We start from the raw sequence: 70,056 nt of genomic DNA on the forward strand, positions 1-70,056 counted from the left end.
TTGATCATGGTGAAGTCAGTTAGATTATTGTTTTACATTGTAAAATTAAGGTGAATCGTTCTATTAATTTTTACATTGCGGGTAAGTTATAGATTTTAGTTTTTTAACTTAACTTTAATCTTTTGTGTTTTTTACTTTTTTTATAAAATTTAAAATTTTGATTATATTCAAATAACAATATATAAATAATTTGATAAAAATTTATTATTGGATTTTTTTAATAATCAATGATAATTACAACGTAGTATTTATTCCGAATTTTCTCAATCAATTGTCAACACACATTCCTGCAGCAGTTACTTAAACTCGAGACTTTTAGGGAGAATAATATTCTATTTCACTATTGAGGCCAATTGATGGATTATATTTATTAGACATTTAAGATTAAAATTTAAAATTTTAAAAAATAAAAAAAATTAAAATTAAACAAATTAAAGTATAAAGGCAATTTAAACTTGTAGTACATGTATTTGTCATTTTAATATTATTTTTGTGCAATCTTATGGTTGATATACTTTGTTATGTGAATTAAATAACGTTGTAATCGTTTCTGTTTTCATGCATTGAAAAGATTTGTTAAAAAGTGGAATGGGTGTATATATGCCCCCCACACAGGGTTGTTGGTTTCCTCGAATCGTTTTCGAGGTTCCAAGATGTGTCTCTCCCTTTTGCTCTTTGCGGCAACATCGGAAATATGTCATTTGTGCCCATGGGGTATAGTGGAAGCACCTTCATTTTAGAGTTTGGACGGTCTCCTCTTCGGCCCATTGGCTGAAACAACGGTCTCCTTTAGAGTTTTAAGCATAAAATCGCACAAATTAAATTAAAAAATAATATTCGGTTAATGATAGGCATGAGACATGTTAGTTTGTAAAAATGAATTATGAACGAGTGACAGCAGGGGTCTAATTCTTAGGGTGAGGCTTCATCAACATACAATATGGTGGTGGTTCCCAGAATTTGAGGGCCGTGGTTCCTTGAACAAATACATACTTGTCTGATTAATTAAAATAGATTAAGATTCTGATCAATGCTTAAACATTATAATTAATGCAGTTGGAATAATGTTGGAAACCCACATGCCTAGAATTTTTGGAAGCGCTTCAAGCGCATTTATAATATGACTTCCACACACATTATAGAGTCTATAGATCTTGAAACACGTATTATTCGTTGTCATTTACATTGTTTGTTGCGTCAAGTAAATGAAGAAAATATATATATCTATTGACGGTGTACGATCAAATATTCACCACACATTTATTCTTACAACTCTCAAGTCAAAATACTGATCTTCCTACTTAGTCATAAAATTAATAAATGTTTGGTGAACGGATCCTATATATCAACAAAATCCTCAATCAAATAAAAGACTAGTGGTGGCATTAAAATATTATTGCATTTTAACATTTCATTTACATTTGGTTGCGTATAATAAAATTTATTACATGTACACAAATTATCAAAACATATAATAAAATTTATCTCATATACAGAATATATTAAATTTTATAAGATACATTAATTGATCAAACGATAAAAAATATTCATACTATTTCATTTTGTGTAGTTTATATTTTATATTTATCTTAAAATCTAATTCTTCCCTACTTAATTAAAAAATACAATAAATTTTATCACTTTCACCTTATGGAAAAATAAACATGTATTCCATATATAGACAAAGTGTTTTTTTTTACACACAATTGCAGATAATGAAGTGGATATAGCGTGGCCTTTTTTTTCTTGTTTTGTTTAACATGCGGCAATATCAATTTTAATATTGGTTGTCGATAATTGGTGATTATTGTTTTTCTTGTTCTTCTTCGTACTATATTATTTTTTATAACAATTGAAGAAGCTGTAAAGTGAGTAAAACTTCTCTTCTATATCAAGAAGGATTACATACTGGTTTATATACAGAGTAAAGTTAACTAACTAATCAAGAACTACTGCTAATAAATCAGCTAACTAACTGATAACAATAAAACTAACTAACAAAACAAACTATAAGCTATAAAGATTACAAGCTGAATTTGATATACTCTAATACCCCCCCTTCAAGCTGGATGTGCATGTATATTAAAAAGACCCAGCTTGGTAATGAAATCTCGATGTACAGGAGGCCGAAGTGTTTTGGTGAAGATGTCAGCCAACTGGTCTGAGGAACGGACGTGAAATAACTTCAAAAAACCAGCTTTCACCTTGTTTCGTACAAAATGACAATAAAATTCTATATGCTTTGTTCTCTCATGAAACACTTGATTAGTTGCAAGGTTGATTGCAGCCTGATTATCGCAATACAATCTTGCAAAACCAACATTCACATGAAAAGAAGAGAGCAAAGAAACAAGCCAAACTAATTCACACGTAGCCATGGCCATAGCTCGATATTCAGCCTCGCAAGAAGATCGGCTAACAACAGCTTGTTTCTTTGATTTCCAGGACACCAGACTGTTACCAAAAAAGGCACAAAACCCAGTTGTGGAACGTCTTGTATCAGGACAGGAACTATAGTCCGAGTCAACAAATATGCTCAAGTGATTAGTGGATTGGACTGGGAAAAACAAACCAAGACCAGGAGAACTTTTAACATATGCCAGAAGATGCTTTAGTGCAATCATATGAGGGAGGCGAGGTGAAGAAACAAACTGGCTCAGCAAATGAACAGTATGGACAACATCTGGCCTAGTATTAGTCAAGTACAACAAACGGCCTATTAATCGATGATACTCCTGGGGATCAGGAAGTAATTCTCCTTCATTTGCACTTAACTTCGAGGAAAAAAGCATTGGCGATTCGGCTGGCTTGGTACCCAAGCATCCGGTATCTGCTAGTAATTGTAGTGCATATTTCCTCTGGGATAGAATGATTCCAGTGTTATTCCTAGCAACTTCAAAACCTAGGAAATAACGCAGGGGCCCCAACTCCTTTAGTTTGAAATGCTTTTGTAAAAGACTATGTATTTCATGTAAATCTTGTAGATTTTCCCCAGCCAAAACTATGTCATCTACATAAACAAGAAGAGCAATGAATCCACTGCCACAGCCCCTTGTGAACAAAGAATGTTAAAATGGAGATTGCTGAAAACCAAGTTAAAGAACAGCGTTTGAGAATGTAGTGAACCACTGTCTGGATGCTTGCTTCAAACCGTAAATAGATTTTTGAAGCTTGCAAACCATGTTAGACCCTTTATATTCAGATTTGTATCCGAGAGGTAGTTTTATATAAACTTCCTCATCTAACATGCCGTTTAGAAAGGCATTGTTTACATCTAATTGTAACAAGTGCCAGTTGTGTGCTGCTGCAAGAGAAAGAAGGACTCGAAATGAGGTCATTTTGGCAACAGGTGAAAAAGTGTCCATGTAATCAATGCCTTCAATTTGTGTGAAGCCCTTAGCAACCAGTCTGGCTTTACACCGGTCAATCGAGCCATCAGCATTATACTTCACTCGATAGACCCATTTGCAATCAACAACACTCTTTCCAGTGGGTAACGGAACAATGGTCAATGTTCCAAGCTCTTCCATGGCTCGAAGTTCATCATACATAGCATTTCTCCAAGTAGAAGACTTGACAGCTTGATGATAATAAGAAGGCTCATCAATAGTCGAGATATTTGCAACAAATGCTCCATACTCGGTGGAAAGTTTTGAAGAAGAAACAAAACTTTCGATGGGATATAAACACTTTGAGAAAGCATTATTGCAATGATAATGCTGAAGGTATGAAGGCTTCTGAATAGTACGAGAGGAGCGTCGAACTAGTATTGGAATTTCATCAGTCGAGGCAGTAGGTTCTGAAGCAACATCCGCATGTGATTCAGTATGCTCAGGAAATGCATTGTTATTTGAATCAGTAGAGCCCAGGAGAGTATCATCAGTGAAGTTATTAGAGCCAAGAGAAGGTCCATCATTCAAATCAGCATGTTCAAGAGTAGTGGACGTGTCATTCACAACCTTTGGCAAGCAAAAATCCTGAAAAATGTCAATAGAATTGTCAGATAATCTAACATTTTGAAAGGGAAATAACCCTTCATGGAATACCACGTTTCTGGAAATAACAATCTTCTGACTTTGCAACATATAAACGCGATATCCCTTTACACCTGGAGGATATCCAAGAAATATCCAAGGTAAAGCTCTAGCTGAAAATTTGTCCCGTTGAGACTGCAAAGTGGAAACAAAACAGAGGCAACCAAATGCTCGAAACTTGCTGTAATCTGGCAGATGACCATATAGGACTTCATAAGGGGATTTGTTGTTCAAAGCAAGTGATGGAAGCCTATTGATTAGAAATGTTGCAGTGAGTAAGCAATCACCCCAAAATTTGATTGGCACCTTTGACTGGAAGTACAAAGCACGGGCAACAACCAATAGGTGTTGATGTTTTCTTTCAACAATAGAATTCTGTTGTGGTGTTTCCACGCATGAAAACTGATGCATTATACCCAAGTTAGTGAACAACTCGGTGAATTTTAACTCATGAGCATTATCAGACCTGAATGATTTTATGTCAATTTCGAATTGTTTCTTAACCATTGATATGAAAGCATGTATAATGGTGTTGACATCTGATTTATGTTGTAGCAGATAAACCCAGGTAGATCGTGAGAAATCGTCAACCAAGGTTAGAAAAGAAGCTTGTCCAGAATATGTTTTGTGTTTGTAAGGTCCCCATATATCACAATGAACTAACTCAAACAATCGTGTAGTATAAGAAGAAGAAACTGGAAATGGCAACCTTTGTTGTTTGGCCAATGGGCAAACTTGACAGGGTTCTTTCATCTTTACATTCTTTAAAAACAAAACATCTTTGAGGAGATGCATGACATAGAGACTAGGATGGCCCAATCTGTTGTGACAGTCACTAGGTAAACTACTAGACACATTATTACAAGCAATATTGGATCTGAATGAAGGCATCTGCAATAAGTAAAGTCCTTGAACCAGCTCACCCTTCCCAATCACTCGATGAAGGTCCTGAATTAGGCAGTTCCTTTTACAAAACAACATATTAAGATCAGAGAATTTTAGCAATGCACTGACTGAAAGCAAATTGAACTGAAATTCTGGAACAAACAACACATCATGTAAAACGAAAACGGATGAAAACCGAATTGTGCCTGTAAAACTGACTGGGATGACGGATCCGTTAGGTAAGGTGACTGAGCAGCTCGTAACAGGAAATAATGATTCAAAATGGTTTCTTGAATGACATATATGTCTTTAAGCTCCCGAATCCAAAATCCAGTAGTCAGACATTCCAACATCAAAAGTATTTATGCATGATATGATCTTACCTTGCATAGCAGTATTGACCGAAGTAGTAGGAATTTCCAGGGATGATGCGGATTGTAACTGTGAAGTAAGCATGACAATCAATTGCTGACATTGCTCAGGAGTAAAAGCTTCAGTGATTGCATGAGAGCTTTGCTGAGAAACAACAGAGTTGGTATGAATAGCCTGAGAACTCTTACCACGAGAAGAGGTTTAAGAGGACCAATTCTTAGAATTGTAGCCAGGTGGAAAACCGATCAGTTTGTAACACATGTTTTTTGTATGGCCAAGAAGATTACAATGGCTACACAAAGGTCTATTTTTGCGAGTATTAGTGACGGGGTGAGACTTAACAGCAAATGTTGGCTCGGAAATGGGATGAGAAGACTGTATGTTTCGATGATTCTCTTCTTGAACGATCAAAGAAAAAACTTTTGAAATGGGAGGAAGAGGATCCATTAATAGAATATGTCCCCTTATGTGAGCATAAGACTCATTTAACCCCATTAAGAATTGAATTACTTGTTCTTGCTGCTGTTCAACAAGCATACGCTGCACTCCTCCACAATTACATTGGAAGCAACTGTATAACTGTCGAATTGAACACAATTCATCCCAAACAGTTTTCAACTGAGTATAGTAATTGCTTACAGACAATTTATCTTGCCCGAGCTCGCATAAACGTTTCTTTAAGTGAAACAAACGTGGTCCATTTGCCTGCTGGAAACGATCAACCAAATCTTTCCAAATCTCAGCAGCAGTCGTGTGATACAACAAACTTGCAGCAATGTCTTTGGAGACGGAATTGAGAAGCCAAGAATTAACCAAATTATTGGCTCTTGTCCAGACGTTGAATTGGTTTACCATGGAAGGATCCGGAGCTTGAATTGAACCATCAACAAATCCAAGCTTGTTCTTGGCAGATAAGGCAAGCATCATTGACCTTTTCCAGCTGTGGAAATTATCATTTGAAAGCAACTGACTCAGCAATATCATGCCAGGATTGTCAGATTGATGCAAGTAATAGGGATTTGCCCCATTGTCGAAACTATCATTCAATGAATCAAGCATGATGAAGTGTGGAAGGAAAGAAAGCAAACTTCTGATACCATATAACAATTGAAGAAGCTGTAAAGTGAGTAAAACTTCTCTTCTATATCAAGAAGGATTACATACTGGTTTATATACAGAGTAAAATTAACTAACTAATCAAGAACTACTGCTAACAAATCAGCTAACTAACTGATAACAATAAAACTAACTAACAAAACAAACTATAAGCTATAAAGATTACAAGCTGAATTTGATATACTCTAATTTTTTTTTTGAGTTTTTTTAAATTTTAAATAAAAATCTCTATCCTTGTGGTACGTTTTTCTCTTCTATTTTTTGAGATTTTTGAATTTTAGATAATAATCTCTATTCTTGTGGCACATTTTTCTCCGCACATTTATGAGAATTTTCAATTTTAAATAATAATATATGTCATTGTGACACGTTTTTCTTTGCTCTTGTGACACATTCCTTATAATTTTTGGTACGTTTTCCTCATACTTCTATAGCCGTATTGATCCTCCCACAAAGATCATCACGACATTTGTTTTCTTATTAGTTTGTTAGTGGTCACGTATTGTTAGATATTATCTTTTATAAAAGGTTATTTGCCAATATAATCATAATTGTGTAGCGGAGCAGCCTGTCAAATTGTTTGTTCGCTTACTACTCCTTTATCCCTTTGTAAAGCATTTTGTTCGACATAGACAATGAGATTTATGAAGATTACTAGGTTTTTTTTATGTTGGACGTCATTCTCAATGGAAAGTTTCACTTTTTTTTCGCATCTTTGGGTTTAATATTTTTATTTTATGTGTGAGTAGTTTTTGTGAGTATTATTCCATTTTTCTCTCTATGTTTAGATGCGTTATAATTTTTATTCCTTTCATTAATGTTATTAATAGTCATTTGCCATTATTCATAAAAAATAAAATGAAGTGGATATAGTATAAAGTTTTGTAAAACATTGTTTCATGTAGGATAAAATATCATATATTAATAAACATAAAATTTATTACTTTTAACAGCTAAAAGTTCAATTTATTTTTATTTATTAATATTATCTTGTAATCACCTTATATTATTAAAAAATTATTTTTAGTTATTTAATGAAATTGTTAGAATAAAATCATACGTATAAATTTATCATAATTGTTAATTATTATTTTCAAATATTTCCTCCTAACTACCACAAAGGCATAAGTACCAATTCTTTAAACTACAATATGAACATAAAATATTTTTTATGATATTTTTATTAATATAGAGCGACTATAAGATGACATATGTTAGAAAGACTCTTAATAATTTGATAATAAACGCTTAAACACTCATGAAGATGATATAATTTTTTTAGTATAAGTAAGCTACATTATTAACACAAGTCTAAATTTAAAAAAAAAGATTTGTTTTTATATATTTGTAATTGGAATTTTAAATTAAAAAATAAGTTGCGGTTAAATTTTAAAATTTTGGATGAATAAAGATAGGGATATTGCTATCAATTTGTACACGTTAAAATTTGGATGAAAAGAAATGCAAAGGAAGGGCGGGTGTGAAACGGCGCATTGCTTGCGTATGATGAAGCTCAAAAATAGTTAAACGACACCTAAATATTAAATAATACTTTTGCAATTCAATTATTAATAGTCCTTCGGCAGCTTGGTTTATTGTTATGGAGAGATCTTGAAGCTACAAAATTATTAGATAGCAAAGAAATAAACTTTAGGCAAATTGTATACTTTAAATTACCATATTGGTCAAGGAATCTCATAAACAACATTTCCTGTGATACTTTAAACAGAATGCCAGTTGGGTTTGTTTATTTAAATCCTTTCATTGAAAAAAATAAAATGAGTTAAACTCCGACATTAGAACAATAGAATATTGTTACGGTGTTAACAATATTCCATGGAAGAAGAACCCAATGTAAAGAGGGGAAATAAACCATAAAGAATTAATGTCTTATCGAAATTGATGTGCCTACCTACCTCCTTATTCATTATTATTTGTTAAGAAAAATCAAGATAAATATCATATATAATTTTAATTTTTCTATAATAATAAATCTTAAAAATTGAAAATTAGTTATTTCACAATTTTTTTTATTAAGCTAAGGTGATTATAAAATAGTATCTGTGATAAATACTCTCAATCAGTTGACAACAAACGTTCAGTCACCCTTGCTAGTGCTCGAACGCATGACCTTTAGGAACATCAACGATTCCCTTAATTACTGAGATAAGTTGATTCATGTAGTTATCTGACAATTTTAATTTAATTAGTACAATATGTATATTATATCGGTGGTTTAGAGTCAAATTTACAAATATTTTGAATATCTAACAATAACAAAATAAAAGATATTTAATATTCTTCTATTTTTCTCTCTTTTTCTATAGCGGTCGTTAGTCTATTTTATTCTTCATCTTTGTAATCAACGGTAACCTTAGTCTTGGTACTTATTCCCGACTATCGGTATTCATTATTTTTCCTTTGTTTTATTATAGTGTATATTTATTTTTTGTTTGTTTTTTATTCTTAATATTTCTACATTTTTTGCACGTATTTTTGTCTTTATGACACATTTTTCTTTGCCACTATGGCACGTCTTCGGTTGTTTGACAGTTATTTTAGTTTATTTTTTCAGAATTGAATTTGACATCGCCACGACTGATTAAAATGACACTTATTTGTTATTATGATGATCTTCCCTACTTTGGACTCCCAGATTGAATTTGGATATGAGATTTGTGTTCGTAGATAGTATTTTCACATCGTTCGATTCTGATTTGAGATATGTCGGTGGTCTTTAAATAACTTTATTCCCTTTTGTGGTTCGTTTGTTGATGCAGTCAGATTTATTCGTATTTATCTCTTGTTCGAGTTTATTTGGTTAGGTTTTTTAACATTTTTCTTATATGATCTTGTGTAATCTTAAGTTACTAGTTTTCTTGTGTTTAGGAAAATATTCTTATTATACATGTAATCTATTCCCAATTGTGTTTTAAACCTTTATTTTTAATTTGTATATTTTCTATTTTTAATAAAATTAATGACTCGTATAAAGAAAAAATATTTAATATATATAAAATGTATTTTTTAAAAGAGTAAAATAGACTGATCGTTTATAGTACTAAATGATAGGTAGCTCTGTGTTTACATTTTTATTTAATGATTTTTATTGAAAATTTTGTATAGGTTGTGGTGTGTGTTTGGAAAGAAATGAAAGTTATTTGATAATGATAGTTATTTGTAATTATATTTGTAATATATTTGAATAGTTGTTATTATTAATGAATTTTATGAATTGAGTGTAATTAGAGCATATTTGATTACACTCTTTACTTCTCATAGAGGGTTGAGAATATATATATATATATATTTAAGGCACGGACCAAACAATTTTATTGTTGTTATTTCTTAAGATCTCGGGTTCAAACACAACGTATGCATTGATATGAAAGTTTAATGTCAAATAGTTAGAGTTTTTGAACATATATTATATTGTATTTATCTCGTATTATATATATATATATAGTAAGGAATCATTTATATAATGTATTATTTTTAAATTTAACACGCTCATTTATTTTTTTGGTACATCACGTTTTTTTATATTGTTAAATGAATTAAATTTAACGACATAGATTAAAATTCTAAAACTTGAAGAGAATTTATTTTCTTACCTATAAATAAATTATTGTTTTTACTATTTATCTCAATCATTAATTTTCACTCATCTAATGATTCAAAATTATATAAAACTTAAAAAGTTTACATCGTATCAATGAATCCTAATCATATATTTTATTTATTTTTTAATTAGAGAGTTTAACTAATTGTTTTTAATTGCACGAATCAACTTACCTCAGCGGTTAGAAGAATCGTTGTTGTTCTTAGAGGTCATGGGTTCGAGCACTAACAATTACAAGGGGTGATTGGACTTTCATTGTCAAACGATTGAGAATACTTAGAACAAATACTACTTTGTAACCTTTAGCTTAATAAAAAATTGTTCATTACTACAACAAAGTTAAATAATACCTAATACTAATTACATCCTTTTGAAAATTTTTCGTGTCCAAACATAGTCATCAAGCAAAACCTAACATGAATTATCAGAAATATTGAAAAAAATACCATTTAAAAAATTAAATATTTTATTAAACACACTTCATATAATTAATTTTATTTAAAAAAAACCATTTAGAAGTAGAGAATTTTTGGGGAAGAGAGAGGGTGGATGAGAAGCATAGTCTTGGCCTGAGGTGACTGTAGAGTGGCTCCTTGTATGGTCACATGGATTCCTCCTCAAACCTGAAACACAGATGAAGATTATTTTATGAAAAAAGAAACTAAGCTGTTTTCCTCAGCTTTAATAGATCTTTCATCAGAATCTCTGGTTTTCCGTCAGCTTTTTGTCATCTTTCCCACTTTATTGTCCCACCCCATTAATATTAATCAAAACATACTCATCTCTAATTACCCTCCTCTGTTTCATTTGGAGAATTTACCAGAAATATATAATTTACAAAGTTAATTACTCCAAAGACCAAACGGCCCTTTCTTTTAATAATTTATTTTAATGTGGTTGGCCAGGGACAAGACAAAATTTGATACCCTTTTCACGATTTTAGATGTACCCTCAATTTGGAGTTTGGACCCACTGGTTAGCCTTAATTCCCCGATGTTGTTTTCCTTTTTCCTGATAATATAAAAAGAACATTAATTTAGTATTAAAATATATCAGATTGATTGTAATTTTGAAAGCCGAAAGCACCACTCCTCTGTGTTATAGATTTATTTTGATAAATAATGTGTGATTTGATCATGTTTACCATTTTAGGTACAAAAAACTCTTTATCTTGAAAAATAATGTTTGTCTTTGTGTTTCTCTTTCTCTCTCCTACTGGCTTAGAGAATCTCTCTCTGGTTCAGCAACTGGTCTGCAATGTAATCTCACGTGCAGCATGCTGTAGCATTTTGTTGTTTTTTCAAGGATTAAGCATCTTTTAAAAAGGTCATCAACTTTCTTTCATGGGGGAAGAGAAGATGATAAAAGGGGGACTTTGTTTGGTCTTTTGGATGTGTAATTCTTTGGGCTCTTCATTATTTCTCTCATTTTGGGTTTCTTTGTAGGGAACACCTCTCTCTTTCTCAATTCTCAGCTTTCAGCTCTTACAATTACAAGAGATTCACTTTTCGTGTGACTGAGAGAAACAACAACTTAAATAGAGAGATTGCAAGCGTAACAAGGATCTGGGTTTTTGAAAAACATGGCATTAGAAGCCGTGGTTTACCCTCCAGATCGATTTACTTATGGTTTCAAGGACCACTTTCCCGGAGTAGGAGCTTGGGGTTATGCTTTTTGCTTCCAAGAAGAAGATAAAAATCTTACTGCAATTCTTGAAAGCAACTTAGAACAACAAGAGGATCATCATTTCCATGCAAATTGGGGCTCTTCGTCTTCTTCAGTCATTCAACAACATCCAAATGAGCTATGGGATCTTTACTCTTCTTCCCCCGAAGTTTGCACTGTCGATCAGTCTCTCCCCCGCCCTGCAGCCGGGGATTTCCAAGCTCCGATGGAACCCCCGCCATCTTACACTGCGACGGCGACGACCAACGGCACCAGACGAAAACGTCTTCGTACCAGGAGAAGCAAGAACAAAGAAGAGCTAGAGACCCAGAGAATGACTCATATTGCCGTTGAACGCAATCGACGGAAACAAATGAATGAGTACCTGGCTGCGATCAGAGCTTTGATGCCACCTTCTTATGTTCAAAGGGTCAGTTTTTATCTATACCTCTCTCTCTCTCTCTCTCTCTCTCTCTCTCTCTTACTTTGTTTTCACTTATTCTTTGATAATTTCGATTAATGAAGTAATAATTAACCTTTAAAACAAGTTTAGATAACCCTAATCTACCACTTCGATTAACATATTATAACCATTTTTGCTTATGAACCGTGAAAGGCATTGGCTGAGAAAAGTTAAGAAACTCCCGACTTTCATGAATCATGGAGACCATTTAGATTCATAGACTAGGTCAGCTATGCATCTCTCTTTATCGGACAACAAAATTATAGTACTAATATATGCATGAACAATTTTCAGGGTGATCAAGCTTCGATAATTGGGGGAGCGATTAATTTCGTGATGGAATTAGAGCAGCTATTGCAGACCATGGAGGCTCATAAGTGGACCACTCAACATCCAGAACCCAACGGCAACCTTTCTCCCTTTGCCGAGTTTTTCACCTTTCCACAATTCTCAACTCGTGCGACGTCTCAGTGCAACGATTCACCGTCGTCCATGGCGGCTGATCGGCCTATGGGCGCTGCCGAAAGCGTGGCGGATATCGAAGTGACCATGGTTGAGACACATGCCAACCTCAAGATACTCTCCAAGAAACGATCCAGACAACTCTTGGAACTGGTTGCCGGGTTGCAAAGCCTGAGCCTCACCATTCTCCACTTCAATGTCTCGACCGTCGAGGAAATGGTTTTGTATTCAATTAGCGTCAAGGTAATAAGAACAGTACCAACCAATCATTTACTCCAATTTCATCACCATCTCAAATTATAATTTCCTTTTATTGTTTCTGGACAGGTTGAGGAAGGGTGCCATCTGAACACTGTGGATGAAATTGCAGCTGCCGTTAATCAAATGCTGCGCAGAATCCAAGAAGAAGCTGCTTTCAGCTGAGACATATAAAGCCCAAGTTTTTTGTCCTGCTGTAACTGATCAGGAAGGGACTCCATTGTTGTTTGTTATCATATTTGTTTCAAGCATGAAACTTTTAATATATTTCCTTCATGTATTTCGAACAACATACAGTGTAGGGAGTACAATATTTCCTCTAATGTAATTTGGCCATGAATAAATCAGATTACGTCTTATTATTACCACTTTCGTAAATACAAAAAACGTTTCACAAAACTGTGCCCCATCAGCTACAGTGCAGAGAAATGGACAGAATTCTATTACTTTACTTCTCATAAAAAATAAAAAGATCAAATAATTATGACACTTAAAGACATAGACGCCCATATCTTCCGGCCGGCTTCTTTTGACAAGATGAACTTATTTTGTATAGTTCAAAGTACCATAAAAGCTGGGATATATTTGACCCTATTAATTAAGGTAATAAGTTTAAGATTCGAATTTTATGATAATTTACTATGTTTTGACATCACTGTTAAGAGTGTAACCATTGCCCTGCTCCTTCCTGTAAGCAACAGAAAGAAGACATACTTTCATTTTCTCCCCAGAAGTCTTTTAATGTATCAAGAATGAATGCATGTATTTTAAGGATCATTTGAACAATTATATAAAGGATTGTAATGATGTATCATTTGAAGTTATGTGTTGCTCTCTTTACCATCTTTAGAATTATTCCAACACATTTTAACTGTGTAGGTGCCGCAATTAGCCAAATGTGAACTCTATGCTAAACGTTCTTACTTTTCTTAATCCTTTTACAGCTGTTTTTGATGACTACCTTCCGCCATTATATTATAAAATTATTGATTATTAACCCTTTCCTCTTCATTTGTGATAGAATTGCTCGATTGTGTGGAAAAAAGTAAAGGAGATTACTTTTTGTTGCTCACAGAATGTTACTTTTTTCCATTCCTGTTTCTTCTGTTTTGATAATAACTAAATAACATCCAATATATTGTTTTAAATGTTGGAGACGATCATGACCGGAAATCATACGCCTAAAGTACCATAAATGCAATCAACAATGTTAAATTTTGATTTGAATATTAATTAAAAATTAAGTTAAATTTTATCATAGTTTTTCTGATCGAAGATTAGTTGATGATTAAGTTTATTTAATTAATAATTTTTGGTTACGAAGTATTTGTCTTTATAGACAGAGAATATGTTTTAATCTTTAAAATTATGGGAGATATGTTGGGAAATAAACGAGAACGAGTAATTTCTCTATAACCAGATTACTGAGAATGCGAAATAAAAGTGGAAAAATAATACCCGAAATTGATAACTGAGTTCAACCAATTATGCTTACGTCTCTGGAATGCTGCAGATCTTTTACTAAGAGAGAAAATTTACAGGTGTTTACAAAACACTCACTACTCACAAGAAAGCTCTTTAGTATTGGGAGAAAGAAATGATTTGGGATGATTTTGAAGCTAAATGGGTTAGGGTATTTATAGTTGAAGCTTAAGGACTAATCTTTTAAATACCCTAAAGTTCAATGACTCAATTTTATAATTATCCTAATTAAAAAATAATAAAATATTTAGCAACCCCTTTTAGCCGCCCCATTTGCTTTTGAATTCACGATGGCTGCCAAATATTGTTGAAAAACAATATTTGACTTTTCAACTCCAACAATATCTCACTTGAAGAATAATTTTAATTTGTCTTCACACCTCGATCAATGCAACAGCATTTCTAGTCTTGTTATTCTAGCATGCCAACTGAAGTTGAACACAACTTCAGTTTGTATGTGGTCACCGTCTTTGTCAACATGTCTGCTGGATTTTGAGCTCCACTAATCTTTTCAAGCTTCAAAATCCCATCTTCCAGAAGAGACCGGATAAAATGATATCTCAATTGCATGTGCTTCATCCTGGAATGACAAGACGGATTCTTTGCTAGATGAATAGCACTTTGACTGTCGCAATACAAGACATTATTTTCTTGTTTCTTGCCTAACTCTTCCAAGAAACTTTGGAGCCAAACCATCTCCTTGCTGGCTTCCGTAACAGCGATATATTCTGCTTCAGTTTTGGAGAGAGCAACTATCTTCTGTAGTTGAGAAACCCAACTCACTGCAGTATCTCCTAGAGTATAGACATACCTTGTAGTGCTCATTCTGATGTCAACATTTCCGGCTAAGTCAGCATCTATATAGCCTGTCAGTATCGTATCTCCACCTTTGAAACAAAGTGCTTTGTTTGTAGTACCCCGCAGATATCTGAGGATCCATTTGACTGCTTCCTAGTGTACTTTGCCCGAATTATTCATGTACATGCTAACAGCTCCCACTGCTTGAGCAATATCTGGTCTGATACAAACCATGGCATACATCAGACTTTCAATTGTTGAGGCATACGACACCTTCATCATGTGTGTACGTTCTTCCTCCGTCTTTGGTGACTGTTCTTTAGAGAATCTAAAATGAACACCTAAAGGTGTACTTACTGGTTTAGCATCTTGCATGTTGAACCTGGAGAGTAGTTTGTTGATGTACTCAGCCTGTGATAACATCAAAGTCCCCGACTTTGTGTCTCTCTTGATCCTCATCCCAAGAATCTGCTTTGCAGCGCCCAGATCTTTCATTACAAACTGCTTCGACAATTTTTGCTTCAAGTTTATAATCTCTTGCATGTCTGAACCTGCAACGAGCATGTCATCAACGTACAACAATAAAATAATGAAGTTGTTATCGAACCTCTTGATGTAGCAACAATGATCTGCTTGGCATCTGGTAAAACCACTGCTATCCATGAAGCTATCGAACTTCTTGTACCACTGTCTAGGAGCTTGTTTTAAACCATACAAGCTCTTCTTCAACCTGCATACCAGGTAGGGGTGTTCAAATAACCGAACTAATTCGGTTAATCGACCAAACCGAATTAGTTCAGTTAATTCGGTTCGGTTATCAAATTAGTTCGGTCGGTTAACGGTTAAATTTTTTTTAAAAATTCGGTTAACGATTAATTCGGTTCGAAATTGGTTAATTAATCGAATTAACTGAATTAACAGAAATTAAATTTCAATATTAAATATATTATATATAACATATGGGCTCAACCCAAACTATTTAAAACCCAATTAATAATTTAAGATCCAATAACTTTTAAACCTAAGTCAATATTAATTAATTAAAAATTTTATATAAATTTTATTTTATAATTATATATTATTTAAATTAATTGTAAAATGTTTTTTAATTAAAAAATATTATATATATTATATATAACATATGGGCTCAACCCAAACCATTTAAAACCCAATTAATAATTTAAGATCCAATAACTTTTAAACCTAAATCAATATTAATTAATTAAAAAAATTATCTGAAATTTTTTATTTTATAATTATATATTATTTAAATTAATTATAAACTTTTTTTCAATTAAAAACATTTAATTTTTATATAAATTAGAAAATTTTAAAAAATTTCGATTAATTCAAAAATTAACCGAATTAACCAAAAAAAATTCGGTTCGGTTAATATTTTCGAAAAAAAGTTCGGTTAATTCGGTTCGGTTCGGTTCGGTTTTAACCGAATGAACAACCCTAATACCAGGTTTTTCTTGCATGCCTCTATGAAGCCTTCTGGTTGCCTCATATAGATTTCTTCCTCCAAATCACCATGAAGGAAAGTTGTCTTCACATCTAACTGCTCAAGATGTAGATTTTCTTCAGCTATAATTTTCAACACCAGTCTGATTGTAGACAGTTTCACGACTGGAGAGAAAATTTCATTGTAGTCAATACCTTCTTTTTGCTGAAAACCTTTGACAACCAATCTTGCTTTATAGCGTTTGATCCCATCGTTCTCTTCTTTGATCCCGTAAATCCACTTGTTATGGAGTGCTTTCTTGCCTGGTGGTAATTCAGCTAATTCCCACGTCTGATTTGACATAAGCGAGTCCATCTCATCTTTCATGGAAGACTCACACTTAACTGAATCCTCCACCTGCATTGCTTCATCATAGCACTCTAGTTCACCGTTGTCAGTCAGCAACAAGTAGTGCAAAGAAGGCGAATAACGCTGAGTTGGTTTAGGAATTCTAGAGGAGCGTCTCAGTTCTGGTGTGACCGGTTCTTCTTGAACTTCTTCAGGACTGGTCTGAATATCATTTCCAGAAATCTTCTCAAACTCAACAAATTCCTTTGTTTCAGCTTCGACATTGAAGCTACTTGATTCTACGGTTGACCTGTCTTTGTACATCACATTCTCATTGAAAATGACATCTCTGTTTCTAATCATCTTTCAATTTTCGTAGTCCCAAAACCGGTAACCGAACTCATCACCACCATAACCAACAAAGACACATTTGTTGGACTTGGCATAAAGTTTACTTCTTTCAGCAGAGTTTATGTGTACATAAGAAATACAACCAAACACTCTTAAGTGTGAAAGGTTTATTTCTTTTCTGCTCCAAACTTCCTCTGGTATTCCCCCATCCAAGTGAACAGAGGGCCGGCGGTTGATCAGGTAAGCTGCAGTGTTGATAGCTTCAGCCCATAGAAATTTGGGCAAGCCGGCATGTATCCTCATGCTTCTGGCACGTTCATTCAGAGTTCTGTTCATACGCTCTGCTACGACATTCTGCTGTGGTGTCAAAGGGGCTGTTGTCTCCATCTTGATCCCATTGTTTGCATAGAAATCTCTGAATCTATTGCTTTTGTACTATCCTCCATTGTGAGACCTCAACCGCTTGACTTTCAAACTAATCTCATTTTCCACAATGACCTTATATTTTCTGAAGGTATCAAAGACTTCTGATTTCTTCTTCAGAAAATAAACTCACACCTTCCTTGTTGAATCATTGATGAAGGTGACATAATATAGTGAGCCTGCAAGAGATGGAACTGGAGATGATCCTCATACATCTGTATGAACCAATTCTAACTTTTCTGCCTTAGGTGTCTTGCCAATCTTTGCAAAACTGATTTTCTTTTGTTTGCCAAAGATGCAATCCTCGCATAGTCCGACATCTACATTCTTTAGATCCAACAGCTTCCCTTTTGACAAAAGTGTATTCATCCCTTTCTTGCTCATATGACCAAACCTTTGATGTCATATGTTTGATTTTCCATCAGCATCTGATACTGCAATGATATTCTCTAAATTTGAGGTTACATAGAGAGTACCAGTCTTCTTACCACGAGAAATGACGAGTGCTCCTTTGGTAATCTTTCATTCACAGTCTGAAAAAGTTGTACTATATCTTTCTCCATCAAGCTGTCCTACAGAAATCAAATTTCTTTTGAGACCAAGAATATGTCTCACTCCTGTCAGCTTCCAGGTGGTCTGGTTTGGCAACTTTAATCGGATATCTCCTTTTCCGACGATCTTCAAGGTTTCATCATCAGCTAGATGAACCTTCCCAAAATCACCACTGACATAGTTCTCATTGATTTCTTGGCATGGGGTGGAGTGGAAAGATGCCCCTGAATCCAAGATCCATGATTCAATCATACTATTGACGTATAGAATCATGGCATCACCTGTCTCTTCTAGACTCCATGTACAAGGCTGAGGAGCTTGATGCTTCACCCGATTCCCTCCGTCGAATTTCTTCACTCAATACCAGATCCTGAACATCGTTGAATTTTAATTTGCTATTTCCCGACGAGCTGTTGACTATTGTAACAGTAGTATTCTAACTGTCTGGTAGAGATGATAAGAGAATTAAAGCTCAAACTTTATCATCGAATTCAATTTCCACGGAACTCAACTGGATTGTGATTGTGTTGAGTTCATTTAGGCGTAGAGCCACTGACACCCCTTCCGTCATCCGCAAATTGAATAATCGCCTCATCAAGTGAACTTTGTTTGAGTCTGATGACTTCTCATACATACTGGAGAGAGCCGCCATAAGACCCGCCGTTGTCTTTTCCTTTGCTATGTTGAAAGCAATATTGCGGGATAATGTCAGTCGAATAACTCCGAGGGTTTGTCTGTCGAGAAGAGCCCAGTCTTCATTCTTCATGCCCTCTGGTTTAGGGATGGCAATGGGTCGGGTCGGGTCGGGTTTTTGGGCCACCTGACCCGACCCGAGAAGAAAGGGTTTTTCACCCGTGACCCGACCCGACGAAATTAAGGTTTCACCCGACCGACCCGACCCGAATATATGACTTAGAAACCCGACCCGACCCGACCCGAAATAATAATAAAAAAAATTATTCAATGAAAACAGTGACTTAATTGAAAAAAATTATATATGGAGGGACATTATTGTAATTATCCCTAAATATATAGGATAAAATTATATATATTTTTCGGGTCGGGTCGGGTCGGATTTTTTTCACCCTAAACCCGACCCGACCCGACCCGAACAGTACATTTAAAAAAAACCCGACCCGACCCGACCCGAACCCGAAATTTTTTTTAAAACATCCGACCCGATCGGGTCGGGTCGGGTCGGAACCCGTCGGATTCGGGTTGAGTTGCCATCCCTACTCTGGTTGCTTTCCTGAGAGAGATTGATATAGATTTTTCTGGTACAGAAAATCCTCAATCTGTATCTTCCAAAAGCCAAAGTCCGCACCATTGAACTTCTCAATTTTCACCTTCCCTTCGTCTGCATCCATCGCTCCCACTCGAATCTGGCTTCTTTGGATCATTTCTGACAATTTCTATGAACCGCCGTGTATTATAACACCTCCGTCGAGAAACTCGTATCACCGACAAATTTTTTACTAATCACGAAATTCACTAGTCACATGAATAGTGACCTCGCAAAAAATTGACAAAATTCACAAACAAAAGCTCTGATTATCAGTTGTTGGGAAATAAACGAGAACGAGTAATTTCTCTATAACCAGATTAGTGAGAATGCGAAATAAAAGCGGAAAAATAATACCCGAAATTGATAATGAAGTTCAACCAATTATGCCTACGTCTCCGGACTGCTGCAAATCTTTTACTAAGAGAGAAAATTTACAGGTGCTTACAAAACACTCACTGCTCACAAGAAAGCTCTAGTATTGGGAGAAAGAAATGATTTGGGATGATTTTGAAGCTAAATGGGTTAGGGTATTTATAGTTGAAGCTTAAGGACTAATCTTGTAAATACCCTAAAGTTTAATGACTTAATTTTATAATTATTTCTATTACAAAATAATAAAATATTTAGCAGGCCCCTTAGCAGCCCCTTTTAGCCGCCCTATTTGCTTTTGAATTCACAATGGCTGCCAAATATTGTTGAAAAACAATATTTGACTTTTCAACTCCAACAAGATAATTATTTTAGATAAATTTAATCCTTTTGTGATCTATGTAACTTTTGTAGTTTAAGTTGCATACATTAGTTTTATATAGATATTAGTAGGATACATCAGGTTTTGACATATATGTATACGAGTTTTGAGATACATATGACATCAAATATTTATCTTTTTTGAGATCTTTATGTTTAGAGTAGATTATTTCCCAGCTCATATGTGAAAATATGCAAAGACAAACAAATCGTCTTTGGTGTGTGATTTTTCTTACATTGATATTATTTTTGTTATTTTTCTACTTACTAATTCCTAACCAACGTGAAACTTACATGATATGAAAAGTGAAAGCCAGAGTGATATATTGCTCATCTTAATTTGAAAAATCATTAATTAGGCCTATCTATATGAAGATTCATTGGATTTTTGGTCGCACCGTGGGGGAAAATAAAGGGAAGCTAGCTTAGCCATGCATGAAAATACCTTCATAAACAGCCAAGTTTGTGTCATCATTATTTATTTAACAATATCAATGAAACGTTAAAACACCTTTAATTGAAAGACGCAGACTCATGGAAAAAGGGGTTTTCGAAAACTTTTGAGTGACAGGAGATTCTTTTATCACCTGTATAAGAGGATAGAGTTACATGAAAGATCGAAGAAGTTTCTTTGTACAAATGATTGTGACTTTGAATAATAACATCTTCTTTAATAGAAATGAGTAGTACAGATTCCTCGCGTCTTTATCATTTTATACGCTTGTAATAATTAAGAAATGAGAATAGCTACTGAAAGTGCTACCAGTATTTGACCTACATTTAGCTTCGACAATAAAAATGCGTCCTAAAAGCGTTATGATGTGACCACATTTCAGTGCCTCTCCGTCGTGTAAACATCAAACTTTTCGCGGAGACGTATGTTGTTAAATATTATCAGCGACGACTATTAAATATTGAACAAATCAGTGATTAAAATGAAAAAGGATTTTAAAGAAATCATCCCATATCGAATATAAGGATAGTGTTTGACTCCATAGCTACTTATCGGTAATCTGATGATCAGTTGGTCTCGTGAATTTGAGAATATATACATCCACACACTTGCATTTGAAAAACAAATGGTCTTTGAACTGGTGATTTTGTTTTTTTTTTTCGAGAAACACGAAGGAACAATTAAGTTAAGTTGAAAAATATCTGGGGAGATCTTTGAGTGATGGAAGATTATAGTTTTAAAATAGCTGTGTGGGGGCGTTGGAACAAACGGTAATCCATGGCGATGCATGGATGGTTGTTCGTGACAAGATATGATTCTAAATAGTGTTATTTCGGCAACAAACGCCATTGAAACTCTCAAGTCAAACTGAAAGACTATAATAAGTCCATGAATCTGGATGTTGTTATCAGCAAACAAAAGATGTTGCTAGGATCGAAAATGTTTTGTTTCTCCCAGTGTGGATAAATAATTATAATGCAAGTACATCCAAATGTTTGTCTTTTGTATTGAACTTATTAGATTTGACTTTGACCATGCTTTTCTCTCTCTGTTAGCCATTGTTTATTTTTTATTCAAGGCGTTTGCTGTCGAGATTGCATCAATTTCGCTATTTGTTTTTGTTGTAAGCACTAAAAAATCACAGGTTTGGATTCTAGTTTTCTTTTTTAGTCTTAGAGGTGCTAAAAAAACACCAATTGTTTTTATTAGAAAAACGGCTTAATTCGATCATTTGGTCTCTGTACTACATTTAAATCAGTAATTTTATTTATACATTTTAATTATATTAACTTCATCTCTTGATTGATATTGATCATTCTCATATTTATATGTCAGATAATGATTTTGATGTGATAATCTATTGTATTGATATAATAATCCGTGTGTGAATGATAACATAATAGACGAGGTAAATGATTTTGTGAGTTTAAAAGTATAATTAAATTTTTAGAGGTATAATTAATTTTTCAATTGAAAGTTTAAAGTCTTATTAAATTTTCAAGCAAAATAATAATTTAAGAGATTATTAAAAATTTTAAAATATTAAAATTCTTATAAAAACTATTAAAAATAAAAGCAATATAAATTTTCAAAAAAATGAATAAATAGAAATTTAAACACAGTAGAGTTTATAAATTATAAATATAAAAGAAGTAAAATTTTAAATATTTATAAAATATTAAAAAAATATATTTTTATTAGAAATGTCTTTAATTGAACATATTTTTAATGGAAACAATCTTGTTTTGGAAACAGGCTACACCAGTGGAAATGAAAGCCGAAGGTGTAAATAAGGCCACAACAGTCCAACACCGGTATTGGAAAGTCGGGCTGCAACCACTTCTTATTCTAACAACTCCAGTTTTCGCTTAGATAGGGCTTAAGGCTGCGACTACGTGAACCCATAAACTGATAGGGCTTTCGACCAATTCATGTATGGTGGAAGAAGGCACCATTGAGTTGTTAAGAATGAAATAGTAGTCATCTGTATAAGCTTAGATCATCATCTTCAGAGTAAAGAGAATGTGGATTCATTAGATGGCAATCACTCCTTACAGAAAACCCAACCCACCTAAATTAGGCAAAGCTTTTGACTGCTCATCAAATCCACTGTTCTATGCCTGGTTTCAACCAACCCATAATATTTTCTTTTTCTCAACCAATTCAACTTAACAAAAGCGAAAATCAGTTTATGTTTAACAATGTAATGTGTCCTGGCATTGCATATACATGAAATTTATTCTTCTCAAACTTTCTCTTCATAATTCCTCTCATCATAAGGCTTCTGCTTCCATTCATACAATTTCTCTGTTTTAACAAATTTCGCACACTTCAAACCAAAACTATAACAGTAAAAAGCTTTACACCGGAAGAATTGGATTCATGCTCCGGTAACGTTTGGAGGACGAGAAAAACCTTCCACCACATGAGAATGATCTTTTCATTGGAACCGGGCTTAAATGAAGATGCTGAGAAATGGAGGAATTTCCCATTACCCTAAACTCACTTGACTTCACCTCGTCTTTGGTTGCCCAGATGCCCGAATCTACGTTCTCAACATCCTCTTGAATGCCCAGAAACAAACTTGCAGCTGATGAAGAAGAATCCATGGAAGCGCACCTTTTGATCTGTCTTATCTCGTTAGCCTCACTCACTAACAAAGTGCCATTTTCATTGCAATCGGTACCTTCCTTTGAAACCCTTTGGTCATTAGCCTCTTCCAATTCTCTTTCACCCCCGCTTTCATCGATCCCGACATTCTCAGAATTTTCCATCTGATTATCAACAATTACATCCACATTAGCAGAATTTTGATCTGCTGGAGTAGCACACGAGGCATCGAAGACTATTTGTGCTCGGCACAAAGGACAATTAGTGTGAGCCCTCAGCCATGTATCAATACACGAAATGTGAAACGCATGGTTGCATTTAGGCAACAGCCTCACCGTCTCATCTTCTTGGAACTCATTCAAACACACTGAACATTCCGTCCCTTCAATCAATCCCTCACCCTTCTTGTACTTACAAACAGTGATCGAATTTATGACCGATTGTTGCAAACCAACGGTTGTGATGAACCAAATAGGATGATCCACTCTATTATCATTGATCAACTCTTGGTCCCAAGTATCAGTTTGAGTTCGTGACTGCCTGTCATTCCTCCAGCAACACCAACCAAAACATGACTTCACTATAACGACGTAGTAGCCGAGAAGAAGGATGAGACCGGCAAGTACGGAAACAAAGACGATCACATAAGGTGAGATGTGATGGTTTTCAACCGAGAAGGGAGGAGGCGGCGGCGGCGGCGGCGGTAGGTAATAGTAGTCAGGGTAAGGGTAGCAGTTGTAAGGGCAGGCAGGGTCACAGAAATCAGGGCAGCCTATGGTTTCGTTTGTTTCAGTTACGGCCGGGAAAAGTCTTCTGGTTTTCATTGCTATATGAAGAGAGAATTGAAGGGAAAAAAAGATGAAAGAAATGAAGGCTCTAATTACCTGTAAACTTCATTTTTGTTTGTTTGAATTTGAAGAGAAGAAATGAAGAAAATCAATTAATATGTCTCTTTCAAGGTTTAGTGAAGAATAAAGACAGATTTACATGTATGGAGTGTGTTTGGTTCTCTCTTTCAAAGTTCAATTTTGGTCTAATTTTAAGAATTTGATCCTTGTGTTTTTCTGTTTTAAAAATTAAAATTTATCTTTCTTATTGAAAATTATTACCAATTGAAGTTTAATTTTTAAAATAGATATATGAATATTAGAATACTGCGTATTCAAATTTATGAATATTGTTAGCCATTAGACAATAATTTTTAAATCAGTCAAATAGAAGGGTCAAATTTCTTAAAATAAAATCAACTGAACTAAATTTCAAAATCTCAAAGAGAATAGGGACTGAAATCAGGATTAAAGCTTTATTTTACCATGTTAGGAAAGCTGCGTGTTACAGTTGCTTGACTCGTTTTCTTTCCATATAAATACAGTACACTTTACACTACGTATTGACTTAAGATGATGTGACTGCAAACTACGAGATTAGAACATTTTATTACTCTAAGATGGATAAAATCTTCCCCAATATTGCAATTTTTGGTGGGGGGTCCTAATCATGATGGTAATGTTATATTTTAGATTTAAGTGGATTTTCAAAACATTTTAACCATGCCTCTGGTCAGGTTGCCCTAAGGTCATAGTAAGGTGATACTGTGTGCTTGTCCAGTGAAATGGACCTCATACCTGCTAACACTTTTTCTTCTTCTTAATTTTATGTTTTCTTCTTAATTACCCTCAAATTTAACATTAAGATTTTGTTTAGTTAAATAAAAAAGTGAAAAGCAAATTGAGTATGTTTGATAATAAATAAAAGTAGAAAGAAAAAATAAAAGGGATCATAATTTTTAACCATCAAAAGAATTAAATAAATAAATTTTAAAGATAAAGTTGAGAAAATTTACCAAAATTCGGGACTAATATGGACCAAAATCAAATCAGTGACTAACTTAAGAGAAGCTGTAAAGTTCAGGGTTAAATACTGCTTTATCCCATTGGTGTGTTGAAAGAGTAGGATTTCGAATAGCCCCCAAAGATAAGGCTTGGGCCTAAGAGAATAAGAAAGGAAAACGAAAAAGTGTTAAAACCCATTGTGATTGGATGAGATGCTTTGTTATAAGGATTTTTGTAATCAAACAAGCCCAATGATTTAAACTGCTTTTAGACTCTCTATTTCAGTAAAAAAAAATTATTGGAAAATGTTAAAAGATTACGATGATAACAAATTTAAAGTTAAAAGATTAAATTAAATAAAAAAACAAAGAAGGTTTAAAATGAGAATTTCACTAAAGTGAAAGGACCATTGTAAGTATTGATCCTTTACTTTTTTGCCACTAATGGGTTAAGGGAATAAAAAAGAAAACGTGATAATAATCAACTTAAATATTTCTTGTAAAACAAAAGCAAAGACCAAACACACATTATGGAATATGATATTTGAAGAATATAGAGAGCGAGAATTACACCATTGTCTTCCTTCCTAATCCAGGCAGCAGCCATGCCGTCTATAATATAAAAGCACGTGTTTCTCTACCCTGTCATTCCACGCCGGCTGCAAATTCATCAACCACCTCTCTTCCATTCCAAACCATTTTTCCCGATTCTCAATTTTTCTCTTGTTTTTTTCTTTTCCCTTTCGCTGTATAAACGTATAGTCCCTTTCGCGAGGAATCTGTACTCTCAAAAGTTATGTCGACTACTTTAGGATTTAACTTTACATGTAAGGTTCCCATGGAGTCCTGCAAATCTCAGCCTTCCATTCTTTGTTTCTTGGTGATATCAAAGCTCAAGGGTAAACATCAAATTCTAAGAAACTCCAAGCTTCAACCTTCGGCCAGAAGTCTTAGATTGCAGAATACTGACAGAAATAGGAACATGGCCTTCTGCAACAGTAGCGTTGAACCAGGACCTATAGTTCCTTCTACTCCTACTCCTGGTCCTGGATCCTGGTTAGTCTTATATATGTATTACAAAAGGGAGAAAAAAAGAAATTTGTATTTCATTGCTTTTGGATGAGGTTTAGTCGCGTCATTTCTAAATTTTGCAGGAAACCCTGGATTCTGGGGATTCTGATGAGTATAATCCTACCCATGTGGAGGGGCAATTGGCGGCCATTATTAAAACTCAAACGTCAGTACTATCCCTCAATATCGTCAATAAGTTGCATTTATATTTACTTCTTGAACCTAACTTTAAATGTAATGTTGTATGTATGTGTGTGTAGAGGAAGCTGAAACTATAATAGACACGGTGGAAGCCGTGGCGGATATTGTGGAGAAAGTGGCGGAGCAAGTGGAGAACGTGACGGATGAGCTTGGCGATCTTTTACCAGAAGGTAAACTTAAGGATGCACTTGAAACTGTTGAAGATTTGGCCGATGCAACGGCTGATAGTGCACGCATAGCCGGAGACTTCATTGACAAGGTCTTATTTCTTGCTTTCCTTGTTATTCAGCATTGAATTAATTCTTTATTAACAAAATGATTAGGAAGTTGGTATTCTTTTATTATCATAGATATGTAGGCTTAGCACATGGTCATCGATACCACTTGCCAAAATAATAATCAAATCCAATAAATTAATGAACTGCAATACCAACTCCCTGACCTAAACGTTTTCTTCGGCGGAGTAGAAAATTTTGAAAAATTAAATAGTATAAAAATGAAAAGATTTTTTTTCACGGGTAAACTACACGTTTGATAATTGAATTTTATTTTATCTCCTATTTTGCTCATCGTACTTTCAATTTTTTAATTTACCCACTGAATTTTATAGATTAAATTTTTTGGTGACTCTGTCATTAAAAAAATTAATAGCGTTCTGACATTATCATATTTTAATCAAAACAACGTCGTTTTAATCTAAAATTTACTTTTTAAAAGAATTTAAAACGGCGTCGTTTTGATGTAAGTCTTCATGTCATAACATCGTTTAATTATTTAACGAGGGAGTGACGATTCAGTGAGTAAAATGAAAAAAATCGAAAGTACAATGAGTAAAATAGGAGAGATATAGTAAAATTTAGTTACTAAACGTGTAATTTACCCTTTTTCATTCATTATTCGATAGAGGTGAGAAAAATTATATTTAACGCGATTTTTATTTAATTTTAAATTATTCGAGTCATCTTGAATTAGTAGTTCAGATTTTGAATTTGAGTTGAGTTTGAATTTTAAAAGTATGAATATAAATATTAAATCTATGTCATTTATTATCTTCATCTTTAACTAATTAATTTGATTGTTTTGTGATTTGATCTTTAATTTTATTGCTTCTTCAATTCATTTTTTATTCTAAGTCTATTTTAGTCACGGTTTGAATCTCATGCTCCTCAACCATTACACAATACATGCATAACTTCGATTTCTCTTTTCGATAATAAAATTCTATTTTTTTTAATTTAATTCTTTAATTTTATGTTATTCAATTTGATCTTCGTACTATAACTCTTTGTAAATTTTTATTTCTCGTCAATTATTTGACTCTTTGATACTCTCATCAATATTTTATTATTAAAATTCATTCTTTAGAAAAATATCATTATAAATATATTATATTATTTTAAATATTATTTGATTTTTAAATAATATTATAAATCTTCTTTATATTTGTAAAAAATAAGATATATATATAATAAATAAATAGAAACTTTTGTTTAAGTTAGAATGAATCAATAACATAACATTATAAACAATTACAAATAAATTTAAATAGAAAATCAAACAATTATATTTGATTCAACTTGACTCAACTACTTTTTAAATAAAATTTAAATGATAAAATAGTACTTGTTAACTCAGTTAACTTATAGTTCTTTTATTTGATTGAAATCGACTCAACCAAATATAAGAATGTACTAGTTAGGGCTATTTACACAAATAAATATAATGCAGGTAGAAGACATGGTAGACCAAATGGAAGAAAAGGTGGAATCTTTAACGAAACAAAACAGTGGTGATGAAGAAGCCAAAGAGAAAAAGGAAACACCTGCTTAGGCAAAACATGTGCAGCTCTCATCAATTGTAATAATTCAGTCCAGTTCTATCACTTTTGAATCAAAACAATATTAAATGTATTAATTTGGGTTCATGGAATCATGTATACGTTAATGTCGTATTTGTTTATTTTATCTTATTTAGCTTATTAAACTAAAATTAAATAAAATATTTTTTGTTTGCAATATAGAAGCTATTAGTTTTATTAAAATTGAAAAATATTCAAATTACAATAAAAGTTTACAACCACAAATGTAAACTGGAACACATAACAAGAATATTTTTTTTTTATAATCATTAACACAAGAAACTACACACAAATACTATATAAGAAAAATGTTAAAAATCTAACCAAATAAACTCGAATAAAAGGTAGATACGAAAACATCTAACCGCAACAACAAACGAATCATAAAAGGGGATTATGTTATTGAAAGACCACCGACAAATCACAGATTAGAATCAACCGCATGAGAAAACTATTTACGAATACGAATCACGTATCCAAATTCAATCCGATGATCTAAAGTAGGAAACATTATCGTAATAACAAATGAACGTCATCTTAATCAATCGTAACAATATTAAATTAAGTCCTTTAGAAAAAAAGATAAATGTAAATAACGATTAAACTTTAATATACTATACGATATTTCTTTCAAACTATAATATTTAATTTGGTACTTAAAACTTTTATATTCCAATTAAATAAGTAGATTTTGGTTTATGTTATAGAATTTGATATCACACCAAACAGTCAACTTTTAAATGCGACCCAACTATTTTTTTTAGCAGGTATAAGAAAAAAATTGAAACAGTTTTAAAGTCTGAAATAATTAACTAATAGCTTGCTCTTAATAAATGATGAAACAGAATGTGATGAACAAGTATTTGAATTCATGTTTGAGAGTACATATTTTAAAATTTGTAGATCATATGTTGACCACCCTTTTGACTCAAATCTCAGTAGAATTTTAATTATTTTAGCAAGTGCTACAATGATATTTATTTCCTTCGCATCTAATTATTTATCCTTTCATGAAGTCCACCTACTGAACTACCCCTACAATGGTGCTAATAGCCTACTCAGATGAAACAATGAAACCGGATTTTTCTTTTGATAAATTACAAAATGATCATATATATGTGTTACATATTAATATTATATTTTATCAGTTGTTGGTAATGCTCAATCTCACATAGTGTTGGAAACACTATTGGGAATGGTATTTAAGGCTTGACATTCCACTTCCTTGTTGAGTGATAGAGAACAAGGGGGGGCTCTCGCGCACCGCCGCCGCCGTTCGTCTGTCTCGTCTCGGCTCGGCACGGCACGGCACGGCACGACACGGTAATGATGCGGATGCGGTCCTCAATGATGATGCCTTAGCAACTGCCGCCGCCGCTCTCGCTACCTACGAGAAATACGAGAAGGACAACAAGACGGTGCGAGGACATCTGCTCAGCCACATGTCAAATAAACTATTTGATATGTTCCTTAGAGAAAGGAGTGCCAAGTCAATATGGGACACTCTCGACAAGAAGTATGGTGCGGATGATGCGGGGATCAAGAAGTACGTTGTCGGCGAATGACTCAAATTCCAGATGACAGACGACAAGCCAATAATGGATCAAGTCCATGACTATGAGAACTTAGTCGCTGACATCATCGCTGAAGGGATGCAAATGTGTGAGGTGTTGCAAGCCAATGTACTCATTGAGAAGCTGCCCAAGTCCTGGACCGACTACCGCAACTCTCTTAAGCATAAGAAGAGAGACATTTCGCTTGAAGAACTTGTGGGCCATATGAAGATTGAAGAAGCCAACCGTTTAAAAGATAAGCTTACTAATTCTATGAGTAATTTATCTTTTAGAGCTAACTTGGTTGAGTCTAAATTTAAGAAGATCATGAAACGTGGGAATCAAGACAAGAAGACGAAACCACAGAAGGCTACCAACTTCAAGAAGTCAGGAAAGGCCAAACCGGAAGGAAAGACGTTCAAGTGTTATGTCTGCGGTTTACCCGGCCACAAAGCTTACCAATGCCAACACCGCTCAGACCGCCAGAATGACAACAAGCCACATATGCACGTTGTAGAAGAAGATGATGAGATCATTGATGCGGTGGTCTCAGAAGTTAATCTGGTGGAGAACAGTTCAGAATGGGTAGTTGACACTGGCACTTCGAAGCATTTCTGCGCAATGAAGGAGTTTTTCACCGAGTTCGAGGATGGGAACACTGGTGAACGTATGTACATGGGGAACTCTAGCAGCTCTGAAGTGCTAGGCAAAGGCAAAGTTTTACTCAAGCTGACTTCTGGTAAAACTCTGGCTTTAAATAATGTTATGTATGTACCTGCCTTTCGTATAAATCTGATAAGTGGTGGGCTTCTGAATAAGGCAGGCATTAAGTTAGTTTTTGAGGCAGATAAACTTGTACTTTCCCGAAATGGTGATTATGTGGGGAAAGAGTTTTTAAGCAATAGTTTATTTGTCATAGAAACTCAATTTAATGAAAATAAAGCTACCACTTCTGCTTATATTGTTGAATCTATTGATATGTGGCATGCTAGATTATGACACGTGAATATTCATGCTTTAAAGAAATTAATGAATATGAATAGTCTGCCTAAGCTAGACACAACTAGCTTTAACAAATGTGAGATTTGTGTAGAAGCTAAGCATACTAGACCTCACTTTAAGACTGTTTCTAATAGAAAGACTGAACTGTTAGAACTCATTCATACTGATCTAGCAGATTTTAGAAACATTGAAAGTAAAGGAGGAAAACACTACTACATAACTTTTGTAGATGATTATTCAAGATATACAAAAGTTTATCTCCTAAGAACTAAAGATGAAGCTAAAAACTTCTTTCTTATTTATAAGGCAGAAGTTGAAAATCAGTTAGATAGAATCAAACGGGTTAGATCTGATAGAGGTGGTGAATATGGATCTAATTTCTTAAAAGATATTTGTGAAAAGAATGACATAATTCATGAAACATCAGCCCCCTATTTTCCTCAACAGAATGGTATAGCCGAAAGAAAAAATAGAACTTTAAAAGAGATGATGAATTCTTTACTAATAAGTTCTGGGTTATCTGATAACATGTGGGGGGAGGCCATTCTATCGGTAACTCATATCTTGAACGGAGTTCCTCATAAGAAATTAGATTCTACTCCATATGAATTATGGAAAGGATACGCTCCTAATTTGCAATACCTGAAAGTGTGGGGGTGTCTGGCTAAAGTGGGCTTGCCAGACTTTAAGAAGTCCACCATCGGACCTAAAACCGTTGATGCAGTGTTTATAGGGTATGCTACGAATAGTGCTGCATACATATTCATGCTTTTACAAGATTATTCTATTTGTGAGTCAAGAGATGTTGTTTTCTTTGAAAATACTTTTCCTTTAAAGGAACCAAGAATAAATATTGAAACACAAATAAAATATATTCCATCAACTTCTTCTAGTAATCCTGCTAGGTCTTCTAAACAAATTGATTTTGAGCCTATAAGAAGTAAAAGGCAAAGAGTTGAAACCTCTTTTGGACCAGACTTTATTACTTCCTTTATTTCTGAGATAAATGATTTAGACTTCATTTCAGATCCTATAGCTCAAATTTTTCTATTAGATGAGGATCCTAAAACTTTTGAAGAAGCTATAAGATCTATCGATGCTAGTTTTTGGAAAATCGCTGTTAATGATGAACTAGAATCGATAGTGTCTAATCATACTTGGGAATTAGTTGACTTTCCTAAGGGATTCAAACCAATCTCCAACAAATGGGTCTTCCGGAAGAAACTAAGGCCAGATGGTTCGATTCAGCGGTACAAGGCAAGGTTAGTCGTCAAAGGGTTCACTCAAAGGTTTGGTTTAGACTACTTTGATACATACTCTCCCGTTACAAAAATCTCAACGATTCGTGCATTATTTGTACTAGCCTCTATTCATAAGTTGCAGGTACATCAAATGGATGTTAAGACTGCTTTCTTGAATGGGGATCTAGATGAGGAGATTTACATGGAGCAGCCACTAGATTTTGAGGCACCTGGTATGGAAGGCAAAGTCTGTAGACTCAAAAAGTCACTCTATGGACGTAAGTAGGCTCCTAAACAGTGGTATGAGAAATTTCATAAAACTATTCTTAGTTTTGGTTTTGTTGTGAATGGTTCGGATGCTTGTGTGTATTCGAAGATGTTTGAAACTGAATGTGTTATCATAAGCCTTTATGTTGATGACATGTTGATTTTCAGTTCTAACATTGAGTCCATTAACAAAGTTAAAAATTTCTTGTCTACTAAGTTTGAGATGACAGATTTGGGAGAAGTATATGTAATCTTAGGAGTCAAAGTTACCAAAACTGAGAAGGGATTTTCTTTATGTCAAGCACATTATATAGAGAAAGTGCTAAAGAAATTTGACAGTTTTGATGTCGTCCCTGTTCGAACTCCTTATGACCCTAGCATACATCTAGTTAAGAATAAAGGAAGTAGTGTTTCCCAAACTGAATATGCTAAATTAATCGGAAGCTTAATGTTCTTAATGAACTATACTCGGCCTGATATTGCTTATGCTGTGAGTAGACTAAGTAGATATACTCATAATCCAAGTGGTGAGCACTGGATTGCACTTAAACGCTTACTGAAGTATCTTAAGGGTACTGTGGATTGAAAACTTGAATTTGTTGGCTTTCCTGCGGTACTGGAAGGATATTGTGATGCCAACTGGGTTTCTGATAATGATGAGGTAAGCTCTACGAGCGGGTATGTTTTTACTTTGGGTGGAGCAGCAATCTCGTAGAAATCATCAAAGTAGACTTGTATTGCTCGTTCTACCATGGAGTCAGAGTTTATAGCTCTTGACCTAGCTGGGCAAGAAGCCAAGTGGCTCAGAAACTTGTTAGCAGATATTCCGTTGTGGGGAAGACCGACTCCTCCAGTTTTATTGTTGTGTGATTCACAAGCTGCGATATGTGTGGCTAAGAACCAAGCTTACAATGGTAAGAAAAGACATATTCGCATAAGACATGAATCAGTTAGACACTTGATAAAGAATGGAGTGCTCTCTTTAGAGTATGTGAAGTCGGAAAGGAACCTAGCAGATCCACTTACCAAAGGGTTAAGTCGGAAGCTGGTCCTATATTCGTCGAGAGGGATGGGTCTAAAGCCCATTGGTTGAGGAATTCATGGTGGATACCCAACTTAGTTATCTAAGTTCCATGTGGTCAAACGAAACCATGGAAAGACTCATATTGCACATTCCTACTGCCTATCCCTATGATGAATAATGTGCATGCCCAGGATGAGCTTAATTGCTCTTAATAAATTCATAGCCCAGTCTTTGGGTGGTCTTAGTGAGAAAGACTTGATGAATTTACCGATTTTGGCTGAATATCTATTCTTAATAAGTTCATAACCCAGAGTGAGTGGGTAGGAAATGATGAACTTACCGACAGAAAGGTTGAGTTTGTTAAACTCTTAATAAATTCAAATCCAAGTATTTGGATGGTTCTAGTGAGAAGGACTTATTGAATTTACCGATAAATGAGGTTGAATATTTATTCTTAATGACTTCTTAGCCCAGAGTTTGGGTGGTTCATTTATAATGAACCCTTTGTGAGGTTGAGCTATTATAAAAGCTCTTAATTATTTCATATCCCTTTTTAAAGGGTGGTTTATGTGGAGATAAACTTGATGAAATAACCTATGTAAGTGAGAAGGGTTAGCCGCCTTCTATGAAAAATGTTGGGCCATTTTTCTAGCACACTTACTAGAATCCTGAGGTAAGATGGCCAAATATATACTTTTGTATATATATATATCTTACACATCGAGGACTCAGGTGGATGAAGGGGTTAGCTGTGTGTTATGAGTTTACCCTGATCTTAGAAAGTTCCAGACTAGTTTCACTTATCTAAGAGAAGGATTGCTCATCATCACTATGTACTAGTTCCAGATATGTTCACTGGTGCTTAAGCAACTAATCTCGCTATTGCTCTTCTGGAAAGCTTGTTTTCGAGTTTCAGAAGATTTCTTTCGCATTAGTAGGGGAATGTTGGTAATGCTCAATTCCACATAGTGTTGGAAACACTATTGGGAATGGTATTTAAGGCTTGACATTCCACTTCCTTGTTGAGTGATAGAGAACAAGGGGGGGCTCTCGCGCATCGCCGCCGTCCGTCCGTCCGTCTCGTCTCGTCTCGGCTCGGCACGGCACGGCTCGGCTCGTGGTCGTGGTCGTGGTCGTGGTCGTGGTAATACGTGTCTTCGACACGTCCGCGCGGATACTATCTTTTTAGAGAAAATTCTCGAGGAATTTCTCTTTGAAAGAAACAAATGGAAAATGTGAAAGATATCAACTGATATTTATAGGCTGCTGAGGACTGTTTGAATTTCAAATAATAACAGCTGAATTATTTGTTATCAGAAATTAAACAGTTTATTTCTAAATTAAATCAGAAACGTTAAGATGTACCTGGACTGATTTACAGCTTTGTACAGAGGAGACAATCTGTTAATATCAGGAGTTACAAGAGTTATTTGATTTAATTCCAGGGGTTACATGATATAATTTCGGGAGTTATAACAGCTGAATAATGATACAATGAACCTGGACTATTTCTGAGTCAGGTTCATCTAGACGTTTCAGCTGTTACAAATAAGAGATTTAATCCTGAAATTTTATAGACTATTTTTAACTCTATTTCTAGCCTATAAATAGAGAGCTATATTCAGCTTCTCAACTCATTCAAAAACATTCACAATTCACTTACAAAGTGTTTTCTAAAGTTCTCTCTGAGTGCTTTCCGATCAGAAGTACAATACCACCAGCAGTCCACTCCGGTTTCGGGTGTACGGAATTCGGAGCGACCGTGTTAACCTCGGGGGATGGTCCGCCTACTGCAGCGATTACACACATCGGGGCGAATTCGTTTCTAAGGCAGTGGTTCTTACTACGACACGATTTACGAATTTGTTCTTCTTAATTACTGTTTATATTTCCAGTCACTGCTAACGGTGTAGTTTTGCAGTTCATATATCCAATATCAGTTTCACAGTAATTTAATTAATACTATTGTTGTTATAGTATGTATAAAAGATATGACCTACAAAAATATATATGAATTTAAAAGTCTGTCGGAAATGTTTCAATACTATTGCAACATAAAATGTTAGCATTGATTGAAAAATAATATAATCGATAGAGAAATTTTGTTAGGTGATAGAAAATAAGCATAAATACTTTTTGTTTATAGGATACGAGAGAAGACTAAAAGAACCAGAAAATATTTTATAAAATTCAATTAATAAACTGTCTCTAATCAGTTTTCAATCATCTAATTAACGATAAAATCAATTATAATAATTAATAATATAACATTTAAAATTTATAATAATTAATGATCAAACTAATCATAATAATTAATCATAAAGCACGAATCAATTAACTAACGACGACGACAATAAACAAACGCGTACACAAGATATATCAATCAATAATCAAGAAAATAAGTAGAAGGAAACAATATATAAACCATCGCTCTATATTTTTTATCTGATATGAAATCAAACTTTGCTGATTGCCTTTATTTCTAACAGAGTCAATTATGATTTTCTAAAAGACGAACCTTAAAAGTTGTTTTACAATTATGTGTTAGTAACACGTTTTTTTCATTCAGTTTAATTAATTTAACCCCCTTTCTTTAGTGGGCGGACACAATGAATGACAATAATTGAGTTTTTTTTTTATTGAAAAAAAAAACAAAAAAGCCTGCTTTTTACTACATCTATAGTAAAAGTATACATAATTATCGATGATATAATTTTTTTTTTCAAAATTGTATATAATGATTTTAATAAAATTATATCAATCTATAGATAATTTTACTAAATAATATAAAATTTAATCTATTTATTTAAATAATTTTTGAACTTTTTATTTTCACAATATTTATCTAAAAAAAATCTCGCGTCGTGGGATGATGTAGTTCTTTAATCATATTTACAGAGGAGTTAAAAGTAGAAATTTTTTTAAATGAAAAAAATATATCTGAATTATTCAAATTAGTTGTCTACGACTTGTATTTTTTTTTTTTTGAGAAGGGTAAAGGATTGACTTCCTAAAGATTTCGCAATTTAATAGTATTAGTAGTATAACAAACACCGCTGTGTATATTTGAATTGTACCGTCCATTTGAATTGCCTGTTGAATAAAGATTAATTTTTATAGCAAAATATGTTGGCCACCACCGGATCAGCTGTTCTTCTCCTTCCCGGCAAAGCTAAGTGCCTTCATCAAGAGTCTTTATGCAGATTTCAACTCAAAACTAGACTTTGTTTGGCCGATATCTCAAATTCAAAGCAAAACAATAGGCAGCCTTTTCAGAGAAATCAAACCTTCCCATCACTCGACAATGGAAGTTATAGAAACAGAAAACTGTAATCTAACTTTATTTTTTACCCCTCCTTTTCCAGCTTTACTATGATATCTATTTTGATTGCTTCCCTTAATATTTGAAAGTTGCAGGAAAAATATGCAGATCGTGTGCTGCAGTTTGGAATCAGGGTCGGGGCTTCCACCGTTTCCTTTTAATCTTCTTCACTCTGGTTCCGACTGGTAATCTTTTAATTAAACATGGAAGTAACAATTTCTGTTCTTCTGTTAGCATTGAAGAAGTTGACAATCATATAATCTGCAGGCATCTCTGGGCTCTGGGAACGGCAATCCCACTTATCCTGTCCTTCACCACGAGTAAATGGGGGCCTTTTCTAAAACTGATGAGTGAGAGTCTTCTTCTGCTTCTTCAAGTAATCAGGCATTTCATTAACGTATGTTTGTTGGGTTCATATATGTAGATGATGCTGAAAAGGTCCTAGAGACGGCTGAACATATATCGGATGTGGTGGAAGAAGTGGCGGAGAAAGTGGAGAAGATAGCAGATGAGGTGGGCGATCAGCTTCCGGACGGCGGAAAACTGCGGGCAACTCTTGAACTGGTTGAAGATTTAGCCGAAGAGACAGCTAAGAACGCTCATCTTGCCGGAGATCTCATTGACAAGGTTAGCTTTTCACCTGATTTATTTTAGCATCTAAAATAAACACATCACGTGCTTCGCTTTTTAATTTGTTTTTCTGTCAATCTCACTTCATTGATTTTATGTGCACAATTTCATAATTACACCGTGAGTTAATTTAACAATTACTTAGTACTATTAAAAAACGATTATTTAGTATATTTATAAGCAGGGTCCGAATTACCAACAATCAGTTGATCTACTGGGATGAGACACTAGGTCTTTTAAACAAAGTCAGGCGTTCGAATTTCGACGTTTGTAAATGGAGCAAACTACCGGGTTGGGAGGGTCGCCCTCGCTATGCAATATCCGATCCACATTAGTCGGTCAATAGATCAGATACCCGTGATTAATTAAAAAAAAGCAGTTTGTGAATTAAAAAATGATTCCTTTCTTAGAAGATTTTAAAAAATAAAGTTTTATACGTACAATTATTGATATATGATTTTTGATAATTGGTTAAAACCTACTAAAAGTTTATTTAAATTTCTTTTAATCACTTTAATATTTAAAGAATTATTTTAGTCTCTATTTTTAAAAGAGTACATCTCAATCTAAAATATTAATCTATCATCATTATAGAAAAAAAAAATCCAAATGTCTTAGGTAATTATATGCATATCTTGCGATAATTTATAAAAAGGAAATAAACATAAAATGCAGGTCCAAGAAATGGAAGACAAGCTGGAGTCGTTTATGGAATCCGTGGAAGAAGACGACGCGAAGGAGGATTGAAGGTGGATCCAAAACAAAGAGGTCGTGTGCAATGCTTTTCGAAATTCATCATGATTGAAATCTATATAAATATTGTTTTCAACTAATAAGTTTCCGGCCTATTCTTGCATTGAATTTGTACATTTATTTCCGATGTTTCAAACGATTTACAATCAAACTCAGTTAAATAAAAATTATTTTTGGAAACTAACCGAAAAGTTGATGTCATTATTTGTTAAAAAAAAACAGAACTCTTTTAATAATATATAAATTCATCGTACGCTATGAGATAAAGTTTACAAAAATTCTTCATCTTTGAAATTCGAAGATAATTACTACAAAACATTCTTTACTACCGATGCTAGGACAACTCTTTGTGAGTTATTATTACTCAGTTATTGCAAGATCTAGGGTTCTTCGTCAATCAAAATTTTGAATTATGAGAGGGCAAAGAAATCTGAGATTATGAGAGGGAAAAATGTGATTTAACATTCCTAAAAAAATCGATGATTCCTTAGGTGTTCAAGTCTCCAGAGAATCTTTGCAATTGAAACTCCGAACCTCCGAAGAAACCCAGATCCGCCACCGTCAGCAGTATCTGTTCATTCTCTCAAAACTGAAAGAGAAAGATCAAATCATCGAGCGATCAAAGGTCGGTCAACTTTAAAACGAAACAAAATAAATAACCAAAAATATTAATATATTTATCTTCAAAAATATGAAATGTTGACATTTTAAATGATTTTTTTTTATTTTTAAGGCGGAACCGAATATGAATGCAGTGGCGTTGAAGAGATTTGGGCAAGCGAATCAGAAGCTAGCGGCAGAGTGTACGAATTTGTTTACCCAGTGTAACAAATGGGAAAGAGAGTGTTTGCTTTATGACCATGATAGGTAGGCGTTGATGGATTTTCGAAACGAGGCTGATGAGAGGGCAAAGAAAGCTGAGATTAGGGTTCATGCATTGGAAAAGGACATAGGGAAGTTAAATCAAGAATTAAGGTTCTACAGACACCGTTATCAGAGCCAAATGGTAATTTGAAAAAATCTCTTTAATGCTGTGTTGCTAAGTTCTGAATTGTTGATTTTTTGGGGACAACTTTGGTTAGTTTTCTTTTCTTGTGGAAAATAATGAGATCTTGTTAGATTTAATGGCTAAATTTTTTATTTGTAGCTTATAACCATGTGAATTTAGTTGAGCATGCATCATGAAACTATTGTTCTTTGCTGCTGATAGACTCATAGTAAGTTGAACAGCGTAAATCTGGTTTTAGGAGATTAGCTTCAGTTTTTCATTGACTATGATTGATTAGAAAACCCGTCACCGTGTATAGTTTTGTCAAGAACTATTATGTATCCAAACTGACAATCATATATCCTACTTGAAGATTGATTCATCTTCTGAAGGCACGACAGTGGAAGAGAATTTACTTGATTCGGTTCTAGCAACATTGATTTGAAAGATGAAGTTACATCCGGACATGCATACTTGGAGACAAATACCTCCCTTGAATCATGTCAAAGGTTGCTTAAAATGTGGAATAGGTGATGGTTTTGTTCTCTTATTTTCTGCGTCTTTGTTGGTTAATGGTGGTTTTTGGTGCATGGAATTTAACGGGCATTATCATTTCTTCACTGCTAAGGGCTACTCCCATATTTCTGAACTAATTCTAATGGCCTATGCGGTGCTTTGCAGGTTGATGCCTTCAACTCAAAAAATTTTGTCACTAGCTGCTGAAGTAATGACCCTTGAGAAAGACAAGGACCATCTCAGGCTAAACCTTAGTAAAGCTGAAGAAGAGGTGAGAACCAAGGAATTTGAACACTTGATGCTTGTTTAAACTTTAAATTTCTATTCCCCTTATCTGAAGTTAATATGGTATTGTATATATATAGGTGAAAGTTCTGTTTGAAGAAAATAGCATATTGGAAGAGGCGAACCAAAGATTATTGAGGCAATCACGTGAAGGAAAGAATCTCTATGATTCTGGTGGGAAGCATACTGACAGTGCATCTGCAAAGGTGAGAAAAGAATGTTGGGTTCTCTGTATTTGTTGGTCTGCACACATGGGTGCTTGCTTTCACATGTAAAAACAAGTTCATTGATTTGATTGTATAATTTACTTTTCTCACAAACAAAGAAAAGAAAATTGAGTCCCAGGATATACAGCCTGATTGAGAAGAAGATGAACTTTACTGATCCAGATTCAGCAAGAAAGCCTCCGTCACCATTGCAAGACGGAGCCTAAATTCTTGTCCATTGATTATTCTTTGTATCAATGATGGCTTTTTAAGTAGATTTACAGATAGCTTTTTTGAAGCAACAGGCTGGCTGTAGTTGGTGAGCAATATAGTTTCAAGCACCGGAATGGAAGTACTGTTGTTTTTATAAGTAATGTTAATTTCTGTTTTTCTTTAGCATTTCCCGACTGATCTGATGTAATAGAGTAAGGTAGTTGCTGAAGTAATTAGAATTTTGATCATTTATTTCGGTTGTATATTAAAATAGTCAGATATGTTAATGTTAGGTATTTCCTATTACATCCTTAAACGACCTCGTTCTGTTCTTTCTTTTTTCCCCTCTTAATGACTAGCTTATAGAATTATAGTCGTTTGAAAATTGAATGATAATTTCGTTATTTTAAAACTTCAGTAACTAAAAAGATTATTTTGATATAAACTAGGGAATATTTGTGTATTAACAAAGATTGTGTTAACTCTTGCAACCTATTTACATGCATGCAGCATATAGGAACAAATGAAAATAAATAAAATCTGTTTTAAAGGGAAGACGTAAGTCATCCAAAAGTGCAATTGGATCAACCTATATCACTTTTACTACCGCTAGAACTCCTTCAGCAAACTGCCGTAGTTAAATGATTTTACGGCAGTCATCACATCCAGTTGATTCCAAAGGATAAAAACAAACAGGGAAAACGCCCTCCGTTGGGCGTATAGGCATACCTTTGTAGACCATTTTATAATTTAATCCGTGAAACCACAAAAGACCCTACCTCCCCAATCCCATTATTCAGAAGTAAACGCAAAACCTTAAACACACACATAACAAACCAATCGTATTATATCCAAGGTTCAATTATGAAAGAAAATGAGCATGAAAATCAAAGCAACCAAATACAAAGCTTGTATATTAAGAATCATCGACTAAATTCGACACGTCATTTGTTTATATTTACACACTTTCCTTTGACTGGCCTACACAAAATAAAAATAAAAGATACATAACCTAATTTCACAATGAGAATAATTCCTTTTAAATTACATATCCATAAAGATATTTTCCAATAATGAAAGATTATTTTAGTGATCATTTGGGTAGGAGATGAGGTATCTAACTGTTGGATTTCTTTATGACTCGTAACTTTACACATATTGCTTAGAATGAAGTAGATTAGCTTTATCACATCAGTTGATAATGAAAGACTCCTGTCTGCTAAGATCTCAAAACAGTGAACCCAAAGGAATTCCAACTGATTTTGAAAGTACACCAAATGATTAAGTAGAACATGCAGAATCTAAGTCAAATTAATCAATATTTTTATTACTGAATGGACAGTTACCCAACCAGAAAAATCTGACTTGTAGACCTTTTTAGACATTTTAATAGGTTTAGATCTAAAAAGAGTTTATTTGACAATTAAGTCATCCACTCTTCATTATATTAAATTCGTTTATCAGAAACATGTAAACAAGTCATTACCCCATTTCTACATATAGCATACATATAATGATGCATTTTATGGGGGAAATGCATGTTTCCTTTCTCTTATTTGCCGGTGATTGGACGCCTTTTGCATTAGGCATAGGACCTGCCGCCCCGTTTCACCATTATATAAGGAATCCCATTTCAGAAAGTTTCCATCACAGAAAACTCCTCATTGTTCTTTGACAACACTGTTTTACTTCGTCAATTAGACAATTACTCTGGTAAAAAATGGGGAGCTCAAGTGTGGGACTGGCAATGGCCTGTCTTTTGCTAGTCTCGTGTATGGTGATGCCAAGCTTGGTCAAAGTTTACACCGTTGGTGACGCCTCTGGCTGGACAACCGGGGTAGATTATAGTACATGGACTGGTGGTAAGACCTTCGAAGTTGGTGATAGCATTGGCGAGTATAAAATCTAAATCCGAATCTCACATTTGATCAGCATATTTAGACTGATCCATCATTAATTCACATGGTTGGATTTGTTTGGTCAACCCTAGTTTTCAAGTACCCAACTAGTCATACAGTGGATGAAGTGAGTTCAAGTGATTACAGTACGGGCACTGTAGGCGATGCCATCACAAAAGATGACAGTGGAGCCACCACCGTTGCCCTCAAGAAGGCCGGAACACACTACATCTGTGGTGTAGTGGGTCACTGCGCGAATGGCATGAAGCTTGCAGTTAAAGTGGAGTCGGGATCGTCCAATTCGCCAGCTTCCAGCGACAAACCATCAACCACCAACACAACAACAACTAAAGCCCCGGATTCTTCATCATGGAATCTCTCCCCATTTATGGCTGTTGTCACAACTGTGTGTGTGTGTGTGTTTTTTTTTTCTATTACCAGTGTTTCTTCTAGTTACCACTAGTTGAATCGTTGAAATGCATAAACAACAGTACCAAAGAGTAATATTTTAGCTTTAAAAGATTTTAATTATTTATTTTACCTTTCGATTATTTTGTTTTAAAGGTTCGGAAAATAATTTGGTCCGTTTATAAGTATGACGTGCATTTAATTTTCAATTTCTTTAACCTAAATTTAATTCAAAATAATTTTCTAAAAAACGCTTTAAAAATTGTGTCAGAGAGATCGTGAATTTGTCTCTGCGTTATTTTATCTCATAATCACATTAAGTCGCAAGGTTTAGATATTAAATCGATTATTGCTAAATTATTTTAATTTTTCAAATGTTAAAACTTAAAGAAGTTTGCATACAATCATGCAAATACTATACCAAATCTGATCCTACACATGGCGTCCTAAATTCTTTTTCTGATCCATCCATCTGGAGTGGGGTCAGCTCGTAATTATTTAGCTTCAAGAAGAATGGAAGAGTACGGAGCCACATTGTAGGTGCTGCCAATTCCAGGGACTCCTTCGCCCACAAAATCATCCGGCGACCCAAGATTGGTGTCTACCTGCAGATTCAAGTTATCACCCATGAATAAACACCAGCATGATTCAAAATCAACAATACCACCAATCAAACCAAGCAGGCTATAGCTTTGTAGCATTGAAATTGCAGCTAGTAGAAATCAACCCCTCGTTGGAATAATAAAGCTTGCGAAATCTTCAATTCCAATGAAAGTGCATTGATAAATCATGGATATATCAGTTTGTATGAGGTTGAAGAAGAAGAAGCAAAAGAAAAACATAAGACTAACCACACGGAACCAACGCCTTGCCGTTGGTGCTGGAGGTATAGAAACTTTAACGAAGAAGTCATGAGCATTGAATGCTAGATAGATATCTCCACCATTGTTTTCATGAAGCCTGCAAAATAAATTAATTTACAGCAGAACTGAATCGCAGATACATTGTTCTGATGTTTAAGAAAGAAATAGATCGTGCACACACGTGAATATACAAGGAATATAATGCAAACACATTACTCAAAGCACAAATGATTTAAGGAAATAACAACCTATTGAGAGGTATGAAAATTTCTTACGTAAATGCGAGGAATTTGCTCTCAGGGTTGTCCCAGTTATCCTCATGCCACGTCACATCTCTCTGCACAGATAAAGCACATATTGAGCTTCAGAGAATGTAAAAGCACAATGTAGATTCACTAAGAAAGGTATAAAGATATGTACTTTGGTGAGAAAATTTTCATGACAAAATACTTGATGCTTTCGCCGATAGTGTATCATCTCCGAGAAAAACCTAAAGTGGTCACTCTTCCTTGCAGTCAACTGTTTCAACATAGAGAATACCATAAAGCAAGTACTGTATGGATCAAAGTTGTATAAAATGAAAAGCTGATAAAAATTCACCTGCTGCCACTGGAAATTATTAAGAGCCGTATCATGCCCGTAACTGTTGTTATTCCCATATCGTGTATGCCCGTATTCATCTCCCATTAGCATCATTGGAATTCCCTGATTATGATTCCATAGAAGATCACAACACTTTTTACAAGTCCAATTGCAGTGTAAAGCAAAGAAAAAATCAACAGAGCTTATAGCCCTAAACAAAATAGACATTGATTGAACAGTGTGTGCATAACAAAGGGGGCAGTCTGGGACCTCTCCAGACTTCTTCGTACTGATTATTAGCTTTGAGAAAAACACATGCCACAGTTAACAAGAACAAACAAAAAGAACAAGAGAAAGATAACTGAGACTAAAGGAAATCCATAATAACATTAGTTCAAAGAAAAGGTTAAATCCCCTTCACAGGAAAATGAAAAACTGTTGAACCCCATTGTGTTCTTAACAATCCCCCCTCCACGAATCATATGATGCACAAAATAACGGTAATATCTTTACCTGTGATATCATCAATGCCAAATGAAAGTTTTTCATTTGCTGGAAGCGCAGGGCTACAATACCAGCATTGTCAGTTTCACCTATCCAATAAAAACAGAAAAACAAAGGGAGTTCAGGTGAAACAAATTTTAGTAAAATGATACACCATTGAACATGTTCTGTTTATTGGAGACTCAAACCATGAAAAAAATTTAAATGAAAAGATATAATCTTGAAGCGTCTAAGATAATACAAAATTAGAATTTATACATGCATAGTCAAAGAATAGAAAACAAATTTCAACAATAAAAAAAGGAACCTTTTTGCATACCTTCAAACCCACAATTCCAGCTAAAGTTGTCATTGCTTCCATCATTTCCACCTTCTCCATTGGCTTCATTGTGCTGTAAAAACAAACATCAAGTGGAAATACTGCATGAGCCCCAAGGAAGCACTTAAACTTAAATTGATGTGGTGAATATTATATACCTTAAAATTGTATGAAACAAGATCACGGAGGGTGAAGCCATCGTGTGCAATGACAAAATTAACGCTATGGTTTGGCTTGCGTTTATTTTTCTGTAGAATGAGCCAAAAGTATGATTTACAACCATTAAAAGTGGAAAAAATTGAAAAGCGAACCAATGAAATTAAGGGCGTCTGTATCAGCTATAAAAAATACCTTCTAAAATCAATATACGTATTCAAAATACCAAATGATCAATACAAATACCAAATATGATCATGAAATCACTAGAGCCTTCTTTTTGCTCCACATCAATGTCTCGGAAAGTTAAGATACTCAGACCAATACCAACATTTGCAACAACAGCTTTAAAGATTGAAAAGTTAGACTAAAAATGTGGGTAGGATAACGCTTAGCATTTCTAAATCTTCATCTACAAAATCCAGCTTTGTAATTAATAATATTTAAACAAGAGAATTGGGGGTATCAGAAACATAGATGCCAATTAGACCCATGATTTTCATTGAATATTTAATATTCAGACTGCTAGTTTTCAATCACCACATGAATGACACTTACACAGTAGAGGTCGGCAGATCCAGAAACACGAGTCGCAAATGCTCCTTTCATACCGGTTTCACCCTATATTAAGGAAAGTTCATAATTAGATACAAAGAGAGATCATTACATCCCAAAGAAAAAAAGGACAATTCGGACCCAAAAAGGCATGACAAGATAATTTCAGCATCATATAAAAATTAAATACTACATAAATTCTTATAGATGCTTATTTTAAATTTTTTTATGATGTCATGGATTCTGACATGCAAAGCAACATCTTGTGCAGTGTAGCCTCACTACTGACCCCCCCCCCCCAAAAAAAAAAAATCTCTCAGGTGAGGTACCTTTACTGAAAGGCAAATGGAGCAAAAATTACGTGGTTAAGTTTGCTTTTCTTTTCTTAATTTTTTTTATTTCTATTGTTATGTTTCAACCGACTAAAAGGACAGAAGATGTGTATTTTTAAGACTAACAGATTAAATGGTCTATATATTAATTTATATTGGTAACAGCCTGGAGGGAACCTACAGTGGCATTTAATGGTATCAGGTATTAGTTGAAGACTAGGCAATTGAGCAGGGTTAATGTACAAAGTTTGTTAGAGTGGTCTAGTTATTTGGTGCTTTGCTTTTCCGTTCATAAACAAGTCCTTCATTTGCACCTTGCACCTCAATTAGGTTCATCCTGCACCTTTAGTGTGCATAAAAGAAAACTTAATATTGGTAAAATATAGCCAACCACCAGTTCATCCTGCACCTTTAGCGTGCATCAAAGAAAATATTTGTTCCATTTGGTGCTACCTTTATAAATCTTCTTAGATCATCACGGTACCTCCCATTCCACTCAGCCCACCTGCAGAACAGAAAATCTGAAAGTGATAGAGGAAAGGTTCCCTGTGTTCTCAGAAAGATAGTTTCCATAGGGAAAAACAAATGTTTAAAGTAGAAATCCACAGGTGAAAATATCTGATTAATCACACAGCCATGCAACTAGATGATAATCAGAGTAGGTTTGAGACATGTAAAACCAAGAAATGTGACCGAATTATAATAATCTTTTGAAAACATATGTATTGTACTCAAGGAAATTAAGTTATAAAGTAGAAAAGAAAATAACTGATGCTATTTTATCAGACATCTATAATGGCAAAAAATTAAGATATCTTACATAGGCACAAGAAGTAGGGAAATGCCAAAAATGCATATATCTTCTTAAGGTCAAAATATTTACAGACACCACTCCTCAGTTGAGATTTTTATAACTAGATTTATTGCCAACTAGGGATGTCAGTGTTACATGTTTTCAGGTAACAGTAACTGCAACAGCAAATTATATGCATTATTTGAAAATGAATTTGTGAAGAAGTATTCTCAGATAGCAGATGGTCTTTACGTGCTCTAAATGCTCTAGTTCCTTAAACAAACAGAATGAAGTAAGATCTTTTAAAAGCAAAATACCTGTCCCAATTAGGAAAACTGCCAACAAGATAAAGCCCCCCACAATCCCAAGGTTCAGCAATAATTTTGCACCTTGATAAGGTAGCATCTTTGGCAATAGCCTGGTTCAATAAAGAATGAGCTGACAACTCATGACAAAAAAAAAAACTGCACCTTCAGAAATTTTGAAGCACCCCCCACAAAAAAAAGGTGGAGCAAAATTCTCGAGAACCAAAAACTCGAGAGCATAATGAGGCAACGTTGCTTTTGAATGTATTCCAACCATAAAACCAACAATACATTTATTTGGGAATATAAATTTACAAAATAATTCAAATTAACATCTCAAAAGAAATCAAGTTAAGCATGGCACTGGAACACAAAAATTGAACACTTTTTCCTTTTCCTGAAAGAACTTTCAGCACATTAGTACATATACTTAGCTATGCTTTCGTGATAATCTTTTACAATAGGAGAAAAAACCTAACAAAAAAACATCCTCAATAGAGCTGGCTGTTACACCATAATAGTTAGTTGTCCACTTATTACATCATGTTAGGTCAAAATGGACTTTAAATTGTCCTACTTTCAATAAGTAGGATATGCTGCATGTAGTAATTTATAGTGGGAAAACATTTAAACCACCTACCCTGATAAGTGGAGGTGCATCAAGTGGAGAACCATCTGAGCCTCGACAAAGTACACTAGCAAGGTCAAATCGAAATCCATCTACGTGATATTCAACAGCCCTATATTTGATAATAGAAAAGAACAGGAAACATGTCAGCCAACAAAAATTTGTTGGTTTCACCACATATTTTGTTGCCAGTGAGCTCTTGAAAAACATAATCTTATTGTTCAAAGATAATACACACATAAAAAGTAACAGAAATCAAGTGTCGAACATTATTGATTACTCTCCAGGAATAATTAAGTATATTGAGCGACTTAAACACAGACCATCCAACAGCTCAAAAGTGTTTCACAATTCAGCTAATCCAATTCTGTTTTTCTCCGAGTTTAACTTTATCCAACAGTAGAACTAAATTTGTATGCTAAGCCTGTTTAACCCCCCATCAAAAGAAAAAGCACACCCACACCTATACCTCCTCCTAATTGTACATGAAATAATAATTAAACAGGATTTGTGATTTAACAAACAATTCAGGACACAAAAAAAGAAAACAATTCAGGTTAAAACAAAAAATGATTAAAATAACCTTCAGAAAGAAGACAATTTTATATTATTAGAAAAAATATGCCATGGTTTCCTATAGGATTTGTATCCATACCAGTGTCTTAAGCTGTCAAGTATGAGCTCCATGACAACAGGATGATTGCAATTTAATGTATTCCCTGAAGAACAAAAAACTTGCATCTCAAAGAACTTTATATTTGATAGCTAAACTTATAAATCTTTATCTTTATTAAAAAAAATAAGGTAGTTCCCAAATTCAGCCTGTTTCGAACTCTCAAAAGTACTTATTTTAGATGAATCCATAACTTCCCAGCAATTGGTTCAAAAGTATAAACCGCAGAAAGAGAAGCAAGATGTAAAACTCAAGCCAGAGTTAAACCACAATACTTATGCAAGATGAATTTCCAAACTTCACAGGCATCAACTCAAGTGACCCGCCAGATGTTAAAATACTCTTTTATCTTTATCACAGAGAAGACAAATTCAAAAGACAACCCCAGTCATATTCTGCACTAAACTTAATGCAAGAAGCAAGCTCCTAACCTCGGCAGCATTACGATAATAGATCAGAAACAGCATATGATGTTGAGAGTTGAAAGAAAGGTGCTAAATTATCAATAAGACAATAGTACTTTATTTCTAAATTCCAGTGATGAAAAATGGGAAATATCTTTATAATTATCAAAACAGAAAGAGATCATATCAAATTATCAATAGCTATGCCAGACCTGAAAAGAGAAGATATAAGATTCTGAGAAGCGAGTTATCAAACAAAACAATCTCAAAAGCAATCCCAATTTCTAACAAGAGTCCAGCAATGAGTTACTTCTATGAATATGAAAGGGGATAAGTTTTTTAGGGAAGAAATTTGAGAGAGTTAACCGTTGAACATCTGGAAAAAAAGAATAATGGAATAGATTCCTAAGAAAGACCGCAAAAAAGTCAAGTAGAAAACTCGAATTACCGCAGCCAGAGAAGTTTAGCAGTTGACCTTTGTTGTTTAAGTCCACCATGTAATAAACCTGCAAATGCCAAAATGCCTTACTGTCATTGTTGGATAAAAAATAGAAAAAAGAAAACCCACCTTGTTATCTATGCCACGAAAAGAAGTGGTATAAGGATGCTTATCATCAGCTTCATTAGTGTGATTATAGACAACATCCAATATCACCTGTGCAAAAAATGAATAGTCGCCAAACACAATAATATGCATATTTCATACTTCAATTTGAAACGAGGAGATTATAACCAACCATAGCAACAAAAAACATTTACCTCAATTCCTGCCCCATGCAAGGCTTTAACCATTTCTTTGAACTCCCAAGAAGCACCAACAGCTCCTCCGCCACCAGAAGCATAACGACTCATAGGAGCAAAGAAATTTATTGTCGAGTAACCCCACGTATTGATCTTAAATTAAAAAAAAATAGAGGATTTTTAGTGTTCTTATATTTTCACAACAATTGAAGCACAAAGAACTATAACCAAACAACACAATCATCCATCATTCAACCGACATATAAAAAATATTTAATTTATTTTTAAATCACTACTTAACAGAGCAGGCGTGACAAAAGAGCGCCCTATTAAGACTGTGGTCCAAAAAAATTAATAATTGCAAACCAAGTACTTCTCAATAATTTTATTTCTTGCAAAATACAAGTGGTATTGTTCTTCAGGATGTCCTATGAACAAACTGTTATAATATGTTATTAAAGAGCTTCGCACTTAATTGAGTAGTTGGAACCTATGAACACTATCCAAAAAGTGATGACACTTACTTCGAACCATGAATAGTATCTGAACTTTCTGAGTTCAGCGCTAAATGTATACACATTAATAAATGATTAACAAAAGGCTATGCCATTAAAAAAAACCTGAAGTATGACCTTTTTCCAACTTTAGGTACCTAAACTATTTTTTGCATCCCACCCGTTTTTCTATCCATCAAGATGACATGGCAACATCAGAAACTTCCATGTGGCACAATCAGAAAGTGTCACCTGGAAAAGGAATAAAAATTCCAAAAAGTACGAAAAGTTGTAAAAAATGTAAAAAAGAATCCATTTAAAAAAGAAGCAAATATATGTTTTTCAAATCACATTATTTAAAAAATTGATATTTTTATAGATTTTTTAAAATTTCTTTGATTTTTTGCCACGTGGCACTTTCTTGTTGTGCCATGTGGCAGTTTCTAATGTTGCCACACCATCTTGATGGATGAAAAAAACCAGTGGGGTGGGAGTGGTAACGGTTGAAAACATTAGATACCTGGAATATGCAAAAAAATTGTGTAGGTAACTAAAGTTAAAAGTGGGCATACTTCAAGGGTTTAGGCAACTAAAGTTAAAGATAATCAACAATGAAAAGTGCAGTGAAGATGGTAACAATGTAACATTAAATGCATTTTGAGACCAAATAGAAAAGAGACATTTTGTCTCTAAAAGAGAAAAAGTGTTTGCTTATTGAATATTCTAGTTACCATGTGATCTCTGGGATTGGGGCGCCTTTGAAACTCAAACTCGTCAAACTCAAAGACCGGAAGCAGCTCCACTGCATTGATTCCAAGTTCTAGAAGGTGTGGGATCTTTAAGAAAAATTCAACAAAGAAACTGTCAGATAAATGTAGAATGCGAAAAGGAGTCCAATAGTTTCCCGAAAGACACAAATACATAATCAATGCTCTGGAATAAGACTTTCAAACAGAACAAAAGTAGTTTAACAACACTTCCTTTAGCATGTTGATTATCATGTAGATAAGTGTATTACATGGCAGTTCTCCAAAGGTAACGACGTAAAACTACGACTTCACTCTCCACAACCATTCTCATGCCTCGTAGTGCATACATTATCTTTAGCATGTCAATTATCATGTAGATAAGTGTATTACATGACAGTTCTCCAAAGATAATGACATAAAATTATGAATTCACTCTCCACAACCATTCCCACATGGCAGTTCTCCAAAGATAATGACATAAAACTTTGGCTTCACTCTCCACAACCATTCCCATGCCTCGTACTGCATACATTATCTTTACTAAGATTGCTGGGGACAGTTTGTTTGCACAAAAAAGTTGATCTTCGTTTGGGGAAGAAAACATCAGATGTTACAAGTGTTGCAAATCCATCCTTCTAGGATGCCCCAACCCTAATACCTATGTCTTAAACCAAAACCTGTCTTTGAGTCAATGATAAGTATCCACGTCATATTGTTCAACTCTCCGTTATAACTGAGTTAAGATTCAATTACATACATAAGCATGTCTTAAATATGATAAAATGCAAACTGAAAGCACTAATACATCTAGTAATTAACACATTATTCACAGAGCAATTTCTTAGAATGTGATTGAGCATAATGCAATAAATCAATACCTTCTCAATCAGACCGGCATAAGTGCCACATATATTTTGATCCAAGCAACTAGATTCATCAGCAGTAAATGCACGAACATTCATTTCGTATATAACAAGATCTTTCTGCAATCAAGTGGCAAGTGCCATAAAACATGAGCAGCAGAAACATTCACTGAAGAGATGAAACACAAACTCGATGACTTTGACTCTAAACAAAGACAAAGGACTTCAGGAGAACTTAATATCTGGCATAAGTGGCATGGGATCCATGTACAAGATATAAGAGAGAAATTTAATTCAGATGAGTAACAACAAAAGTTTCAAAAAATGATAAAGAAAGAACAAATGAGTGACTGGTCATCAACCCAATAGGAGAATTGGCTACATAACACAAAAACAAACTATCTTGCCCATACCTCAGGGATATTTGGGAGCTTGTAGTCGTCTCCCCAGTCAAAAGGCAAGCTATCAAAATCGTAAGTTCCAAGAAATTTTGATAATTTATGCTTTGGATCTCCAAAAGTTCGACGACCTTCTACTAGCTTTGCATAAGGATCTATAAGAACATTGTTGTAGTCAAATCGATGCCCTTGGTCCCAGTTTTTGGGACCATCTATGCGATAACCATAGAGAACATTGCTCCGGGGAAAATCCTACATTTGGAGAGCCATTTCAATGGTGCAACCAGAAATCATATTACGTCATGGCGAGAAAAATAAGTAGTTGCTTCCATTGTTCAACATATACATATTGATGACAATTAAATAAGATAAGTTTATTCTAATTCAGAAAAAAAGAAATTGTTTCAAGAATCTCGATAGAAATATCACCTCAATGCATATGTGCCAAATATCTCCAGTTTTGTTGAGACGAGGGTCCAAAGAAAATTCGATCATTCCACCATCCAGCTTGTTGAGTTCTCCCCTGAGATACATTATCGATACAATGAATTACTAATTGCCAACAATACTAATAATATTCCAAACAGCTCAACTTTCTTTCTCTAGTCTGATAAACACTACAAATATAAAGGAAAAGCATAACTTTTATGCACATTTCCTGGCAGTAAGCCAGAAAAGTTCAGTGAACAAAGAAACATCTGAACACTTTTCTTCATATAATTTTTTTCATATGTTGGAAAAACAAGAAAAGCCAGTCATCAGAAATGAATTGTACATGAATAATAAAGAATATAAAAAAACATAAGGAGGTCCACTTTAGAGGATAATGAATTTAAATTATGGAAACAATGAATCAGGTTAAATTATCCAAAAAGAGCAAGAACACAAATAATAAAACTTATAAAGCAAAAAAGAATGTATTCTTACCTCTGAGGAAGTGATAAGCAAAGTGTAACTGCAGTTGCATGCTGTGAAAATATGGCAAAATTGATCCCGTTATCAACCTCTGATACACCTAATGGAAATGCCTGACCTGGGAAAATTTTGAAGGATGGGGTGGTTTTAGCCATTTCAGGGTCTTCTTCCTGAAATTGCAAAGAATGAATATACAATGGTGTGGATCAAGCAAATATTGTTAAAATTTGTATACTTCATCTTAGTCATAATAGTGATCATAATAAAGAAAAAAACAATGCAAATAAAAACAGTTGCATGGAGCAAGGGATTTTGCAAATTACTATCAAGATGTCATTTGGATACAAACATGCACAGTCAATACAAGTTTACTTCTAATACATGAGCAAGAGAAACAGAAGAATAAGGCCAACAACATATAACGTCCCAGATAACTCGCACAAATCAATATTGCAGAACAAACATAATGAAAAACTGAAAAGTTCAGGATATTAAAATACCTCAAGTACCCGCTCTCGTGACTGACGCCCATACACGTTTTCTGTCCTATGCTTGTCACGGCTCCTTGCCTTGCAATATACCCAAAAACTCAGTCATGTTGTCCCTTTTTCTTTGTAAAGCAATAGTAAAATTGGAACGTTTATGGCATCATTATGAGCATAGACATGCCTTACTTGAAAGTCGTCGCCCACTCGATGCAATTCTACTCCATTTCAATCTAAAGAATCACTATCGTAGGTCAATAAATTACCCAAACTAAAAGCTAAATAGCGGATAAATAAAACATCCTATTTCAATATAAACCATTTTCACCAGGTACACTCAATAAGTTACGAAAACAAAATATGAGTTTCTCCCAATTCAGACTTGATCGATCAACTTTTTCATATCATTGATCCTTTTTTTTTTGGTAAATTCATATTATTGATCTTACAAAACCTTAGCACTTAGCAGTACATACAAATTGAACCCATCCTTTCGAAAACGTGGATTTAAGTTTTTACTGTTTACCCACAAAATCCGATAAATAATACAAATATATATTAAAAAAAAGCAAAGTAAAGAGCATACCCCATTTGAAGAAGATAAGAAGCTCCAAAGGAAGAAAGGGTTGCATTTGGGGAATCGACAGGAGGAAACCTGGTACAATTTGATTTGGATATAAAAGATGAGTGTAGCATCTTTGCTTTACCGTATTTCTATTCTATTCTTTTGTTTTGTTTTCGGTAACGAAAAGAACAAACAGGGAATGGACGGGAAAGTGGATCCAAACTCCAAAAAACAAGTCCAGAAAGGATTCGGATATTCAAAAGATCAAAAAACAGAGAAAGAGCCTGCGCATAGAAGAAAAAACTCTAAGTGAGTGACACTTCTTTAATCCTCTTTGTTAAACAATAGCAATACTAATATCTACCGGGATTGAAGAGGGAAGAGAGATTACTGCTTACTGGAGAATACCGATGAGATTACTGAATATGGAAGTCCGGTTTCTGGTCTGCCACGTGAACGGAAGCGCGAGGCCCCGAGGGAAACTTTCATGTGACAGTTACACGTGTTCGTTAAATATCTTATTCATTGAAATCATTGGATCCATCTATCTGCATCTTCCAAAATATCTTTAGTCATGAAAAGGTACACCGCTTTATTTACATAATTATTAGTATTTTTTTAAAGCAAAAAAAAAGCCATGAATCAAGCCGAAACATGTAGATAAGGAGATGGACCCATACTCAACCCAAGGCCCAAAATTTACAATTTACTTTTTTTTAGCATTTTGAAGGAAATATATTGCTTAAACAGCACAATTGAATGACACATTTGCTTAATTTTTAGGAGATGTAATTATTTCTATATCCCTTTGATCATTCTTATATATAAGAGATATATATTCGGATGACACATTTGCTTCACTTAGTTAAACATATAAATTTCAAAAAAAATTGAGATTAGGTATAATCTGGCATTACCATTTATTAGCATTCTGGTAGATTCACCATTTTTTATATTATACTTTGAAGCATTAATTAGGAACTGAGTTTTTCCAGGGCAAAAATGATGGAATCTAGGCATGAACCCGATGGTGATTGCGCAAATTTCCTTATTGTGTCGGCTTCTCCCGGTTGCTTGGTCCACAAGCAATAGACTATGATTTCCCATCACCACGACCACCCTACCAAGTTGCTCCGACTTCCAGACAATAGCATAATTTATATTCCAGCAAATGGTCATGTACACAAATAAAAGCTTAGTAGCTTACCAATTACATTTCGGCTCTTCTTGGGCCTTATGAGACTTTGTTGTGTTGCAGTTTACTAAAGAAGGTATCCCTGAATGGGAATGCAAAAGCCATGGAGATTACTGGAATTAATATCTAAAAAATACATGTATTTTTTTAATCTAAAAATCCTTCAAAAATCGATTAAATATTATGTTAAAATTAGGGATTACAAACGGGTGCGCTTTTTATCGCCCTATGTCGACTTGAAATTTAAAAATCTATACTTAAATTTAATATCATTTAATTTAATTTCGACCTAACATAATAAAAATATAATATGATTTTAATTTTTTAAACCATTTTATCTTAACTTAAGCCAAAAATTAATTAAAAAATATAATATGAGATTAGGACTCATCCAGATCAAGAAAAATTGTGATCCTAGTGTTTGATGTCCGCTGCTTTGCGTCAAAGATAATTAACTTTGGTCGGTGGCACGTTGTTGTAAGCTTTACACTGTTGAATCTTTGACTTATAAAATAAAGAGTTGTGGAAAGAGGGCGGAAATTGTTGGCATTATCTTTCTAGGACCAAAGCTTATGCTGCTGCTTCTTTCTAGGGGTTCATATGGTTGCTTGCTTTCCCTTCTTTTCCTACTGTTTTAGCCATTACTGTTAGGAAATAAACCAAGTACAAGTAATTTCCCTATAACCAGATTAGTGAGAATGCGAAATAAAAGCGGAAAAATAATACCCGAAATTTGATAACGGAGTTCAGCCAATTTATGCTTACGTCTCCGGACTGCTGCAGATCTTTTACTAAGAGAAAATTTACAGGTGTTTACACAACACAATTGAGAGAGAACTAGAAGATTTTGGGATGATTTTGAAGCTAAATGAGCTAGGGTATTTATAGTTAAAACTTAGGGACTAATATTGTAATTAAAAATAAAAATATTTTGGGCAGCCCCCCTCCCCAATTTGTTTTAGCAGCCGGCTGCTACTTAGCAGCCCAACTTGTTCTTTAATTTTCAACAATCTCCCACTTGAAGACTGATTTCAATCTGTCTTCACACCTCGATCGATGCAGCAGTATTTCTGGTCTTTTATTCTAGCATGCCAACTGAAGTTGAACACAACTTCAGTTTGTCCGTAGTTACCGTCTTTGTTAACATGTCTGCTGGATTTTGAGCTCCACTGATCTTTTCAAGTTTCAAATCCCATCTTCCAGAAGAGACCGGATAAAATGATATCGCAATTGTATGTGCTTCGTCCTGGAATGAAAAGACGGATTCTTCGCTAGATGGATAGCACTTTGACTGTCGCAATACAAGACATTGTTTTCTTGTTTCTTGCCTAACTCATTCAAGAAACTTTGGAGCCAGACCATCTCTTTGCTGGCTTCCGTAACAGCGACATATTCTGCTTCGGTTGTGGAGAGAGCAACTATCTTCTGTAGTTGAGAAACCCAACTCACTGCGGTTCCTCCTAGAGTATAGACATACCCTGTAGTGCTTCTTCTGATGTCAACATTTCCGGCTAAGTCAGCATCTACATAGCCTGTCAGTATCGTATCTCCACCTTTGAAACAAAGTGCTTTGTTTGTGGTACCTCGCAGATATCTGAGGATCCATTTGACTGCTTCCCAGTGTATTTTGCCTGGATTATTCATGTACCTGCTAACAGCTCCCACTGCTTGAGCAATATCTGGTCTGGTACAAACCATGGCATACATCAGACTTCCAATTGCTGAGGCATACGGCACCTTCACCATGTGTGCACGTTCTTCCTCCGTCTTTGGTGACTGTTCTTTGGAGAGTCTGAAATGAACACCTAAAGGTGTATTTACTGGTTTAGCATCTTGCATGTTGAACCTGGAGAGTACTTTGTTGATGTACTCAGCCTGTGATAACATCAAAGTCCCCGACTTTGTGTCTCTCTTGATCCTCATCCCAAGAATCTGCTTTGCAGCGCCCAGATCCTTCATAGCAAACTGCTTCGACAATTTTTGCTTTAAGTGTATAATCTCTTGCATGTTTGAGCCTGCAACGAGCATGTCATCAACGTACAATAATAAAATAATGAAGTTGTTGTCGAACCTCTTGATGTAACAACAATGATCTGCTTGGCATCTGGTAAAACCACTGCTACCCATGAAACTATCGAACTTCTTGTACCACTGTCTAGGAGCTTGTTTTAAACCATACAAGCTCTTCTTCAACCTGCATACCAGGTTTTTCTTGCCTGCCTCTATGAAGCCTTCTGGCTGCCTCATATAGATTTCTTCCTCCAAATCACCATGAAGGAAAGCTGTCTTTACATCTAACTGCTCAAGATGTAAATTTTCTGCAGCTACAATTTTCAACACCAATCTGATTGTAGACAGTTTCACGACTGGAGAGAAAATTTCATTGTAATCAATACCTTCTTTTTGCTGAAAGCCTTTGACAACCAATCTTGCTTTGTAACGTTTGCTCCCATCGTGCTCTTCTTTGATCCTGTAAATCCACTTGTTATGGAGCGCTCTCTTGCCTGGTGGTAATTCAGCTAATTCCCACGTCTGATTTGACATAAGCGAGTCCATCTCATCTTTCATGGAAGACTCCCACTTGACTGAATCCTCCACTTGCATTGCTTCATCATAACACTCTGGTTCACCATTGTCAGTCAGCAACAAGTAGTGTAAAGAAGGTGAATACCGTTGGGTTGGTTTAGGAATTCTGGAGGAGCGTCTCAGTTCTGGTGTGCCTGGTTCTTCCTCTTGAACTGCTTCAGGACTGATCTGAACATCATTTTCAGAAATCTCCTCGAACTCAGCAAATTCCTTTGTTTCAGCCTCGGTATTACTTGATTCTGCGGTTGACCTGTCTTTGTACATCACATTTTCATTGAAAATGATGTCTCTGCTTCTGATGATCTTTCGATTTTCGTAGTCCCAAAACCGGTAACCGAACTCATCACCGCCATAACCAACAAAGGCACATTTGTTGGACTTAGCATCAAGTTTACTTCTTTCAGCAGAGTCTATGTGTACATAAGAAATACAACCAAACACTCTTAAGTGTGAAAGGTTTATTTCTTTCTTGCTCCAAGCTTCCTCTGGTATTCCGCCATCCAAAGGAACAGAGGGCCCACGGTTGATCAGGTAAGCTGCAGTGTTGATAGCTTCAGCCCATAGAAATTTGGGCAATCCGGCATGTATCCTCATGCTTCTAGCACGTTCATTCAGAGTTCTATTCATGCGCTCTGCTACGCCATTCTGCTGCGGTGTTATGGGAACTGTTTTCTCCATCTTAATCCCATTGTTTGCGCAGAAATCTCTGAATCTACTGTCTCTGTACTCTCCTCCATTGTCAGACCTCAACCTCTTGACTTTCAAACCAGTCTCATTTTCCACCATGGCCTTCCATTTTCTGAAGGTATCAAAGACTTCTGATTTCTTCTTCAGAAAATAAACCCACACCTTCCTTGTTGAATCATCGATGAAGGTGACATAATATAGTGAGCCTGCAAGAGATGGAACTGGGGATGGTCCCCATACATCAGTATGAATCAATTCTAACCTTTCTGCCTTGGGTGCCTTGCCAATCTTTGCAAAACTGACTTTCTTTTGTTTGCCAAAGATGCAATCCTCGCATAGTCCGACATCCACATTCTTTAGATCCGGCAGCTTCCCTTTTGACAGAAGTATCTTCATTCCTTTCTCGCTCATATGGCCAAGCCTTTGGTGCCATAGGTTTGATTTTCCATCAGCATCTGCTACTACAATGATATTCTCTAAATTTGAGGTTACATAGAGAGTACCAGTCTTCTTACCACGAGCAATGACGAGTGCTCCTTTGGTAATCTTCCATTCACAACCTGAAAAGGTTGTACTATATCCTTCTCCATCAAGCTGTCCAACAGAAATCAGATTTCTTTTGAGGCCAGGAATATGTCTCACTCCTGTCAGCTTCCAGGTGGTCTGGTTTGGCAGCTTTAGTCGGATATCTCCTTTTCCGACGATCTTCAAGGTTTCATCATCAGCAAGATGAACCTTCCCAAATCACCACTGATATAGTTCTCCATGATTTCTTGGCATGGGTGGAGTGGAAAGATGCCCCTGAATCCAAGATCCATGATTCAATCGGACTGTTGACGCTTAGAATCATGGCATCACCTGTCTCCTCTGTCACGTTGGCAGATTCCTGTGCACCGGTATCTTTCTTCAGTGCTCGGCAATCTCTTTTAAAGTGACCTTTCTTGCCACAATTATAACAGGTAAAATCTTTCTTTCCCGTTCTGGATTTTTCCCGTCTGGATTTGGATCTGCCACGATTTGAATTTCTTTCTGAAGTTCTCCCTCTGGACTCCGTGTGCAAGGCTGAGGAGGTTGATGCTTCACCCGATTCTCTCCGTCGAATTTCTTCGCTCAGTACCAGATCCCGAACATCGTCGAATTTCAATTTACTATTTCCCGACGAGCTGCTAACTGCTGTAACAGTAGCATTCCAACTGTCTGGTAGAGATGATAAGAGAATTAAAGCTCGAACTTCATCATCGAATTCAATTTCCACAGAACTCAACTGGGTTGTGATTGTGTTGAGTTCATTCAGGTGTTGAGCCACTGATGCCCCTTCCGTCATCCGCAAATTGAATAATCGCCTCATCAAGTGAACTTTGTTTGAGGCCGATGGCTTCTCATACATACTGGAGAGAGCTGCCATAAGACCTGCCGTGGTCTTTTCCTTTGCTATGTTGAAAGCAACATTTCGGGACAACGTCAGTCGGATAACTCCGAGGGCTTGTCTGTCGAGAAGAGCCCAGTCTTCATTCTTCATGCCCTCTGGTTGCTTTCCTGAAAGAGGTTGATATAGATTTTTCTGATACAGAAAATCTTCAATCTGCATCTTCCAAAAGCCAAAGTCCGCACCATCGAACTTTTCAATTTTCACCTTCCCTTCGTCTGCAGCCATCGCTCCCACTCGAATCTGGCTTCGTTTGGATCGTTTCTGATAATTTCTGCGAACCGCCGTGTATTAGAACACCTCCGTCGACAAACTCGTATCGCCGACCGAATTTCACTATTCACGAAATTCACTATTCATGTGAATAGTAATGAATAGTAACCTCACAGAAAATTGACAAAATTCACAACCAAAAGCTCTGATTACCAGTTGTTAGGAAATAAAACCAAGTACAAGTAATTTCCCTATAACCAGATTAGTGAGAATGCGAAATAAAAGCGGAAAAATAATACCCGAAATTTGATAACGGAGTTCAGCCAATTTATGCTTACGTCTCCGGACTGCTGCAGATCTTTTACTAAGAGAAAATTTACAGGTGTTTACACAACACAATTGAGAGAGAACTAGAAGATTTTGGGATGATTTTGAAGCTAAATGAGCTAGGGTATTTATAGTTAAAACTTAGGGACTAATATTGTAATTAAAAATAAAAATATTTTGGGCAGCCCCCCTCCCCAATTTGTTTTAGCAGCCGGCTGCTACTTAGCAGCCCAACTTGTTCTTTAATTTTCAACAATTACCAACTCTAAAAGTGGGAGTGGCGTGAGTGAGTGATTTTTCCCAACTCGCTTCTCTTTCAATAACCGTACGCATTAGAGTTGAAACGTTTCCTGGTTTTTGGCTCATTTTCTTCGTTTTCACTGTAGATGTTAACCATTAATACCCAATAAAGCAGGCCAGTTTTCTTCATGTGGGATGCTGCCAGTCATCATCGTATTTGAAGCTAGACAACAATACCAATCAATTCGATCCATGAAGACGATGGACCCAAACTTACATTTTGCACTTTATCTAATTGGTGCAGGAATTGCGAAACGCCATTGTTGTTTTCATTTGATTACAAGTACAATGAAAATGAAGGACTTGCCATAGTACTTGATAGGGGAAAGAGAGGTGCAAATATTTGAATCTCAAATAGTGCAACATTTGAGCTCGTTGTCCTTTCTTCAAAGACACGTTGCTAATAAGCCAGCATCAACCAGAGTGAAAAGAAATCCGGAATATGGAGGGGGAAAAACATACCACAATTCAACTTTTCCAGTTGTAAAGCGAGGGGACCCTTTTTTGCAAAATTAAGTAATTTATCTTCTCAATGTTATTCAAACCTTTGGAAAAAATGCACTTGAAAAAAAGTGCGAACTCTGCCATGTTCACAACACTTTTTTCATGCAATTATGCACACCCTTTTGAAATATACTTTGGCCCATAATTATATATATAATCAGATCAAATTAGATTAGAGAGCATGAAGTCAAGCAAGATTCCGTGCCACTTTCTTTTCCATCCAATCCTTTTGGACATCTCTTAAAAATCAGAAATAAAGCATCAAGTCCCCTCTAGGGGGTCCTCGAGTCTATAAACACCATTTCTTGTTCTTTACCCTGCCCATAAAAAATGACAGTATGGCACTAAATTATGGCTCTAAGCCTACTACTTTCAAATCCTTATACTTGTTTACCCTTTAATTACCACATTAATCTGTGCTTAATTGGGTTCCAATTTTAGCTGCATCAGACTAAAAAGAATGCCCCTTTTTCTTGTAGGGGTTAATGTGTTTGTGCCTTACACGAAACTAAAGCATGACATGGCCATCATTTTCCTTTCTACAAATAGAAATCATAAATAGTACGTGAAGGTTTGTCTGTTAGCCACGGTTTTGAAACAATCCAATTGTGTCCCATATAGCTAAGCAAGCTCCTTTCAAAAGAATACACCGATAAAACAAAGTTCCTACAAATGCCATGTGAACAGATAGAGTTGTTCAATTTGAGATTTGGACCCCCAACTGCTGAGATCTTGGCATTGCCATCACCCCTTGAAGCTGAAATATAGTGTCCCGCACAAAAGTTGTTTATCCCATAGCTTCTTTCTGGCTTAGAGTCGATGAGATCTGTTAAGAAATACATCCACCACGTTTTCACCTTTAAAAAGACTGATTGCAATGGTGGTGGCCGGTGGGAGGTATTGGTTTGGGCTACACTAACGACCGACCTGTTTTAGACTTGACAGATGTTGAATTCTCACTTAGCTGTTATTTACCAGCACATAAAGGTCGGCCAACACTATCATTTCTATTTAACGACATATCTAAAATTATTTTTGAGACTATATACACATATATTTACAACATAAACTATTTATAATAATAGACACAAATAATATTTCAGTATGGATATCATCAGTAAAGTAAATAATTACTAACAAAAATTCAGATTTGAGTGTCCACCCTCACACTGTTGTCATTGCGATTTCTTTTGTTCATCATCGATGGCAACGTTATTGGATAAAATCAATGTTGCATAAATTGTTGATTAGGGATGAAGAGTTGCAGAAGAACACGACAGTGTCCACTATTGTGAAGTCGTTTCTTTACGAGTTGATCAAAGTCACGACCTACGAATGATGATAGGTTTGGTTGAGATACAGAAGTCGGGACCCCTTTAAAGGGAAAACTTGAAAAATAAACCATGAAAATTAGTGCAGCATCCGTACATGAGCAATTTCATAACCCAAAATCCAATGCGAAACTGACACCTTTCGGGGACCCATTTCAGGGCTCCACGTCTCTTTAGGAGTGTGATTAAGGGAGTTCAGATTGAAAAGTCATCACTCCAATTATTATTACTAATTGAAAAAACGTACGTTTTATTTGTCTTCTTCTCCACTTGATGTTTATATGGTTATATCCTATCCCAGTATAGTTTATATAAATTTAAAATTTTCATTTAAAAATAATCATATTTTGTGATTAAATATAAAAGTTCATTCCCATTTAGATGAATTCTCTTCGAATGACTTAGTTTTATTTACTTACTGGTTTATGTGTATGTGTACTTATAGTCTATATGTATATAAAATTCATTTTTCAATATGGACGTGCCAAAGTGAAAACCTTTATTTTCTATGCCTATATGTATGTGTATTTATAGTCTTGCTAATAAATCAGTGTTAAGCTCTTATTTGTATCTGCATTTTTTTTCCTAACGAGTTAACAACGATCACCCATATGCAGTTGGTTCATCATACAAGTTTATAACCATTTATAGATAAAAGGCTATATTACACAGTTAGCTATTAAACTTTCATAAATTTTCATTTTGACCACCAAAAATAAAAAAATTGCAAATTGATCACCGCCATTATACATTGTTTGCATTTTAATCACTCATGTTAGATTTTCTTCCATTTTAATCACTCGCATTAAATTTTCTTTATATTTTAATCAGACACCTTAGATTTTGTTGTCATTTTAGTCACTCACTTTAGATTTTATTGTTGTTTAGTTACTTACATTAAAGTGGGGAATTTTCTGTAGATTTTTATCCTTATAAATGAGTAAATTGTCTCCCCCCCCCCCCGATAAAATTGATTTCCATACAATTAAGAATTTCGCTCTTAGTGATCTCACATTTCTTAAATTGCTCCTATTCAGCCTTCCTTAATGCATTCTATTGTTTCAATTCCTTATTTGCTTTATGTGAGATTTTTTTTAAGATGAAAGTTCTCGTCCTATCCTTCATATCAATATCTTAAAAAAAAAGGAAACAAGGCTTGATTGGATCATATGGTTCTTAATTATCAATATCTCAATCTTTAAATTGCTACACTACACACATTTCTTGATAAGGTTTTCATACAGTCTAACAAATTTAGCATTATCATGATATTCATTATCAAGAGAAATGGACAATAAAATTTATTATACAAATGTTTAATATTTTTACTAACTAAAGGACAATAAAGCAACTCAATCAATCCAATAAAAATAATAGATCAAGTCAATTTCTATGAAATTATTTTAATTTTTGGCTCAAAAAATATTTAAATTGTTTATTAGGATAAAAAATTCACATAAGACTCATGTTATACTTAATGTAATATGAGTGACTAAAATGATAATGAATCTAATGTGAATGACTAAAATAAAAATAGATAAAATAAATTTAAAGGGAAAGACTAAAATTAAAATAAAATTTGAGTGACTAAAGCGCAAACATTGTCTAATGTCGTTGACAAATTTGTAAATTTTTATTTAAAGACCAAAATAAATTATTGTGCAAATTGAGTGACTACATATATGATTTACCCATAAAAACTAAATGTACCACTGGCTAGTTTTTTTTTTTTTTTGGAAAAACAAAATAATAATTTTAAAAATACAAATTTCAAATCACTACAGTAGTTCACATTAGCTTAAAGTCTTTATATAACAACTCCCAATGAAGCATGTTCCTCTCACAATTCACCCTCTAACTATTGCAGTTTAACTTTGATTCAGATGAGAGTTTCTTTTTTTCCCTATTCAAAAAAACAAAAGAGGAGAGTTTTATTATTATTATTCTGAAACCTTATGGTTATATTTCTCCATAAAATCTTGACAGACCAATGATTTCACCTTCATTATTTTTTCCAAATAGTTGAAGCTGAGAACCGAGGAGCATTGAAAGAAAGAATTGTTGTCAGATTAGCAGACCAAAAACAGTTAACCTGCTTTAAAGATAAACCCTCCATCGCCAACCAAAAACAGAGTTCCTTAGAAAAAGATCAGCTTAGGTTCTTGCTTTTCGGTTTAATCATGAAGCAGCCCAGTTCTTCAGGTTCCCAGGATGCTTTGAATTTCATCATCCCACCAAAAGGTACATGCAAAATTCAACATTACTTTATCTGCATTCATACATTGTTTTTTTTCTCTATAAAATCAAATAGTTTATACATATACATGTGCGGAACATGTTACTGAGTTGAAATTGTTGATTATGTAGAGGAGATGAATTCAAAGAGGAAGCAAATTTACAGCAGGGAATTCCAAGCATTGTTAGATGATTTAGAGGAAGAAGATAGGTTAGAAGAAGTCGATCAAGCTACTGAGAAGAAAAGGCGATTATCCTTCAATCAAGTCAAGGCCTTGGAGAAGAATTTCGAGTTGGAAAACAAGTTAGACCCAGAGAGAAAGGTGAGATTAGCTGAAGAATTAGGGCTTCAGACAAGGCAAGTTGCTATCTGGTTCCAAAATCGCCGTGCCCGTTGGAAGACCAAGCAGTTGGAGAAAGAGTACGTTGTCCTTAAATCCAAATATGATGCTCTCGAGCTTGATTACGACAAACTTGAACAAGAGAAACAAGATTTAACTGCAGAGGTATAAAATTATTCACTAAAATCCCATCTTTCAGCAAGTTGAAATTCTTGAAGTTTAATATGATATTTTGGATGATAAATTGCAGTTGATGGAACTGAAAGCTAAGTATAAAGAAGAGAAGTCAGAAAGCAGCAGCCAGTCGGTTAAAGAAGATTCTTCAAAATTTTCACAGCAAATCAAAGACCATGGTTTCTGTGAAAATGATGATGATTCCAATGGAATTGTCAAAGAAGAAAGGAATGGAAATGCTCAATTGTTGATATCATCTTCTTCTTCTTTGCAGATGAATGGATATTGCTCATCTTCGGATTCATCGAATCATCACTGGTTTCTACCATTGGACACGAGTACGATTCTGGGTAATATGTACCAACCGCAGTTAGTGAAAGTGGAAGAGCAATGTGTGTTTACACCTGAGGAACCTTATAATTTCCTCTCAGTTGATCAAGCTCCCACGCTTCAATGGTACTTCACAGGGCTGTAAAATCAATGATGTCACCCAAAATCATAAAGCTCTTAAAATTCTTGGTGAAAGAATAGATTAGCTAAAGTTTTGTAATTTATATATAATGATTAGTTTATGCTTCAGCAATGGAAAGTAGCCAAAGTCTGGTGTAAAATTTATATAATATGGTAACAAAAGAAAGTAGGTATCTCAAATTATGGTCTCTATATGCATCATAAGCTGCTTTGTTTTCTCAATTGACTGTGCTTTAGCCTGTCAGTTTAGACAATAGTATCCAGTTGAATTCGAATCAAACGTTTCGCTAATGGAAAGCTGTTTGAAAATTCAAATGGCAGCTCTAGGCCTGTAAATGAACTCAACGTTCAGCGAACCGTTCATGAACCGTGCGGCGGGAAGTTCGTTTATGTGCGTTTATTTATTAAATGAACGAACATGAACAAGATTTTGTGTTCGTTTAATTAAATGAACGAACATGAACATAGGTCTCGTTCGTTCATTTACGTTCGTGAACGTTCGGTTATGTTTGTTCGGTTATGTTTGTTTATGTTCGTTCGGTTATGTTCGTTTGGTTATGTTTGTTTATGTTCGTTCGGTTATGTCCGTTTATGTTCGTTTATTTATATTTAACCCAATCTTCTTAAATCAATTTTGGTGACCAATTTGTAAGTATCTTAAAAATATTAATTAATCTGATATTCTGATGACCAACTCCATAATTAACCCAATTTTATTTGGAAAACCCAACAATATTAACATGGTTTAGTTCTTTTTGAACGATCCATAAGCTGTATACCCAGCACCGTCACATTCACTGCGTCGGAACCCTATGTGATTGCGCCACCAACAATACTTATGTTCGTGTTTTCGAGTTGAGTTGGGCTGACTTTGAAAGTTTTCGAGTTTGAGTCGAGCTCAGCAATACTCGAGCTCGACTTGGCTCATTTACACTCCTAGGTAGGGTCTCCAATGTTTATGTTCGTTTATGTTCGTGTTCATTTATGTTCATGTTCGTTTATGTTCGTGTTCGTTTATGTTCGTTTATTTATTAAATGAACGAACATGAACAAGTTATATTCCTTAATAAACAAACATGAACAAAAAAAAATTTTGTTCGTTTATGTTCGTATTCGTTTATATTCATTTATTTATTAAATGAACGAACATGAACATACTATCGTTCGTGTGCGTTCGGTTCGTTTACAGGCCTAGGCAGCTCCATAAAGGCCGGCCGTTCAATGTCCATATTCGATGGTTCTACCAAACAGTTCCCTTTGTTTTCTTTCATGTGACAGCCGCTGATTTGTCTGCAAAACCGGAAGCTCTTGAATGTAGAAATTAAAATGTCTCTTTTTCAAAGTATTTGTGATTTTTTTAAGATGGCATTGCTAAAATGCGACGTACGAGTGGCCAAAGCTGTATCCCATTTAAGAATGGGAAGCAAAAACCCTCCTCATAGGTATAGGACAAAGGAGAAGCGCTTTAGTCCGATCTCTTTTAACTTTGGTTAAACTACTTCAATGGTCACTAATGTTTGGGTACGTTTTTGTTTTCATTACTGATGTTTCAAAAATTACAAATCGGTCACTAACGTGGTTTTTTTTAGAAATTAGTCACTCGCCGTAAACAGGCGTGATGGAAAACACAAGTGGCCTGTTAACAGCAGTTAACAGGCTTACATGGATGGTATAATTACAAAAATAGTCCATGTTATTTATATATTGTTTCAATTTGATCCTAGTTTTAATAAATTAAAATATATTTTTTTTAATTCTTATAGATAATGATATATTTTTATACAAAATAATTAATTGTTTAAGTCCAACGACTTAAAAAAAAGGAAATCAAAAATTTAAAATTATTTATAAAAACAAAAAATAGCGTTTTTTAATGTTAGGGTAAACTAATTTTAAACTTACCAAAGACTCGTCATTAATGTTTTTTTCACTTCATTTTTTTCTTTCCCAAACTTGTTTTTTATTTTTTAAATAAATACTAATATTAAAATATTATTTGTGAAGAAAAAAATTTCACTCGGTGCATAATTTTTTTTAAAATTAATTTTATTAAGTCTTTCATTTTCTTAACAGTCTTATAATTTAATTATTATTATTGATATGATGGAAAATTAATAAGCACATAGGTCGTGAAATTGTTTTAAAACCCCTCCATCTTCCATGATTCAAGAAGAAGAAGAACAAACTTAATTTCCAAGTAAATTTTTGTCCAAAAATTTAATTTAATATTACTTGAAGTGATCTGAAAATATAAAATTCTAATATTCAAGCTAATAATAATATATCAGACAAAAGTTCCATAACATGAAATGATAAATTTGTGAATGCACATTTATGTTTTTCCCAAAAAGATATTATACCAAAGCACGATGAAATACAAGAATACGGGCTCTCAATAAGACGTCATAAATCTATTTATGAAATATTTACAGGCGTTAGAAATTGAAATCCCTATGGCTTTTTTTTGCAGATATAGGCAATCGGATCTCCAAAATGAATTAACTATAGGCATTAATTTACACCACCTAATGAATTCATCGTGATTAAAGCAAATGCGATCGTATCATCAGATATAACACGAGCTGAAAATTTGTTTTTCCTCGGGCAGAAGCCAGACCTTCGGCCGATTTAATTTTATTATCTCGAATCTATCCTTCATATGGATTCAATTTGTTTCTTCTTGTGGTTTAAATGAATTCTGTCACGAATCTAAAACGAAATAGTTCAACTTGACGATTATCGGAAGAAGAAAATCTCCATTAGTTACCCAATCTACAAGCTCACAAAATATTATCCTACGATATCATCACGAGTCACTTCGGATGCAGTTCGGTTCATTCCCTAAACAATTTCACGACCTATGTGTTTATTAAATTTTCATCATATCAATAATAATAATTAAATTTACAATTTATGTTGTGATAAAATTTAATTTAAAAGATTTAATGACAAATTAAATTATAAGACTGTTGAGAAAATGAAAGACTTAATAAAATTAATTTTAAAAAAATGTATGCACCGAGTGAAAAAAATTCTTCACAAACAAGATTTTAATATTAATATTTATTTATTGAAAAAAAGTTTTGGGAAGAAAAAAATGAAGTGAAAAAAAAACATTAATGACGAGTCTTGGGTAAGTTTAAAAATAGTTTATCCTAACACTAAAAAAAATAATTTTTTATAACTAATTTTAAATTTTTGATTTCCTTTTTTTTAAAGTTGTTGGACTTAAATATTTAATTATTTTGTATAAAAATATATCATTATCTATAAGAATTAAAAAATAAATATATTTTAATTTATTAAAACCATGATCAAATTGAAAGAATATATAAATAACATAGACTATTTGTGTAATTATACCATCCTGGTAAGCCTATTAACTGTTGTTAACAGGCCACGTATGCTTTCCGTCATGCATGTTAACAACGAGTGACCAATTTGTAACAAACAATAACGTTAGTGACCGATTTATAGTTTTTAAAACATCAGTGGTGAGAACGAAAACTTACCCAAACATTAGTGACCATTAGAGTAGTTTACCCTTTAACTTTTGTTTTTTCCCGTTTATGATGGGCGCCCCGCCCCATCTGCCCATATGGTTGGTAAAAAGTAGATCCCAACCTAGAGCTAACAATATTGAACGGCAAGAGTTTAATCAGTCTTTTATATCCGTTTTACTATTAACGTCTAACCATTATAATTGAACTTGGAAAACACGAAGGTTCCAAGGCATCAAATGTTGGTTAAAAATGCAGTTAATGAATAATAAGGTGATAGAAAGGCTGAAATAGGTTCCAGCTGTGGTGGCAAAGGCATGAAGCATGTGGAGGTGGTGGTTTGTTTCCAGTGTTGTAGTTTGGGTTGGAAAGAGAGAGACCAAAAGAGGCAAAAGCTGCTGCGACTCTTGGCTCCTCCCCCAAGTAGTTTTCATGTCAGAGATGGGTCCCATTTGTCGTATATGTTTTTGACTGCTAATGCCCCTATGGAATCTACCTATAGCTTTTCCTTGACGTTTGTGGCAATCCCTAGAACCCACCAAATCTTTCACTATCCACTTTACTATTCTTCTTCATCAATCTATCCCACTCCATCAATCTTCATCGGAATATGCCATATTCCTTCTCCGATTATAACAAAAATCATTTCATAGTATAACCAAGTATGATCAACTATAATACATCTGCTTGACATCTCGCCGGAACAGTTTTTACTAACACCAAAACAAAATTAATTATTGGTTTTTGGTTTGATTCAAAAATTACTAATTCAGAAAATCCAAATTAAAAAAAATAATTAAA

At 34.6% G+C, this 70,056-nt stretch overlaps 8 protein-coding genes across 15 annotated transcripts; 6 read left to right on the plus strand and 2 right to left on the minus strand.

Moving 5' to 3' along the window:
* Positions 1-11,256: 11,256 nt before the first annotated feature.
* Positions 11,257-13,074, plus strand: LOC120180163 (transcription factor bHLH96-like). Of its 2 annotated transcripts, XM_039185548.1 has the most exons (4): positions 11,257-12,124; positions 12,452-12,650; positions 12,687-12,862; positions 12,947-13,074. In XM_039185548.1, the coding sequence occupies exons 1-4, from the start codon at positions 11,612-11,614 to the stop codon at positions 13,040-13,042; spliced, it is 984 nt and encodes a 327-aa protein (XP_039041479.1). In that variant the 5' UTR covers positions 11,257-11,611; the 3' UTR covers positions 13,043-13,074. The 2 variants fall into 2 exon arrangements, with proteins under 2 accessions (XP_039041479.1, XP_039041478.1); XM_039185547.1 differs by having other exon boundaries at positions 12,452-12,862.
* Positions 13,075-22,818: 9,744 nt separating this feature from the next.
* On the minus strand, positions 22,819-25,812 carry LOC120180292 (RING-H2 finger protein ATL54-like). Its single transcript, XM_039185643.1, has 2 exons — positions 25,733-25,812; positions 22,819-24,265 (listed from the first exon to the last, which is right to left on the minus strand). Exons 1-2 carry the CDS (start codon positions 25,810-25,812, stop codon positions 23,125-23,127), a joined length of 1,221 nt encoding a protein of 406 aa, XP_039041574.1. The 3' UTR covers positions 22,819-23,124.
* Positions 25,774-28,370, plus strand: LOC120180202. Of its 2 annotated transcripts, none has more exons than XM_039185581.1 (4): positions 25,774-26,261; positions 26,360-26,442; positions 26,534-26,736; positions 28,206-28,370. In XM_039185581.1, the coding sequence occupies exons 1-4, from the start codon at positions 26,002-26,004 to the stop codon at positions 28,305-28,307; spliced, it is 648 nt and encodes a 215-aa protein (XP_039041512.1). In that variant the 5' UTR covers positions 25,774-26,001; the 3' UTR covers positions 28,308-28,370. The 2 variants fall into 2 exon arrangements, with proteins under 2 accessions (XP_039041512.1, XP_039041513.1); XM_039185582.1 differs by having other exon boundaries at positions 25,787-26,261; positions 26,537-26,736; positions 28,206-28,366.
* An 8,118-nt stretch (positions 28,371-36,488) lies between these two features.
* On the plus strand, positions 36,489-38,235 carry LOC120180201. Of its 2 annotated transcripts, none has more exons than XM_039185579.1 (5): positions 36,489-36,751; positions 36,834-36,929; positions 37,012-37,094; positions 37,169-37,371; positions 38,050-38,235. In XM_039185579.1, exons 1-5 carry the CDS (start codon positions 36,549-36,551, stop codon positions 38,119-38,121), a joined length of 657 nt encoding a protein of 218 aa, XP_039041510.1. In that variant the 5' UTR covers positions 36,489-36,548; the 3' UTR covers positions 38,122-38,235. The 2 variants fall into 2 exon arrangements, with proteins under 2 accessions (XP_039041510.1, XP_039041511.1); XM_039185580.1 differs by having other exon boundaries at positions 36,491-36,751; positions 36,840-36,929; positions 38,050-38,234.
* A 325-nt stretch (positions 38,236-38,560) lies between these two features.
* On the plus strand, positions 38,561-40,572 carry LOC120180162. The gene is made up of 5 exons (XM_039185546.1): positions 38,561-38,752; positions 38,861-39,133; positions 39,489-39,645; positions 39,797-39,902; positions 39,997-40,572. Exons 3-5 carry the CDS (start codon positions 39,635-39,637, stop codon positions 40,189-40,191), a joined length of 312 nt encoding a protein of 103 aa, XP_039041477.1. The 5' UTR covers positions 38,561-38,752; positions 38,861-39,133; positions 39,489-39,634; the 3' UTR covers positions 40,192-40,572.
* A 1,483-nt stretch (positions 40,573-42,055) lies between these two features.
* On the plus strand, positions 42,056-42,696 carry LOC120180293 (blue copper protein-like). The gene is made up of 2 exons (XM_039185644.1): positions 42,056-42,227; positions 42,326-42,696. The coding sequence occupies exons 1-2, from the start codon at positions 42,056-42,058 to the stop codon at positions 42,694-42,696; spliced, it is 543 nt and encodes a 180-aa protein (XP_039041575.1).
* A 274-nt stretch (positions 42,697-42,970) lies between these two features.
* LOC120180307 (isoamylase 3, chloroplastic-like) lies at positions 42,971-54,215 on the minus strand. Of its 5 annotated transcripts, none has more exons than XM_039185658.1 (24): positions 53,987-54,214; positions 53,586-53,633; positions 53,416-53,497; positions 52,928-53,085; positions 52,430-52,523; positions 52,016-52,252; positions 51,618-51,722; positions 50,722-50,826; positions 49,515-49,649; positions 49,324-49,410; positions 49,204-49,261; positions 48,334-48,397; positions 47,691-47,790; positions 47,063-47,163; positions 46,406-46,457; positions 45,624-45,686; positions 45,068-45,157; positions 44,910-44,982; positions 44,600-44,679; positions 44,105-44,209; positions 43,925-44,023; positions 43,780-43,841; positions 43,493-43,601; positions 42,971-43,246 (listed from the first exon to the last, which is right to left on the minus strand). In XM_039185658.1, exons 1-24 carry the CDS (start codon positions 54,094-54,096, stop codon positions 43,136-43,138), a joined length of 2,328 nt encoding a protein of 775 aa, XP_039041589.1. In that variant the 5' UTR covers positions 54,097-54,214; the 3' UTR covers positions 42,971-43,135. The 5 variants fall into 5 exon arrangements, with proteins under 5 accessions (XP_039041589.1, XP_039041590.1, XP_039041587.1 ...); XM_039185659.1 differs by having other exon boundaries at positions 53,416-53,484; positions 53,585-53,633; XM_039185656.1 differs by having other exon boundaries at positions 43,925-44,209; positions 53,987-54,215.
* Positions 54,216-64,575: 10,360 nt separating this feature from the next.
* On the plus strand, positions 64,576-65,854 carry LOC120180130 (homeobox-leucine zipper protein ATHB-6-like). The gene is made up of 3 exons (XM_039185520.1): positions 64,576-64,775; positions 64,902-65,275; positions 65,361-65,854. Exons 1-3 carry the CDS (start codon positions 64,715-64,717, stop codon positions 65,757-65,759), a joined length of 834 nt encoding a protein of 277 aa, XP_039041451.1. The 5' UTR covers positions 64,576-64,714; the 3' UTR covers positions 65,760-65,854.
* Positions 65,855-70,056: the final 4,202 nt, after the last annotated feature.

This window comes from Hibiscus syriacus, unplaced genomic scaffold (assembly GCF_006381635.1).
Source record: "Hibiscus syriacus cultivar Baekdansim isolate YM2019G1 unplaced genomic scaffold, ASM638163v2 tig00112491_pilon, whole genome shotgun sequence".
Taxonomy (NCBI): domain Eukaryota; kingdom Viridiplantae; phylum Streptophyta; class Magnoliopsida; order Malvales; family Malvaceae; genus Hibiscus; species Hibiscus syriacus.

What these genes read in the sequence shown, in the direction of transcription:
- LOC120180292 (XM_039185643.1), bottom strand. Translation starts at nt 25,812, where the DNA reads ATGGCTGCTGCCTGGATTAGGAAGGAAGACAATGGTGTAATTCTCGCT. An exon ending in CAAATATCATATTCCATAAT is followed by an intron (nt 24,266 to 25,732) that starts GTGTGTTTGGTC and finishes ACAAAAATGAAG; the next exon opens with TTTACAGGTAATTAGAGCCT.
- LOC120180162 (XM_039185546.1), top strand. An exon ending in TTAGTAAAGCTGAAGAAGAG is followed by an intron (nt 39,903 to 39,996) that starts GTGAGAACCAAG and finishes GTATATATATAG; the next exon opens with GTGAAAGTTCTGTTTGAAGA.
- LOC120180307 (XM_039185656.1), bottom strand. Translation starts at nt 54,096, where the DNA reads ATGCTACACTCATCTTTTATATCCAAATCAAATTGTACCAGGTTTCCT. An exon ending in ATGCCGGTCTGATTGAGAAG is followed by an intron (nt 50,827 to 51,617) that starts GTATTGATTTAT and finishes TTTTTCTTAAAG; the next exon opens with ATCCCACACCTTCTAGAACT. An exon ending in TGGCATTGATGATATCACAG is followed by an intron (nt 44,210 to 44,599) that starts GTAAAGATATTA and finishes AATCATAATCAG; the next exon opens with GGAATTCCAATGATGCTAAT.
- LOC120180202 (XM_039185581.1), top strand. Translation starts at nt 26,002, where the DNA reads ATGTCGACTACTTTAGGATTTAACTTTACATGTAAGGTTCCCATGGAG. An exon ending in GCCATTATTAAAACTCAAAC is followed by an intron (nt 26,443 to 26,533) that starts GTCAGTACTATC and finishes TGTATGTGTGTG; the next exon opens with TAGAGGAAGCTGAAACTATA. An exon ending in CCGGAGACTTCATTGACAAG is followed by an intron (nt 26,737 to 28,205) that starts GTCTTATTTCTT and finishes AATATAATGCAG; the next exon opens with GTAGAAGACATGGTAGACCA.
- LOC120180293 (XM_039185644.1), top strand. Translation starts at nt 42,056, where the DNA reads ATGGGGAGCTCAAGTGTGGGACTGGCAATGGCCTGTCTTTTGCTAGTC. An exon ending in CGAAGTTGGTGATAGCATTG is followed by an intron (nt 42,228 to 42,325) that starts GCGAGTATAAAA and finishes GGTCAACCCTAG; the next exon opens with TTTTCAAGTACCCAACTAGT.
- LOC120180130 (XM_039185520.1), top strand. Translation starts at nt 64,715, where the DNA reads ATGAAGCAGCCCAGTTCTTCAGGTTCCCAGGATGCTTTGAATTTCATC. An exon ending in TTTCATCATCCCACCAAAAG is followed by an intron (nt 64,776 to 64,901) that starts GTACATGCAAAA and finishes TTGATTATGTAG; the next exon opens with AGGAGATGAATTCAAAGAGG. An exon ending in AACAAGATTTAACTGCAGAG is followed by an intron (nt 65,276 to 65,360) that starts GTATAAAATTAT and finishes GATAAATTGCAG; the next exon opens with TTGATGGAACTGAAAGCTAA.
- LOC120180201 (XM_039185579.1), top strand. Translation starts at nt 36,549, where the DNA reads ATGTTGGCCACCACCGGATCAGCTGTTCTTCTCCTTCCCGGCAAAGCT. An exon ending in CTTCACTCTGGTTCCGACTG is followed by an intron (nt 36,930 to 37,011) that starts GTAATCTTTTAA and finishes TATAATCTGCAG; the next exon opens with GCATCTCTGGGCTCTGGGAA. An exon ending in GCCTTTTCTAAAACTGATGA is followed by an intron (nt 37,095 to 37,168) that starts GTGAGAGTCTTC and finishes TCATATATGTAG; the next exon opens with ATGATGCTGAAAAGGTCCTA.
- LOC120180163 (XM_039185547.1), top strand. Translation starts at nt 11,612, where the DNA reads ATGGCATTAGAAGCCGTGGTTTACCCTCCAGATCGATTTACTTATGGT. An exon ending in CACCTTCTTATGTTCAAAGG is followed by an intron (nt 12,125 to 12,451) that starts GTCAGTTTTTAT and finishes AACAATTTTCAG; the next exon opens with GGTGATCAAGCTTCGATAAT. An exon ending in TGTATTCAATTAGCGTCAAG is followed by an intron (nt 12,863 to 12,946) that starts GTAATAAGAACA and finishes GTTTCTGGACAG; the next exon opens with GTTGAGGAAGGGTGCCATCT.